The 68,643-nt window shown below is 53.8% G+C and overlaps 1 protein-coding gene across 1 annotated transcript; it reads left to right on the top strand.

Annotated features, from left to right (window-relative positions):
- The first annotated feature begins 26,738 nt into the window (after positions 1-26,738).
- Positions 26,739-67,698, top strand: WNT3A (Wnt family member 3A). Its single transcript, XM_042958576.1, has 4 exons — positions 26,739-26,840; positions 41,084-41,325; positions 60,536-60,801; positions 67,159-67,698. The coding sequence occupies exons 1-4, from the start codon at positions 26,770-26,772 to the stop codon at positions 67,636-67,638; spliced, it is 1,059 nt and encodes a 352-aa protein (XP_042814510.1). The 5' UTR covers positions 26,739-26,769; the 3' UTR covers positions 67,639-67,698.
- The last annotated feature ends 945 nt before the right edge of the window (positions 67,699-68,643 follow it).

The following is a 68,643-nucleotide window of genomic DNA, read 5'->3' as shown; positions in this document are numbered from 1 at the left end:
GCGCCCCGCGCGTGGAGGCGGAGCGCGTGGGGGGCGGGAGGAGTGGGGAGCGGGCGAGGGGGGGGCTGGGGCGGAGCGTTGGCTCCGAGCCGCGGCGGCCGGGGCGGGGTGGGGGCGCGTGGAGGGCCGGGGCGGGGCCGAGGCGGAGCGCAGGCTCTGGCTTGGAGCGGCCCGCCGGGTTGGGCTGACCCGGAGCGGCCAAGGGGGCGGGGCCGGGGGGGGGGGGGGCGCGTGGAGGGCCCGGGGGCGGAGCTCGGGGCCCGGACGCGCAGGGGTGGGGCCTAGCGGACTCGAGGTCGGCCCTGGGCTGAAGCGCGCGCGCCCGCTCCCCTGGGAGTTTGCGTGGACCCGGAGACCCGGCAGCAGGCGGGTCTTCGCTCTTCGCGAAGCCGGATCCCTCGGGAAGCAGGCAACCTGGCCACCGGAGGGCACGGGCCGGGTCGCTCAAGCTTTGGGGACCTCTGTCTCCCCATCCTTAAACCGAGGGAGCTGAGCTAAAGGCTGAGGTCACTGACGGCTCGGATGCCCGGGCACCTGCCTCTTCTCTGCGCCTCTGTCCAGCGGGGCCTGGGAGGAAGAGAAACCGGGGCACTAAAGGGACAGCAGGGGACACGATAGAGCCACTGCTGAAGCAAGACGGGTGTCAGAGAACCCAGAATCCGGACAGATATACAAATTACCGGACACAAGACTGGGTTCCAGGAGAACCCTTGGACGCCGGCCGGGCCAAGGGTGCTCCGTGTCTGTAGCCACATATACCGGGAAGAGAGCACAGCTCTGCCGCCCAGGCCGCGGTGCAGGTGTCCCAAAAAGCCAGCCTCCAGATAATTTAAAGACGCTGCTGCGAGGGGAGAACTGGGGGAGCTGCTTCTGTGCACAGGGACCCTGGATCTGCGGGGTCTCAGAGCCCCCAGGGGCTCTGTTCAGGGGCCCTGTATCCGGGGCATCCGAGCGCCTTCAGAGTTTGGGCTGGTGGGTTCTAACAATCCACCATTCTGTGCTCAGAGGCAAAGCAGGGGGGTGGGGAATGCACCTGACAGTGGCCCCTGGGGGCAGGTGAGCATGCCCCCTCTTGCCTGCGGAGCTCCTGTAGGTGGGGCCTGGACAAGTCACTTTCTCTCAGGGCCTCAGCTGCCCCATCTGAGACCCATGAGACTCTGGGGAGCTGTGGCTTTGTCTAAGCTGTGATGTCATGTTTCGGAGGCCCCCACCCATGGTTAGCCGTCTCCGTGGGTGTGACTGGCCTCACGTCATTAGCCCCTCCTGTGGGAGGGGGCGCTCTCCTGCCCTCATGTGTTCACACCCACCTCACCACCAGGGCTGGCTCTGCAAAGAGAACGCTGAGGGACCAGCCCAAGGCCACCCAGGCTGCGCGCTCTGGGGGCGCCCTGCCCCGCCCCCACGACCTTGGCCTCCTGCAGCCCCCGCAGGGCCTCCACCTGAAGGCCTGCCTCCCACACCCGGGAAATGTGGGGCCAGGGGTGGGGTGGGGGGGACACAGAGTGATGACATGTTTAAAAGCACGGAGATTGCGTCCAAGAAAAATGAAGTGTGAGATTGTAAACGTGTGTCTGGAAGGCGCTGCAGGCATTACTGAACTCCCTTCCGCAGGGGGCTGAGGGTTCTTACGGCGGCCGCCCAGTGAGTCCCGAGGACGCAGGCGGTGGTGGTCCCAGCCCTGGGGCCGCAGCTGGTCCGAGGGAGGCTGGAAAAGACGAGCAGCCCACCCTGCCCCATGTAAGCCCCAGCTAAGCCGCCCCAGATAGCAGCAGGAGAGGGGTTCTGAGAGAACCCTCCAGTATGGGGACTGGAAACCAAGGCCTGCAGGACCACCAGGCTTTGCCCGCCATCAAGCAGGAGGGCCCACTGCCCCGTGCAGTGTGATGTTGGAGACATAACTAAGGGTCTGGGTTGTGCCAGCCCCTGGCCCTTGCACCTTGGGGAGACCGCTGGGTACCCCAACCCCAGGCTCCCTCACCTCCCCTGCCTCTGCCTGCAATCCTACCTTCTGCACAAACCTTGCTCACAGGCCCTGCAAGTTGTGCAGAGAGGCCTGGGGGCTCCCCACCTCTGCACCTGCACCCCTGCCTCCACCCACACCCAGCCCCTTGTCCACCTGGAACAGCAGCGCCACTCTGCGTCCACTCAGGCTGGAGCTGGAAGGAGCAGGGTTCCTCACATAAGACAGGTGTCCACAGAACCAGCCCCAGATGGTAAACTGAGGCCTGATCCAACATCCCTGCCTCAGCACAGCATGAGAAGGGGATGTTTTCCAGGGAGGGTAGGCCTTTCTCACTGGCACCCTTGGCAATGGCCAAAGGCAAGGTTGCCTGTGTCTCTGTTGAAAAAGCTTGGACTTGAGGCTCCCCTGGCTGGAAGCACTCTGTCCCCCACCATGGTCACCTAGGTCTGCCTGGGCACAGGCCAGTATGCCAGGGGAGGGTATGCAGAGCGGGGATCAGGACAAGCTGCTGCTGATGGTCCAGGGCCTGCAGGGACACGGAGGAATGGTGCCGACCAGGCTGCACTGTGTGTGCTCTGCAAGCATCCCCATGGAGCAGGACTGGGAAACACAGAGGGGAAGAGCACTGGCCCAAGAGGGCTGCCTCACAACAGGGAGGGGATTGTGCTCCAAAAAGAAGGCTACTTGGGGAAGGAAAACTCCAAGACCTCAGTATGCACCGGGTCCTGATGCATTTGCAAGTATCCAGATTCATGGGGAGCTTACCCCATGAACTGCTGGAATCCCACACAGCAACGGACCCTGAGTGGGTCCTCAGCCAGGCAGAGGGGCTGCCCAGGACTCCGCAGAACAGCAGACTCCTGCAAAGTTGGGGTGCCACCATGACCCCAGGCTGGGCAAGGGCAGGCCCCCTCCTGATGTCTCCAAGGCCCCAACTGGATGTGGCTGCAGAGGGTCTCCACTGTCTATCAATGATGCCCTCAGTCCCCTCCTCCTAGCAGGGGACAGAGACAGAGCATTGGGGGGAGAGACAGAGGGAGAATGAGAGAGACAGAGACAGAGAGATGGAGGGGACAGAGACAGAGTTTTGGGGGGAGAGACAGAGAGAGAATGAGAGAGATAGAGACAGAGAGATGGAGGGGACATGACAGAGTGTTGAGGGGAGAGACAGAGAGAATGAGAGAGAGAGAGACAGAGAGATGGAGGGGACGGAGACAGAGTGTTGGGGGGAGAGACAGAGAGAGAATGAGAGAGACAGAGAGATGGAGGGGACAGAGAGCATTGGGAGGAGAGACAGAGAGACAATGAGAGAGACAGAGAGATGGAGGGGACAGAGACAGAGCGTTGGGGAGAGAGACAGAGAGAGAGAGAGACAGAGACAGAGAGATGGAGGGGACAGAGGACAGGAGGAAGACTGTCACCCACCCAATCCTTACCCCTTCTCTGGGCCTCAGTTGCCCAGTCAACAGCAATGAGTGTGGAGCTCCAGGAGACTCTGGGAGGGCCAGGCTGGGGAGGTATTGCCAGCTACTGCCAGGATGGAGAGGGGGTGCAGTTCTCCGGGTGGTCTGGAAAGGAGCGGGCAAGCAGCCGCTTATCAGGAAACATTGCCTAATTGGGAAGGTTTATGGGGCCAAGCAGGGGGTCTCCCTGGGGGAGATGGTGAAAGCCACTCATGAGTCATTTGAAACTGAGCTGGACAAAGAGCTCAAGGAGAAATGATCCCACCCAGCCTGCCAGCCGTGGGCAGAATGAGCTCATGGGCTATGGGGCGCGTATGTGTGTGTGAGATCGTGAGCATGTGTGTGTGCGCACGCTCATGAGAGAGAGAGGAAGGAAGAGAAGACTGGTCCTCTCACAGCTGGGACTGGGAAGCTGAGCCCAGCAGAGCCTCTGCCAGGGCCCATCCCTGTGTGACCAGGCTGCCCCCTGCAGGTCAGCGAGTTAAGGGCCCAGCATCCCAAACAGGGCTCAGCATCCAGCAGGCTGGACCAAGCATCTGGGTCCAGCATCCTAGTCAGCACCCTGTTCAGCATCCCAGGGAGCATCCTGGTCCAGCCTCCTAGCCAGCACCCACTTTAGATCCCAGCTAACATCCTGGTCCAGCATCCCAGCCAGCATCCTGGTCCAGTGTCCTCGACAGCATCCTGGTCCAACATCCCAGCCAGTATCCAGGTCCAGGGTCCTAGTCAGCACTCAGTTCAGCATCAGGATGCTTCCCAGCCAGCATCTTGGTCCAGCATCTCAGGAAGCATCCTGGTCCAGCCTCCTAGCCAGCACCCACTTTAGATCCCAGCCAGCATCCTGGTCCAGTGTCCTCGACAGCATCCTGGTCCAACATCCTAGCCAGCATCCGGGTCCAGCGTCCTAGTCAGCACTCAGTTCAGCATCCCAGGCAGCATCCTGGTACAACATCCCAGGCAGTATTCTGGTCCAGCATCCCAACCAGCATCCTGGTCCAGTGTCCCAGCCAACGCATACACCCTCTGGACAGTACCCAGCACAGGACCTGTCCTGGGACAGATGCCAGTGGACATGGAGCTTTTTCCTAATGGTGGGACACCATGTGTTCACACCACCTTGCCTTCTGTGAGATGTGTGCTGGGAAACTTGGGTCCATAATAAACATTTCTTTTTTTTTTCAACGTTTTTTTTTTTTTTTAATTTATTTTTGGGACAGAGAGAGACAGAGCATGAACGGGGGAGGGTCAGAGAGAGAGGGAGACACAGAATCGGAAACAGGCTCCAAGCCATCAGCCCAGAGCCCGACGCGGGGCTCGAACTCACGGACCGCGAGATCGTGACCTGGCTGAAGTCGGACGCTTAACCAACTGCGCCACCCAGGCGCCCCTCTTTTTAATTTTTTTTTTTCAACGTTTTTTTTTTTTTTTTAATTTATTTTTGGGACAGAGAGAGACAGAGCATGAACGGGGGAGGGTCAGAGAGAGAGGGAGACACAGAATCGGAAACAGGCTCCAAGCCATCAGCCCAGAGCCCGACGCGGGGCCATAATAAACATTTCTTAACGTGTTTCAAAGTTTTTAAAATTTGTTGTTTTGAGATAAATGTAGATCCACATATAATTGCAAGAAATAATAAAGGCAGCCCTTGTAGCCTTCATCTGGCTACCCTTGGTAGAAGAAAACTGTTGCAAAACTCTAGGACAATATGGCATCCAGGGAACTGCATTGACACAATCAGTTGACTTTGGTGCATGCACTCTGTGTGTCCATGTGTTCAGTTCCATGCAATGTCATCACACATGGGGGTTCATGTGTCCACTGCCACGGGCCGGTACACAGCACCTCCATCACCACAGGGTAACACCTGCTTCCCTTTTATAGCCACACCCATCCCAGCTCCCACCCCTGGAGCCCACTAACCTGACCTCCATCCATCATTTTGTCGGTTCAGGAATGCTACATGCATGGAATCATACAGTATGTGACCTTTGGGGACTGGCTTTTGCACTGAGCCTAATTCCCTGGAGACCCACCCAGATTGCCAAGTGTAAGTTTCTTCTTTTTTATGCTGCAGAGGACTCCACTGTATGGATGGACCACAGTCTGTTAAGCACTCACCCATTGAAGGACATCTGGGCTCCATCCAGTTCCTGGCTATTATGAGTAAAAACTGCTGTAAACATTCATGTAAAGGTTTTGTGTGAACATACGTTTTATTTCTCTGGGATGCATGCCCAGGAGACCCATGCTGGGTCATATGGTAGTTGCATGTTCAGTTTTGTGAGAAACTGTCAAACTGTTCTCCAGAGTGGCTGCACAATTGTACAATCCCACCAGCAGCGTACAAAAGATCCAGTTTCTCCACATCCCTGCCAACATTTTGGGCGTGTCACTGTTTTTTAGACGTTTTTATAGGCATGCAGTGGTGTCTTATTGTGGTTTTAATTTGCATTTCCCTAATGGCTGATGATGTTGAACATTAGTGATTTTTATTTGCCATCTGTATCTCCTCTTTGGTGAATAATGTTTTCATCTTCTGCTCATTCTCTAATTGTACTGATTTTTTTAATGTTGAGTTTTGGAAGCTCTTAATATATTGTAGGTATAATTCTTTGCCAGATGGCTGGTTTGCAAATGTGATGTCCCAGGGTCTGCAGTGTGCCTCCACAGACACCACAGTACCCTCATTTCTGTGGCTGTACAACAGGCATGAACATTGAGAAGACTGTTTCTTCCAATTCATTCTTCTTTTTCAAACTTTTTTGGGTAGTTTAGGATCTGTGCCTTTTTGTATACATTTTAGAACATGCTTGTCTGTGCCTATGAAAAAACACCTTGCTGAGATTTTTCTAGGGATTACATGAAGTCTATAGATCAACTTGGGGACAACTGGCATCTTTGCTATGTTTGAGTTTTCCAATCTATGAACATGAACACGTCTCTATTTGGGTTTTCTTTGAATTCTTTGATCATTGTTTTGTAACTTCAGCACACAGGTCTTGTATGTGTTTTGTTAAGTTTATCAATGAGTATTTCCTTTCCTTGGATGGATTAAAATCATATTTCAGTTTCCACAAGTTGTTGTAAGTATACAGACATGAAGTTGATTCTATGTGTTGATTTTGTATGCTGCAAACTTACAGAACTTAGTTCCAGAAGGTTTTGTGAGTTGTCTTTTTTTTTTTTTTTGTAAGATTCATTGGGATTGGGATTGGCATGAGATAATCACATGATCTGCCAATATTCTTTTTCCTGTCTTATCACACTGGCTACAACTTCCAATTCTATGTTGAATAAAAGAGTAGACATCCTTGTCATGTACTCCATCTTAGGGAGAAAGCTTTCATTTTTCACCATTAAGTATGTTACTTGCAGGAGTTTTTTTTTAATGATTATTGATTTATTTTGAGAGAGAGAGAGAGAGAGAGAGAGAGAGAGAGAGAGAGAATGAGCATGGAGGGGCAGAGAGAGAAGGAGAGAGAATCCCAAGCAGGCTCTGCACTGACAGTGCAGAGCCTGACGTGGGGCTTGAACTCATGAACCATGAGATCATGACCTGAGCAGAAATCACAAGCTTGAAACTCAACTGACTGAGCCATCTAGGCAACCCTGGGTTTTATTTCTTAATGGTCTTTATCAGTAGAAAAAGTTATCTTCAATTCCTAGTTTGCTAATAGTTTTTGTCTTGGATGACTGTTGGATTTTTTTCAGATGCCTTTTCTTCATCAGTCAATACAATCATGATTTCTCTCCTATAGACTGTGGGTGTGATTGATTGCAGATGTTCATTTTCAAATGTGGACCAAGACTTGCACATCTGAAGTGAATCCCACTTTCCATAGTATATAATTCTTTTTGAACATTGCTACATTTGGTTTGCTAATAGTTTGCTGAGAATTTTGCTTCTAAGTTCTTAAGGGTTATTAGTCTGTCGTTTTCTCCTTTTTTGTACCTTTGCCAGGTTTGGGCATCAGACAGGATAATACTGGCTTCCTAACATGAGTTGGGGTCTATTTCCATCTCTTTTATATTCCTAGAAGAAATTGTAGGGGCGCCTGGGTGGCTCAGTCGGTTAAGCGTCTGACTTTGGCTCAGGTCATGATCTCGCGGTCTGTTGAGTTCGAGCCCCACGTCAGGCTCTGTGCTGACAGCTCAGAGCCTGGAGCCTGCTTTGGATTCTGTGTCTTCCTCTCTCTCTGACCCTCCCCCGTTCATGCTCTGTATCTCTCTGTCTCATAAATAAACATTTAAAAAAAAGAAATTGTATAAAATTGATGTTTTTTCCTTACATGTTTGATAAAAGTTTCAATGAAACCACTGGGTAATGGAGACTTCTTTTTTTTTAAGGAGCTTTTTATTTACACCATTAAAAAAATTATAGGACTATCCAGGTGATTTCTTTCATCTTGGTTGAGTTTCAGTAATCTATAGTTTGAGAGGAATTGGTCCTGTTTCTTCTAACTTGTTGACTTTTTTAGCATAATGTTGTTTGTAGCATTGCCTCATGATCCTTGTGATGTCCTGGGGTCTGTAGTGATGCCCCTTGTCCTGATGTCCTGATCTTGGTGGCTTGTGACTTCCCCCATTTTAACTTCTTTAGTCTTGCCAGGGGTTTATAAACATGACGGAGTTTTTTGAAGAGCCAGCTTTTGTTTCATTGATTTCTCTATTTTCCTGTTTCCAATTTCATCCATTTCTGCTCTTAATTTTATTATTTCCTTCATTCTTCTTGCTTTGGTTTTACTTTGCTCCCCCTTTTCCACTTCCTTGAAGCAGTAATTGACAATATTGCCTTGAAACCTGCCCTATTTTCTGATGTGAGCACTCAGTGCTATAAATTTCGCTCTCAGCACTGCTTTTGCTGCACCTCACATGTTCTGATACGTTCTATTTTCCTTTTCCCTCCTGAATGTGTACACACCAAACAACAGAGCTTCAAAATCCACAAGGTAAAAATTGTTAGAGCTGAAAGGAGATGTAAACAAACTCACCTTGTAGCTGTGGACCTCAGCCTCTGTGAGCAGGTGATCAAGCTACTAGATAGAAAATCAGCAAGCCCATTGACCAAACAGTCTGATTAACACCACCCAACAGCAGCAGACCATTTACTCCTTGCAAATATCATGGGACATCTGCCAAGATAGACCATACCGTGGGGTGTGACATAACCTCACCAAATTTGAAAGAGCTGAAATCATACAGGGTGTCTTCTCTGGCCACAGTGAAGTCAAACTGGAAATCAATACCACAAAGACATCAGGGAATTGTCCAAATGCTTGGAAACTAAGATGCATACTTGTGAATAATCCATGGGTCCGAGTCTCAAGGGAAATCAGAACATACATGTCCACATTTGTAACTAAAGCAGAAATAGTCCATGCCCTGACTTGATGGCAAAACCTGATTTGAGAAAGCATTTCATTTCTATCATATTGTTAGTACTGCTGTCAGGGATGGTGCCACTCAGGATATGGTCCTGGGTTGGTAGGCATGTACTGACCTTCACCCCCAGACCAGCAGAGAAAGCTGGGCAGGCACTGGGACTGAGAAGACATTCACACCCACACTGTGGGTCAGGACTCAGCAGAAGGGGAGCTATTTGCATGTAGGGGCCAGTGCCCCATCCCAGAAGTCCCCACCCCATGACTGGGACTCCCACCCTAGCTGCAGGCTCCCTGGAGGGCCTGGGGGTATGTGGATCCTTCATCCAAGCTGTTCACTCTATACCCCCTCTGCTGCACTGACCCCAGAGAGCTCTGACCCCAAGGCTTCCGTGTTTCATCAGGTCCCCCTGATCCCTGTGGCTGATCCCCCCACAAGGGAGGATGCGGACAAACAGGCCATGCTGAGCCCTTCCCCAGGGCCAGACCCTGAACCAGAACCCACCAGGCTCTGAGGCTTTGCAGGCTCCTCTGAGGCTGGGGAGGGGGTGGCTGTTGAGCTCAGCAGTGGGGGGCAGATGCCAGCAGCTGAGGGGCACTGAGCAGCCCCTCCATTGTGGAGCCCTGACTCCAAAGTCACTGGACTTGCATTTCCTGCAACTTCCTCCAGCAAGTTCAGGGGCCTGGACCCCCAGGACTGCTCTGCATGTGATTCAGGACAGGTGCGTGGAGGAGAACGTGCAGCCTAGTCAGCAAGGCCCCCTGCTCCCACCATGTGTGCTGACCGTCATGCCACGGTCAACAGCGCGTCCTGCAGGGACACCTCCACTGCCCCGTTCCCTCTGCCTACCTGGGTTTCCAAACAAGCAGCTGCACAGAGCTGGGTAACCAACTCCAAAAATTGTGTGGGGCCAAATCTCACTCACAAACGTGAGTGCATCTCTGAGTCATTTGTCTCTGCTCAAACTATGATGTCTAGGTGCAGCCACTCTGGAAAACAGTTTGGAGGTTCCTCAAAAAACTAAAAATAGAACTTCCCTAACCCAGCAACTGCACTAGGCATTTATCCAAGGGATACAGGTGTGCTGTTTTGAAGGGACACATGCACCCCCATGTTTATAGCAGCACTATCAACAATAGCCAAAGTATGGAAAGAGCCCAAATGTCCATCGATGGATGAATGGATAAAGAAGAAGTGGTATATATATACAATGGAGTATTACTCAGCAATCAGAAAGAATGAAATCTTGCCATTTCCAACTACGTGGATGGAACTGGAGGGTATTATGCTAAGTGAAATTAGTCAGTCAGAGAAAGACAAGTATCATATGACTTCACTCATATGAGGACTTTAAGAGACAAAACAGATGAACATAAGGGAAGGGAAGAAAAAATAACATAAAAACAGGGAAGGGGAAAAAACAGAAGAGACTCAAATATGGAGAACAAACTGAGGGTTACTGGAGGGGGTGTAGGAGGGGGGATGGACTAAATGGGTAAGGGGCATTAAGGAATCTACTCCTGAAATCATTGTTGCACTATATGCTAACTAATTTGGATATAAATTTAAAAAATTAAAAAAAATTTTTAAACTATGATGTCTACATTTTGATGAGAAAGATGTCCTTCAGTGAGGACTGGTGTGGCTGTCCCAGAGCCCATGAGGGAGGCTGTTGGTTGTGTCACTGTTGTCACAACAGCAGGACTGTCCTGACATGACGGTCGTCCCTGTGAGCCTTACCCAGCAGCCGGTCCACCCGGCTGTCCAGCCAGTCCAACCCCAGGGCTGTCTGTGGTCCTGCGTTCAGCCAGCTGGAGGAGGGAGGACCCATAAGCGTCCAGCAGGGGGCAGTACTGAACAAAACCCAATTTACAGGGAATGAATGAGGTGCCTGGGTAGCTCAGGCGGTTAAGATTGGACCTGTGATCTCACAGTTCATAAGTTTGAGCCTTGCATGGGGCTCTGCACTGACAGCATGGAGCCTGCTTGGGATTCTCTCTCTTTCTGCCCCTCACCTGCTCATGTGTGCACATGTTCTTTCTCTCTCTCACAATAAAAAATAAACTTAAAAACTTAAAAAAAAAACACTTGAAGATCCTGGAATTGAAGTAAATAAGTAAATAAATAAAAGGAAGGAATTAACTACTTGAAAAAGAGAAAGTCACATCCCCATAAACAGTGCTCAGAAGGTGTAAGAAACTATAACCCAGTGAGAGTGAAATACACACCTTTCTGTTGATTTCAGGGTGAGAAAGCCCTTCTTAAGCATAAGAAGGAAACGTCAGTGGTCCCAGAGCAAAATGTTGCACGTGTCTGTAAGGCATCTGGCAATAGACCTCCGAAGTCTCAGCCTCGTCAAAGCATTGGCCCAGGTTCTCGGCATTTATGCTAGAAAAATAACAGACATGCACACTCTGGACGGATATGGTGGCTGAAGCAGTACTCGCAATGGTACAAAATTACAAGCATTATAAATGTCCCCCAGAGGAGATCTGTGTTCAGACAATGTTTCCAGGAAATTTTAACTGTTTAGAGATACAAGGAAACTTCTCGTTAAAAACAAAACAAAACAAAACAAAACAAAACAAAACAAAACAAAAAAAATAGCCTTGGAGCTCACACATCGATTTGTTCCTCCCCCAGACCTCACTAAAATGATCATAAATGAATGAGAACATATAAGGCCCAAGGGACAGTCTTCAGGAGAAGCCGGGCAGAGATTACAGCAGACTTCTGGAAGAAAGAAAACAGATGAGGGAGTCCAGGGTTCTAGAGAGTAGTCAGGGTGGGGTCCAGCAGACCCCCCAGCTGAGAACACAGCTGGAGTCCACAGAGGCAGCCGTGGGCTGGATCGCTGCCCCAAAATCCATATGTGGGCGCCTCAACTCCCAGGACCTCAGAGTATGACCATGTTTGGAGACAGCCTGTAAAGAGGTGATTTGGGTAAACTGAGGCCACTGAGGGGCCCTGATCCAAGGGAGGAAGGTGGAGGGGGCACAGCCCAGGCCACACGCTCTGCTGCATCTGTCCGTAGGCCTGGAGGCCTCACCTGCCCACCTGCAAAGCGTGAAGCCTGGGCGTCTGAGCTGACGTTCTGAGGTTCTCTATTACACAGCATGCCAGGAGGGTAAGACGCAGATGGGTTGTCTGCCCGCCAGCATCGGGAATGTGTGGAGACCCCGCTCTTCTCTGAGCCTGTGCTCTGATGGAAAGTCCTGGAAGCCACAGCCCTGCCAAGCATTGTCTCACCAAAGCCAGCTGAGGGTGACTGTGCTTGGACCCGGGACCTCAGACCTCAGGGACAGAGATCTCTGGACACCTCGCTCAGCTGAGGCTCAGCAATCCCACACTTGGCCGTGTCCTGTGCACCTGTCACAAGCCATACGTGGGCCCCAGAAGTCTGACAGGTGTACCCATGGTGCCCACAAAGCTGGGGGTTTCCACCAGGTATGCGTGTGACAACACAGGAGATGAAGTGCCCTCCTGCAGGGCTGGGGAGGAGTCCAGGCAGTCCATGTGTGGGCTACCAGCAGAGCTGAATCCCAAGGGGTAATGGCAAAAAAGTGATGGCATGTGCTTTGTGGTGGGACAGTGCTGGCATGACCTTCGTGGTGACACTGGGTCTTCAGTAGGTGCTGCTTACCCACCACGTCTCCACAAACTCCTTCAAGCTGGCAGGTGGCTACCTAAATGCAAGCGAAAATTAATTAAGATTAGCTGCCACGAAGCGCTGAGGTCCTCAGCTGCCCCGGCCACATCTCAGGTGCGAGGAAGCTGATGCAGCCAACAGCTCCTGCAGTGGGCAGCACATGCACAGAGCATGCCCATCAGGGCCTCCCTCTGGTCAGTGCTGCTTCAGATGCATTCGTTCACTTCATTGACCAAGATTTATCACACACTAAGGGCTGCGAGCTCTGCCAGGTACCGGCGATAGAGCAGGGAACAGGCAGGCAAAATTTTGTCCTTTTGAGACTTACATTCTATATGGGAAGACAGATAATAAATCAGATAGGTGGACAGACAGACAGGAGGTAGGTAGTTAAGTGACAGATGATAGATCAATAGGTGATAGATAAATGACAGATAGGTTGACAAATGATAGAGAGAGAGACAGATGATAGACAATATAGATATGTTAGAGAGATAGATAATATAGATAGATTAGATAGATAATAAATACATAGATACATAGATGATAGGTAGAAATATATAGATACATAGATACATAGAAAATAGATAAGAGATAGATGATGGATGATAGAAATATAATAGATATATAGATACATAGATGTAGATAATATAGATAGATAGGTGATAGATTAGATAGATAGATGATATAGATAGATAGATAGATAATATAGATTGATAGATGATAGATTAGATAGACAGATAGATAATACATGATAGATGGATAGATAGATAATATAGAAGGATAGATGATAGATTAGATAGATACATAGATAATATACATACATTAGATAGAATAGATAGATAATATAGACTGATAGATTAAACACATAGCTGATAGATTAAATAGATACATAGATGATAGATTATGGATGGATGGATGGATGGATGGATAGATAATATAGAATGATAGATGATAGATTAGATAGATACATAGATGATCGATTAGATACATAGATAGATGATGGATGGATAGATAGATGATAGATAGATAGATAGATAGATAGATAGACAGATGATAGATAATAGAAGATAGGTGATAGGCAGACAGATCCATAGATGAGCATACAGACTGACGGGCAGGTACACGAATGACAGGGAGGGGAAGAGCCCAAGGACACTTAAATCAGGGAAAAGTCATCAGGGGTCCGGGGGAACCAGGTTAGAGACAGCTTCACTGGGACAGTGGCATGTGCTCCAGCCCAGAAGATGGTGAGGGCTGAGCTCTGAGCAGCCTTGGGGTGGGGCACACAGCATGCTGGAGGTCAGCGGGGAGGTGAGTGAGGCTGGGACAAGGGGCGAGTCAGACACCAAGAAGGCAGAGCAGGCATGCACTTCAGGGGCCTAAGGTGGGGTCGTTCAGGCTGTCACACTAAGATCGGACTGCAGCGCAAGCAAGGAAGAAGGAACCGGGGAGGCTCCAGCCAGCCCTGCAGGGATGCAGAGAGCCGGGTGGCCCCAAGGCTGGGCTGCCCTTGCTTGGCTCAGATGGGAGCACCAGCAATGTGATGCGTGAGGTGTCGCGCTGGTCACTGGCATCAAGGATAGAACTGACAGAAAACAGTCGCTGGCATGGCAGATTAGAATGGGCTGCAACCCCCATCTTGCAAAGTCAGCCCTGGATTCCAGACACCAAGGACACCAGTAACAGACAACGCACTGCACAGCAGCCACAGAACCCCACCAGGATAGGCACACATGGACGCAGCATCACTAAGGGAGAGGCCACCGTGAGCCTGTGGATCTGCATGTCCATGCACAGGGGGACCTGCTCTGAGAAGCCTTGCCCCCCAAACTCATAGAAACTGGGACCTCACAGTCTGAAACCACCACTCTCTCTTGCCTGAGAGACTGAAGCCCCATGCATCGCTCTGACCCAGGCAAGCAGCATTGGTTTCCAAACCAAGAGTTGTAGGCAGTGTTCCAGGGTGTCTCCGAGATTCCCAAGTCTGGATGTGCACCCCTTGCAGAAACCCAAACCCTTCACTCAGGGTGAACCTGTGAGTGTAATGGGGTCAGGTTACTGACCAGCTGACTTTGAAAAGGCTGAATAGGGGCGCCTGGGTGGCTTGGTCCGTTAAGCGTCCGACTTCAGCTCAGGTCATGATCTCACAGTTCGTGAGTTCGAGCCCTGCGTCGGGCTCTGTGCTGACCGCTCAGAGCCTGGAGCCTGTTTCGGATTCTGTGTCTCCCTCTCTCTCTGCCCCTCCCCTGTTCATTCTCTGTCTTTCTCTGTCTCAAAAATAAATAAATGTTAAAAAAAAATTTTTTTAAATGAAAAGGCTGAATATCCAGGTGGGCTTGGCTCAATGAGGTGACCCTGTACCTGGGACCACTCCTCCTGGAGGTCACAGATATTGGAGAGTGTCAAAGGCCAGGAGCACAAGGACACAAGGATGGTTCTTAGCTCCTAAGAGCAGTCCCCAGCCAACAGCAGTGAGACAACAGGGACCTCAGCCCTAGAACCACAAGGACACAGTTCTGCCAATGATGCAGGGGGATTCAAGGCAGCTCCTTCCCCAGTCCAGCCCCCAGATGAAGACATAGGCTGCCCACGTCCTTGGTTTTGCCTAGTGAGATGCAGAGCAGAGGACCTAGCCACACTGTGCCCAGACTCCATCTACAGACTGATGTGATACGTTAGTCTGGTGATTGGCTGGCCTTGTGCTGATTTGTTACATGCCAACAGAAAATTCACACACCTGAGCCAAGCTTCGGTCAAGGGGTTCCTTCACAACTTGACTTTCCATGATGATTTTCACTTAGGGTTCCCACAGACAGAGGCCTTGGGAATAAGGTTTATCCCCAGGCTGCACTGCCCACCTCCAAGCGACCAGAACTTGAGGACCACTCCCTCCCTCCAGCCCCCACCCTGCCCCACCCCCACGAAGACTTCCAGGGCCCCAGTTACTGATGGCTCATGACCCAGAGCTGCTCTGTCTCACAGATGCTCTCAGAATCACGCAGCACAGTACCAGGTGCCCCTGCTTCCTCCTGTGCTCTGCATAGGTAAGCCAATGCACTCAAGGATGTCTTGCTATATAAGGGTGCCTGTGGTGGTCTTATATATTGGGTTTTATCCTCAGTAGGAGGATCATTTCTTATGTCTGATCTTGGCTCCGCCCATTTCTCCACCTGCCCCTTGGACACAGACACCAGTTGTGGATCCTGACCCTGGTTCTGGTGTCTCTATATAACTAATCTCAGGGCCACCTGAAAGCTCTGGTGGGGAAGACACAAACATGGTGGGTTGGCCCAGGGACCTCAGCAGGGGCCCCTGGTCTTGCGTTTCCCTGAGTGTCAATTCCTGCCACACCAGAGTATGGAGTGACAGCAGGAACAGTGGCTCACAGAGTTTTGTGGGCCCTGGGCCTAGTGCTCTGGGGCTCAATCTATGCCATCTTCTTAGACTTATGGATCGACCCAGACCAGAGCTGGTTCTGGCCTCCCCAGTTCATCTGACTCAACAGGGAGCTTGCACCCCCAAAGGAGCACAGACCTGAAATGCCAGACATCCCACAACAAAAGCCACCAGACACCATCACCAACTGAAGCAGAAGTAGCAGGACACGCTGTGTAAGAAGATGATATGGAAGATCAGTGCCCGGGGAGTTATGAGCCCACACCTCATCCCTGAGGTGCAGGGGGAGCATGGTGAGGTACTATGTCTGTCCCCTGGGATCAGTGAGGTGGTGATCACTGATCAGCCCCTTCCCCTCTGGCTGGTGTCACAGCAGACCTGCACAACAGACTTCAATGTGACACCCTATACTCATGCTGCCAAGAACCAGGAAATCCTCCACCTGAATGATAATCAATGGACACCGAAATGACACAGGCATTGAACTTATCTGACAAGGAATTTAATGAAGCCGTCAGAAAAATGCTTCACAAGCAATTACAAATACACTCGAAATAAATGGGGGGAAAAGAAACTGTCAGACGAAACATAGGAGATATAAACAAGAACCAAATAGAAATTTTAGAACTTAAAAATGCAACTAAATAAAAATATCAAAGTGTGGGCTTCACAGCTGAATGGAGAGGAAAGATAAAAGACTCAGGGAATGCGAAGACAGCACAATGGAAACCACCCAATCTGAACATCAGAAAGAAAAGAAAAGAGCAGAGCCAAAGGACCCGTGGACGGCAGAAGGTCTCCTGTGTCACTGGAATCCTGGAAGGACAGGAGAAAGATGGCCAGGGTGGGAAAGATTTCCCAAAGTTGGTAAAAGACTTAAACCTACAGGGGCGCCTGGGTGGCTCAGTTGGTTGGGTGGCAGACTTTGGCTCAGGTCATGATCTCACAGCTCATGGGTTAGATACCCGTGTTGGGCTCTGCGCTGACAGCTCAGAGCCTGGATCCTGCTTCGGATTCTGTGTCTCCCTCTCTCTCTGCCTCTCCCCAACTCTCATTCTCTCTCTCTCTCTCTCTCTCTCTCTCTCTCTCTCTCTGTCTCTCTCTGCCTGTCTCTCTCTCCCTCCCTCCATCCCTCTCTCAAACATTAAAAAAAATTTTTTTTAAGACTTAAACCTACAGATTCAAGAAGCTGAGCAAGATTAATGGGAAGAATGCACAGCAGGACCGTCACGGTCAAACTTGAGAAAACTGAAGACAAAGAAAAAATCTTGAAAAGATCAAGAGGAAAGCGACACCTTACTGACCAGGGAAAACCATTCGAATTGTGGTGTATTTATCATCAGAAACCATGGAAACCAAAGGAAGTGGCATATTTTTCAAAAGAAAGAAAAGAATTGTCAACCTCGAATTCTATGGTCAGCCAAATCCTGTAATGAAGAGAGACTGAAGTCAATCCAGGGGAAGGAAAATGAAGAGAATGTGTCCCCATTACACCTGCTCTGAAAGGATAGTTAAAAGAAGTTCATGGAGGGGCACCTGGGTGGCTCAGTCATCTGACTTCGGCTCAGGTCGTGATCTTGCAGTGGGTGAGTTCAAGCCCAGTGTCAGACTCTGTGTTGACAGCTCAGAGCCTGGAGCCTGCCTCAGATTCTGTGTCTCCCTCTCTCTCTGTCCCTCCCCTGCTCATGCTGTCTCTCTCTCTCTCTCTCTCAAAAATAAATAAAGATTAAAAATTTTTTAAAAAAGTTCATGGAACAGAAAGGAAATGATGAAAGAAGGAATCAAGGAACATTATGGAAGAAGAAAGACTAAAAATGTAGGTAAATACAATAGGATTCCCTCCCCCTCTTAAGTTTTTTAAATTGTGTTTGATGGTTTAAGCAAAAATTAGAACACTGTTTTGTGTGATTCTCACAGTCTGTAGAAGGAAATGTTTAAGATGATGATGTTATAAATGAAAGATGACGAAAGGATGTTCTTGAACTGGTAAAATATCTGGCAAAGAGATGGAAGTTTTCTACCTTGTACTCAAACTCCAGTAGACTGTGTGTTACATACACAAAATATAATACATAGACCAACCAGTAAAAAAGCTTTACAAAGTCATAAGTAAAGCTCTACTCAAAAGCACAGTAGAGAATATGATTTTTAAAACTCATTTGTATTTGGTTTTATTAGCAAGATTCATTTTACTCATATGTGAAAGAACTGTATTAAAATTCTAAATTATTTCAAAAACACACAAAAAAAACACAAAAGCACTGTAGATAAACTAAAGTGGAATTCTAAAATGCGTTCAAGTAACCCACAGGAATGTATGTAAAAGAAAACAGAGACACAGAGGGAACAAACAGGAAACGAAAAATAAAATGTCAGATATAAACCACAACATATCAACAATTACATTAAATATAAATGGCTTACTTTATTTGTAATAGCTAAAATAACAACCAAAATATCTAGGTGAATGCCTAATCAATCTCTAGCACACCCATTAAATGTAGTACCTACCAATACAAAAATAAAATAACATTTGGTCCACACAACAACTAAGATGGATCTCAAGGACATTATACTGAGTGAAAAAGCCAATCTGAACAGGTCACATTCTGTATGATTTTATGTGTACAACCTTTGTGAAATGACAAAATTATAGAGATGAAAAATAGATGCATGGTGCCAGGGTAGGAATTTGAGGGCAGGGGTGGATGACTCTCTAAATAGGTAATCTGAGGGAGAGCTCTATGGTGGTGGAAGAGGTCCATAGCTTGGTTGTGGTGGCAGTAAATTACATGTAGAGGAGAAAAGCCATAAACACACATCATACCAATGCCAATTCCATGCTTTTGACATTGTACTGTAATTATGTAACATATACCAAGGAGGGAAAGCAAATGAAGGTACATGGAAACTTTATGTATTTTTGTGTGTGTGGATCTAGTTATTTTTAAATACAAAGTATTTTTTAATGGGTAAGAAATTTGAGAACATACATCACCAAAGAGGATGCACAAAAGGTAAAGTGATCCATGAAAAGATGCTCACCAACATCAGCCATTGGAAAATAAACATGAAGACCACAATAGACAATCATTACATACCCATTAACTATTAAGTCAGCTAAGATTTTAAAAAAAAGTCCCTGCCAATAAAATGCAAAGTGTAACAAGAATGTGGAGTATCCGGAATTTCTATGTTGCTGGTGAGACATATATGTGTCATTATATGCAAAATGGTGCAGCCAGTCTGTAAAACTCCTAGATATTTATTCCTGGGAGAAACAAAACTTTTGTTCACACAAAAAAACATGCAGACTAAAGTTAATAGCATCCCTACTCATGATTGCCAAACACTGGTAAAAACCCAGATGTCCTTTAACAAGAGAATGGGTAAATGGGTCAACAAACATGGTGCCTCCTTATGTTGGAATACTCCCCAGTAGCAGAAAGGAATGAACTATTGATAAATGAACTATTGATAAATTCAACAATGTGAATGAAGCTCAAAAACATTATGCTGTGTGAAAGAAAACAGTCTCAAAGAGTCACATGCCACATGATTCCATTTATAGGACATTCTCAGAAGGACAACGTTATTGAGAACGGAGAATACATCAGTGGTCTCCAGGGGTTATGGACAAAAGGAATCATATAGGGAGTTTTTTGAGGTGGTAGAGTAGTTTCATAATATTATAGTGGTAGTTCTACACTGTGGGAAAATTTCATGAAACCACACACACACACACACACACACACACACACACACACAGGACTTGCATCCATGATGTATAAAGAACTTCTACAAACAAAAAAGAAGGCAAAAATATCAATGAGACCATGTGTAAAACACCCAGATACCTCAAAATAAGAAGGTACATAAATGTCTAGAAAAAATCCAGATGAAAACCAAATGAGTCAAGATGACTGGCACGAAGACTTTTGCTTCTATCTGACACAGAGGAATAGGGAATGGACTTGCCTTCCTATATGAAACAACCACAACAAAGAACAGAAAAGTGATGAGAAAAATATGTGAAACTACAGAGAGTAAGGGTCAAAACATGCTGGGCAGTTATCCCTAAAAGAGGGGAAACAACAAGCTGAGCCCTACAAGTGACAGGCCAACTGGGGAGAGTCCCCACTGCCAGAGGGAGGATGACCCAGCAGGAGTCCTCAGACTTCATGGAGCTAAGGGGACACAGTTGGGAGTGGAGGAATACAGATTGGCTGGAGTTCACAAGACAGAGCAGCAGAGATGACAGAACTGTGTGCACACCACTCCCATGATCTGCAGAGTGCTCCCTCAAATCATCCCTGAGTGCTGATCAGCATGTTTTACCAAATATTCAAGAAAAATACTAACAATTCTCCACAAACTCTTCTAGAACACTAATGAGTTTTTAATATTCATGGATAGTCCATGTGGCCAGAATTATCCTGATTCCAAACTCATATATTATAAGAAAAGAAAATACCACACCAATATCCCTCATGAACACAGATTCAAAAAACCTTAACTAAGGTTTGATTGAACAATATATAAAGAGGACAGTACATCACGAGCAAATGGAATTTATTCGAGGAATGCAAGGTTGGCTTGATATTTAAATATCAATTAATGCAATTTGGTATTTTAACAGACCAAAATAATACAAAGTATCAATTGTCTCAACAGATGCAGAAAATCAACTGACAAATTCTGACATTTGGATAAAAACTCAGCCCACTAAGAAGACAAGGGAACTTCCTCAACCTGATAAAGGGCATCTATATATATATATATATATATATATATATATATATATATATATAAACTACCATTGACATCATACTTAAATGAAACACTGCACGCTTGTGCCCCAAAATCAAGAGCAAAACTAGGTATTGACCCTCACCACTTTAATTCAGCACTGTTCTGGCATTTCTAGCCAATGTAATAAGGCAAGAAAAAGAAATGAAATATATCCAGAGTTGAAAGTGAGACGTAAAAGGGTCTCTATTGACAGATGACAGCATGTTTGTCTAGAAAACCCTACAGAATCTATGGAGGTGGGGGGGAAACTACTAGAACTAGCAAGTGAGTTTAGGAAGGGTGGAAGTTCAATGCAGTAAAATCAGTATTATTTCTACATAGTAGCCACAAGGAATGGAAGTGGAAATGCGAAAACATAGTTCCACTTGAGGTAGCATCTAGCCTGTAGCCTAAGAGGAAGGAGCTGGGCTGTAGGGCAGGTGGAAGATTCAGAGACAGGAGATGGTTGTGGCGTCAGGACATGGGAATACAGGCTTTGCTGACTCTCCTGGGCCAGCTGGACTGGTGGAAATGCTGTCCCCTAGAGCAGGAGAGAAGCTACTTGATGGGGAAGCTGGGGAGGCGGGGGGTGGAGCGGGTGGGCTGCAGAGCAGGAAGGCAGGGATGGAGCTTTGCAGGATACACGGTACCACATCCCAATGCAGCAAAATGGAAGGAGTGGCCAGTGGAGACCCTGGCCTGCCCTGCTCACCCCTTCTGACCCACAGTGCCCACTGGAGAGGTGTGGGGAGGTGACATCCGGCCTCTTCAGACCAAGGAGGGGCGTGGAGGGGTGCATGCTTCCCCCTGCTTTTGCTGATGGAACCGGAGGTGGCACTGATGGTGCACAGGAGTGAGGGTCTTGGTGTCAAGGGAATCACAGACCGTGGGCAGGTCATGGGCAGCACAGGAAGGGTGCCACTAACGAGGCCCTGACACTCTGAACGCCCACCCCAAGAGCTTCAATCTTGACCCCTGGGGCCTGAGCGGTGACTCATGCCCTGAGGGGTAGTGACACCACATCTCGAGTTGTCTGGGAATCAAGCAGTTTTCCAGCTGCACCCAATGCAGACTAGCCAGGGCTGTGGGCACTGGATACCAGGAGGAGAGTGATCTGCACTCGAGGGGGGTGGGGGAGGCAGGAATGCTGAGGACTGAGGAGGGGCTGGGCCTGCCCCACCCACAGCTGAGCCCAGAGGCCTGCAGGCGGGGGAATCCGCAAGCGACCCCTGGTTTCCGGACCACACTACCTCGCTTAGCGTTTCCACATGGTGGCGCTGTCGGCCCAGAAGCGCGGCTGTGCAACCCGGTAGCACCCTGGGCAGGGAGGCTGGGCTAAATTCGGCATCTGGCAGGTGAGTGAGACCCCAAAGAGGTCCAGACCCCAGGGCAGCTGACTTACAGCGCGCACACAGTGGTGATGACAGGACTGCCATGCTTATTTGTACCCCCACATTCTGTTTTTTTATGGGTCTAAGACTCTGCAGCCGTGGCTCCCTGCTTTGGGAATCATATGATGCCAGGATTCAATGGCTCTATTTCCAGCTGCTCTGGGCCCCATGACTTTGTGGCTGGGAGATGCCAGCACATCAGGAGCAAATGTACTCCTTCACGGAGAATTCACAGCGTGGCTACTTGGGGACCTAGAACTTGGCGCCCCGCTTCTATGACTCCAAGATTCCACCCTTCCCCCCACCCCTGCCCTCCAAATTCCAACATCATGAGGCCACTTCTGTCTGTCAGAGTGACCGGGGACAGTGGACTCAAGAATAACGCAAGCTTTGGCAAGCACAGTGTCAGCCACGCCTGCTAGGTGGCCATGTCCTAAGTGGAGCAGAGGCAGGAGTCTGGGGTGCCCACGGAGTAAGACACATGAGCTAGGGCTGCACACCCCAGAATGCACAGGGGGGTCTGGGCTGTGGGGGACACACATTCTCTGAGCCTGATGGCGGCCTTCCATGGAATGCTCCAGAGGTGCAGGCTGGTGATCCCCCAGCAGAAAGGCATTGGAGGTGTCTGGAGGAGGGGTCCAGACACCCCTGGGTCCCCTGTCACTGCCCTGAGCCCGGTTCCTCTGTGCAAGAAGGAGCTGACCCAGGGCTCCAGTGTCGGCTGGGGTGGAGTGCCCACTGTGGAGGGTAACTTGAGACAGATGGGTGGGTTCTCAGAAGGTCTGCCCCATCTCCCAGGAGCCCAGGCACAGAGACGAGCCCCAGGGACCATGGGTGCTCCCCGCAAGAACACGACCCACCACCCCCTCTCCACCCCGTCCTGGCTTCTCTCCCTGCCTCAAGGCCCTGAGTCCCACCACTGACATTCAGATCTGGAGGGCCTTACTTTTGTGGCATATGTAATCCACAGAGAACCCTGACCTGCCTGGAGTCCCTCTGGAGCATAGGGGAAGTTGGTGGTACACCGCCCTGAGCCTCCTTGGGGTCCTTTCCTGGGACAGTGGGGGACCAGGCCCCCAGAGCATGTGGCATCATCACTGTACTCAAACAGTCTCAGACAAGTCATCTGATGTGAAAGCTTACCTTTACAGGGACCTTCTGGAAACCAAGAGGGAGTGAACATTTGACTCAGATCTGGGCTGGGGAGGAAAGGCTCTTAGAACACAACATAAGAGGGAAACTGTGGGCCAGTGGTGACAGCGGACCTCCCCCTCCCCCTGCCCCCGCTGCTGTCAGTAGAGCCCTGTTCCCAAACTGTGTGCCAAGGCACCCAGGGGTGTGCCAGCAAATCCCCGAGGGTGTTGGGGGGGGGTGTTTTCCATGCTCACAGACACACAGCAGTAGCCTCATCTGTGGGAGAGATACATGCTGCCTCCGCTGGGTTCCTGGCTGCTACTGTGATAAAGAGGAGGTGCTGGTGACATGAAGGGCCTCACCACCTCCCCACATAACTGCAGTCATGGGAGAATGACTTACAAACCGTACTTTTTTCAAAGACCTACTGATTACTACGTTTGTTATCTGGACCAAGTCACTTGCTAAGCCACACCATCAGGTTGTTCTCTTGGCCTGGGTTCTGTAAATGGTGATGAGGGACAGAAAGTCTCCACCTGACAAGCAGCTGTCCCTGGGTGACCCGTGCATGGGGCAGGATCCCAGGTCCTCCTGAGCTCACAACCACAGGCTCCAGGGCTCCAGGAAGCAAGTAAGCAGGTCTGCAGTCTGGTCCTCCCCTCCGAGGACAGGAAGGACTGACACCTGACACAGGGGGTTCAAATACCACCACTGACAGGGAGCTCACTACCTCACTAAGCAAACTGCCCTCTCAGCTGGCCTTCCAGACCTCCTGGGACAGTGCCTTCTTCCCCTGGGGGCTTACCCTGGGGCTTCTGGGAGCCCACCATGGGATCCTTCCTACTGGGTCATCCCTGAGTGGGGAATACTTCGACAGCCCTGTGGCGGGGGGTCTGCCAAGGAAGTTCCCTCTGCATGACAGCAGGGGGCGCTGCCAGGAAACCGTCCTCAGCCACAGCGGGCTCCTGGACTCGCTGGAGGCCTGCAGCCAGCGGGCCCCTGGCAGGCGCCACAGAACCCCCCAGCACAGAGCAAAGACCTGTCAGGCTGGACTCTACCCTCATGCCAAGATGCAGAATTTCCCGCTGAAAGTCAGGGAGTGGGAAAGAACGCCACCCCACCCCCATGCTTCCGGGGTCTCGGGAAACAGACTCCGGAGCATGGAGGATGCCCACTCCCCCTCTCTGGTGTCTCCCAGGATCCCTGGAGGGCTGGTGGCCCCCTGCCATCCAGACCCAGGAGGCCAAGCCAGGCAAGCCTTCCCTCCAAGGTCTCTGCATGCGAAGACCACAGGTGGGTAAGGAAGGGCTCTCGAAGCCCCCAGCCCAGGGCCACCATCAAGCTGCTCAACCAGGCTGCAGCCTGCCCAAAGGCTTGCCAAGATGCACATCCTCGGAGGAACTCCCCCACTCTCTCCCCCTGCATCAGAAAGGGCTGCCCAGCTCACTCTCCCCTGCACTCACCTGCACAGCAGAGGGAAGAGGCAAAGGAGGGAGAAACCAGTGGCCAAGGGAGCCCAGAGGGGCCTGGCAGATGAGAAGACTGTGTCCACCAGCTCCATCCCCTCTGTGTGTGCAGAGCCAGCAGCCTCTGGGCCCCCCCCATTAGGACTCTAATCCCCTGGCCCCACAGCTGCGAGGGGGAGCAGGAGCTGCCTCGGCGGGGCCCCCACCCCACTCCCACAGCCCAGGCCCCCGGTAATGCGATAATTGGGTGGGATTTTCACTGAGACAGAGGGGAAGTCCAGAGGCGGGTGAGCCAGCTCCCCTCCCACCCACCCTACTTCATTCCAGAATCTTCCTCCTTGCCTCCGCAGGTGGGGGGCTTGTGGTGACTGGAGGTGAGGGGAGGGGTGCAGTAGAGGGTCCGGGCATGCATAGACTTAACTGGATCCCAAAGGCAGTGTGCAGGAAAGTTTCCTTGAAAGAGAAGGGCTCTCGCTCCATACATGGGAAAAGACTCCTGACCCATCACCCAGGTGACCCACCCCTGGGGCTGACTCTTTTCCCAGATGTGGAAACCAAGGTGGGTGGGGGCAGCAAGCAGTGGGCTTGGCCTGCCTCTGTTTCTCATTGGGGCACCTGGAGGGACGCTAAGGCACCTCTGCCCAGAGAAAAGGCCACATGCACACCCCACGGTCTCTCCATGGGGCCCCCCACACTGCAGGCCAGGTGGTGAGGCATGGCTGGAGAGGACTCATGGGAGAAGCAGGTGACCCACAAGAAAAGAGACATCAAAGAGCCCGGAGTTGGGATTTCTACCTGCAGGTTGCTCCCCTAAACTCCACAGCAGTGACATGAATTCCTATCATAGGGACTTACAGGTCTCCCACAGGGCGCTTGGCAGGCACAGGCCCTCTCACCTGTTACCAGCTTCCCCAGGGGAAGCTGGGGAGACATGGAACCGGGTCTTCCCCTCCCAAATAAAAGTTCCCTGGTGTCCTTCTGGCATACCCCAGAATATGCAAGGAGGGCTTTGCAGTGGACTATCCGGTGGGTACTGGCTAGCTGCTCCTGGAGACTTCGGATAGGTCTCTTTACTCTCTGGTCTGCCCTTTCCCCATCAGCTAATTCATAAAGCTTACCTAGGTCGTCAGAAATCCCTTCTGGGGAAGACTAGGAGCTCTGGGCCGCCCCAGAGGTTGGAGGTCCCAGGGCGAGAGATGCCCCGCTGCACTGCCTGCCCTCGCTAGGAAGCGCCCGGGACTGGACGTCTTCTTTCCTGGTGGGGTGCGGAGAACAAAGTGGAGGCGTCAACACCTACGCTCCAGACAGCCCGTGTCCCAGTGCTGACCTTCAGACAGGGGCCCGTGCCCTGGCCGCCCACCCAGCCACTGTCCCCAGGGCAGGCCGCCTTCATCACCGCGGGTCTCCGCAGCCGAGCTGCGCGGTCAGCTCGGTTCCCAGCGGACCAGCGGGGAGCGGCTCCAGGGACTGGCCTCGGACGAAGAGACCCCCCTGGCGAGGAGATGGAAGAAAGGAAGAGCAGACCCGCCACTTGGAGAGCGAGAGACAGAGCGCACTACAGAGCAGGAGCAGGAGCGAGAGCCGGACCGTGCGTCACACGGAGAGCGCAGGGCGCACAGGGCTCCACACCGCAGCGCGGCCCTGGAGTCCCGGGCAGGCACGACCCTGGGGCTGGGAGGGGCGCCTGTGGACCACCATCCTGAGCCCCCGCCGGCCGCCCGACCAGAGGCCCATCTGGCACAGCGCGGCCCTGGGAGCTGGCGCGCCCCGCGCGCCTTGCGCACCCCGCGGCCACGGGAGGGGCCGCCGCCGCCCCAGCTCCAGGGCCCCGCCCGCCCCTTGCCCGCCCCGCCCCGGCCCTAGCCCGGGCCCCGGCGGGCGCCCCCCGCGGCGCTGCCCCGCCCCCGCCGGCCCGCGCCGCCCCGGGCCCCGGTCCGCCGCCCGGCCGCCGGCCCACCTGGCGCAGCGCCGCCCTCGGAGCCCGCGCACCGGCGCACACCCGCGCACCCCGCGCACCTCGCGGCCGCAGGAGGGCCCAGCACCGCCGCCCGCCAGCTCCCAGAGCCCGGCCCGCCCCGGCGCCCGTGCTCTCGGGGCGGACTCCCGGCCCTCCGCGCTCTCCCGCCCGGCGATGGCCCTGCTCGTATACTTCTTATTCCTCTACGGCCTGAAGCAGGCGCTGGGCAGTTACCCGATCTGGTGGTGAGTGAGCGGCCCCAAGCCGCCGCCGTCCCCTCGGGCAGGGCCCCGCGGTGGCCCGGAGCCCGCGCCCTGCCCCTGCGGCTCCACGGGGCACTGGCGGGTTGTTTTCCTTGGCGGCCACTTTCGACCTGTTCGGGCCAGGGCTGGGACGCGGGTGTCGGAGCTTCCGGGGACAGTGGTGTCCCGGGCCTAGAGGGGCCCCCGGCGTCGGAAAGGGCGCAGTGGCTGGGGAGAGGCGGGAACACTGTCTGCGCAGATGGCACCAACAGCCAGGCAGCGCGAAGCCGAAGCAGCTGGGCGGGCGAGCTGGGCGCAGCGCGGGGGACAAGGACACGTTCCTTACGGACCCGGTCTTACGCGCACGCACACCTTCAAACAAAGTCGGTGAGACGAGACCCAACAGCTTGGGGCAGCAGCGCAGTTACGTAAAGACAGCGGGACCTGCCCGGAGTGGCGGGCCAGGACCCTGGGGCCAGCACCAGCCTTGGCCTCTCAGGCTCGGGGGATGCGGGGGGCACGACCCGAGGGGTTTCTTCGTGAGCCCCTGTCTGAACGGGGAAGGAAAGAGGGGCCGCTGGGGCTCTCTCTGCATGGTCCTCCCGTCGGAGGCACATTTCAGTTAGACCTTCCTCAATCTGACGATGGAAATGTAGACGAACCAAAGGAAAGGTCCCGAGTGTCTACTGCACAGATATGGTGTGGGGGGGGGGGGGGGGAGGATCAGTGTTACCATCCCTTCGGGATCTGATTTGGCAGAGCCCCCACCGGGAGGGTCGCCGGCGGTAGGGAAAGGGGGGAGGGAGGCAGTATGCGGCGTTGCGCTCTGAGAAGCCCAAGATTTGAGGGTCACAAGTAGGGGCATGAAACCAGAAGACCCGGGGTTCCAGAGAAGGTTCCCCACACCCATGCTTGCGGGCGGGCGGGTACGCGCGCGCGCACACACACACACACACACACACACACACACACAGGAACCTTCTCCGACGGCTTGCCTGGAATTATAATAATTACGCCGAGGGGAAGGGGTGGGGGGAACCAAGCGAGCCGAAGTACATCTAATCCGATAATAATTTTTCTCTTCGAGATGGTTCAGGAGCAGGGGCGCCTGGCTGGGAACGCGGGTCCAGGCGCAGCCAGGCGGGGCGGGGTGGGAGGGGAGGCCCGGGCCAGTCCAGGGACCTGGGAGAGGCTGCTGGGCCGCTCTTCGGGGACCCGGGGCGTCCCTCACCGGCGCGCGCCGCACCTGCAGCGCCCTGTGGCCTTGGAGCGTGGGCTGCGGCCTCGGGGACCCTGACGCCCGCCTCGCCGGCCGCGGGGGGCTGGGGGGCACGTCCGAGAGAGCCCCGAGGCCGCCCGCTCCAGCGCAGGCTTCTAATTAGAACCCGCCGCCGCATTCCTGGGCGCAGGAGGAAGCGCCCTTCGCCCCCGCGCTCCTCCCGAAAGGAAGGGCCCTGTCACCAGCCTCCTGGCTACCCCACACCTCGGGATCTTTGTCCTGTTGGCCCTGAGGCTCCCTGGCCTTACCACCCCCCCCCAACACAGGTATGCCCCCCTTTCCACCCCGGCCACATGTGTTCCATGTGAGCGCACCCGCACATGCTCCGCACCCTGCGCTTCCCAGGTCAGCCGGAAGAGGCCCTTCCTCTGGGCAATCCACCCCAGCAAGATTCTGGAGCAGCCCTTGGCCCCAGAGAGAAGGGTGCCCCGGAACCCCAACTCTGTTCCTGATGGGATTCTCACGCTTGGGGATTCTGCTTCTTGAGGAGAAGCGTCTGTGGTGGACACAGTCTCAGGGCTCCCTGGGGACAGCGGATTTACCCTCCTGCGTCCTCTCTGCCCCGGCCAGCCGCAGGGGAAGGAGCCGTACCCCCACAGGCTCCCAGGCCAAGTAGACCGGAAGGACGGCTCCCAGGGAGAGACTCAGGGTTTTCTAGCTGGGGAAAGCTTTCCTGTCTGCACGCCCTACCTGGAGGACTTTCCCACCGTGGCCCCTCCTCTCCCCAGCCCTCCCTCCCCCCAGTGCGGCTGAGGGACCCTCTCTTTATAACTTCTCACCTTCACGCTCAGCCTCCCCTAATTGGTTGTTCCGTTTCTCCCTCCCTCCCCCAGCGAAGCTACCGCAACCCCCCTTCTCCCCACACCTTGCATATAAAAGTGAAAGTAACGGGGGCTTTCTCACCTGCGGGGACGCTGAGGAAACAGCCCAAATCGGGAGTAATTAGGCTTTTGAAGTTGGTGTGGCTCCTGGTGGGAGGGTGGAGGAGCTGGCCGCCGCCCTGCAGGGAATCCCAAAGCCACCGCTCCCCAGCGCGGGGCGGAAGCGCCCCTCACCCAGCCCTCACCCTCGGTGCCAGGGGCAGGTCCCTGGGGAGCCCAGACCCGGTCACAGTCCCACGACCTGAACATTGAGAGTGTGCCTTGTGGGCTCCTTATGCGATCCTGTGACAGATGGGGGGGGGGCTCCCAGGGAAGGAACCAGAGAGGTGACAGGGCTGCACCACTCCTCTGAGCAGACAGGAGTGTCTCGGAATTAGAACTAAGCAAACACAGGATGCGCGGAACATGGAGAACAGTACTCTGTAGGCACCAGAGCTCTGTGCTGTGCTCTGGGCCCCTTCCTCCTGTGTCCCTGAGTCTGGGCTGCAAGCATCTTGTAAGCCCCCTGGGCCTAACCTGGGCCCCTAGCAGAGGCCAGGCCCCCCACTGCCCCCACCAGGCTGTTCTGCCCCATTCCCGCCATGTCCTGCCCGTTCTGGCCAGCCTGCCCTCTGCCGTCCACCTCACTCCCTCACTGCCCTGCAGTGACAGCCCCGGTAGCCAGCAGCTAGCTGCCTTGTCTTCATCAACACAAAAAGCCTCACCCATCTGAGTCAGACCCTGCGTTCCACAGCCTCTGTGCTGGGAGCAAATGCCACCCGGGCTGACCCAGGACATTCCCCTGTGAAGCCACCCGGGTCAGATCTGTGGCCTGGGACGTGCTCCCACTGCAGTGCTCCCTGGTTCTCCCCCCACACCAGAATCGTCTCACCGTCCCTAACCACTGCCCCCACACAGATTTCCTGGCAGGGGACTCCCAGCTAAAAGCTAGTATCTGGCCCCTACGCCTTGCTTGCCACCTGGAAGGCCAACTCAGAAACAAGCCTGCCCACCTCCCAGAGCTTCTTCTGCATGCCCTGTCCCGTGCCGCCCCTCGGGCCCCCACATGGGTCTCCTCTGTGTTTGTGGGGTGCAGGTGCACTTGAGGTCAGAGAGGGTAGCCAGCCAGGAGCATTCTGGAGGCGCCACTATGGCCCCAGGGGTGAGCCACCAGGGTGAGGGGTGGCCTGTGTCAGATGACTCGGGACCTGAGGGCTCACCTGCTCAGACAGCAGGGCCCACACACAAGCCTTCCCTGAGCTGCCTTGCCTCTGGTGACTCTGCACCCCTGCGCCCCTCCCCAGGGCACCCCTGCCGCTCACTTCTCTAGTCTGCCTGCTGCTGTGTATCTGTCTCTGTCTCTCTCTGTCTCTCTGTCTCTCCCTGTCTCTGTCTCTCCCTATCTCTCCCTATCTCTATCTCTCTGTCTCTCGCTGTCTCTGTCTCTCCTAGTTTCTATCTCTCTCTGTCTCTTGTTGTCTCTGTCTCTCTGTGTCTCTCTATCTTTCCCTGTCTCTGTCTCTCTGTCTCTCCCTATCTCTGCCTCTCTGTCTCTCCCTGTCTCTGTCTCTCTCCCTCTTTCTCTGCCTCTTTCTTTAGCCCTGAGGCTGGTGAGGACAGTAGTGAGGTCATAAGATCAGAGGAATCCAGACACCAGGTCACTCCTCTGGTGTTGTAGGATCTCAGGGTGCAGGGAGCCCACCAGTGGCCATCCTTATATCAAGGGGCCACGTGAGAAATGGCCACAGGTAAAACACGCATGGTCAGAACCACCAGGTCCACATCTGCACCCCCACCTGGGGCTCCCCCGACTTGACCGCCCACACACTCAAGACTGTCTCTCCCAGCCAGGGTGTCCCCTGTGTCTCACTGGGCTCGCTGTTTTAGAAGACGATTTTCTGTTTTATTTGCATAAACCTGCTAGAATCCTTTGTGGCAGGCAATACAATGGGGGAGGAGATGGAGGAAATGGTCTTAGTTAGAGAAAAGCTGTAAAGCTGTGCTTCCCTCCCAGCTCCCGGGTACAGATCTCCAGCCCCCAGGGGCCGGCGGGCGTGGCCCAGGACAGGAGCCTCAATGAAAGGAGCAGTCACGCTGCAAGTGGCCCCCGGGGCCCATCCTGGGACGTTGTCCTTGAAGAAATAAGAACAGAAATGGAAGACAGGGGACGCTTGGGGATGTCCTGGCTGTTGTGACCTGTTGGGTTTTGTATTATGTACTGTTCTCATGCAGCATTTCTATGCACTTTGTAATAGTGGGTTGGACACTTGAAAAACCCCAAACCCAAGTTGTTAGGTCAGGGAGCACCTTCTACATTGCCCGGCAGGCCTGGGTGGGGGATCCTGCCTGTGGACCAGCGTCCCTCCACAGTCAGCCACCCAGCACTGTCCACATTCGAGAGTTTGCGTCTGCTCCTTCCAAGCCAGGGTGAAGGGCTCAGAAGTCTCCAGAGGCGGAGTGGCTCCAGATGGGCTTGCTGAAGGTGACAGTCGTGCCCACACGGTGCTGGGAGGTGGTGAGCTACACTTCATGGGGAGCAGGAGTGGAGGCCCAGGAAGGCAGAGCCCGCCGGCCCCGGAGACCTGACACCCCCCCTCCAGAGTGAATGATGGATCTTTCCCGTGAAAAACAGAAGCCCCTCAGCTGGGCTCCTCCCAGTACACCTCCTGGCTGACTTCCCAGCTCTGGGGCCGGATCCCCACAGCATACTGGGCAGCGCTGCCTCGGTCTCCCTCACAGCCTCCCCAGGTGACACCCTGGAGGTGTCTCACGCTTTGGTGCCTCTGCATTCCTTCCCCAACAAAACGTGCTGCAGCCGCCCAGGGAAGCGGGCAAATGCATGGCCGTGGGCACAGGAGTCTCTGCCCGCCTGCCAGGACTTGTTCAAAGTATGTGTCAGTAATCCCGGCTCAGCCGGCGGGGCTGGGGGGGGGGGGGGGCTGCAGGCAGGGAGGGGACCCAGCACGGACCAGGGTCCTGCAGCAACCCCCCACGGGCCCTCCCAGTGCCCAAGTTGCACAAACTCCCACAGGGGTCTTCTAGGCAGAAGAGGGCAGGAGCGTGGAGGCAGGTGGGGGTCTCGCAGTGGTCCCCAGTGCATGGAGGGTGCAGAGAGAATGCCCTTGGAGGAGCCCGTGGCCCCTATGGCTCCCAGACAGCTCCATACAGACAGGACAGACCCCTTTCATCTTCTAGGGAGCCCTCAGGGCTCAGCGAGACCTCACACCTTGTCCCCAAGACAGAGAGCCATGGGACCAGCCAGAGCCCTCCTGGGCAGAGACCCACAGGGAGAGTGTGGGCCCCCGACCTCCTTGCTCCCCCGGGGCCCATGTGCAGCTCTGTGTCCTCGAAGGACAAGAGAAGACGTTGCCGGCTTCTGCGGGGCCCGGAGAAGGGGGCCAGCAGGGCGGGGGCCACAGAGCGCTTCCTCAAGAAGGTGCAGATGGACATGCCACCCCACTGCTCAGAGCCCCTTCTGGAGCCTCAGGCAGATGTTGTCCCACAGTCCTTGGGAACTTCACAAAGTCTCTGCTCACCCCGGAGCACACAGGGCCACAGGCGAGGATGGAGCGGAGCCCACAGCCCACAGGCACCCCGTGCCTGCTGAGATTTACTGCAGGAGGAAACCCAGCCAGGTTCACAGACACCTAAGAGGCTGCCGCCCCACAAGACCTGCAGGGACAGTGCACAGGTGCCTCCTGCGTCTGTGGGGCGAGTGGGGCTCCTCTGCCCAGAGCTGCTTCTGTGCCCTCCACCCCCACTGCACCATCGCGATATAAGCCCGCGGGTGACGGCCATCAGCCCATCCCTCCCCTGCGTGTTACAGCCAGCGCCTCCGCTCCACCCTGAGCAGGATGGCCTGGCAAGGCGCCCAGACTTCCACAGCGCTGCCCTCCCGGGAGGGAGAAAACCATTAACGCTGGCGGGCGGCAGGCGCGGCTCACGTGGCCCCAGCCACAGGCTGAGACTGGAGTCCAGGGGCCGCTTTCCAGGCCGCACGCATGTGCGCTCTGGGTTGAAGGTGACATCCCCCGGTTCCTGAGAAACAAGCTATCACTAAACTGTTAAGCAACCGTGTGTTCCCCGGACCCTGGAACACTCCCTAGTGGGCCACCTTCCACTTGAATGCCTCACACATCTCCCAGGATTGTGGGGGCGCCGTGTCTGCTCTGCCTGAGCCGGCCTCTCCGCCACATGTGGTCTGCAGCTCAGGGACCCTGTCCCAGGTCCAAGGCGGGGCCACCGCCACCTGCTCCTGGACATTGGCCCCTCGGCCGTGTGGACGGCCCTGCAGAAAGTCTCTCAGGGCTGGGACTCCGGGGAGAGGCTCAGAGGAGGAGGACCGTGTCTCAGGGTCAGGGCACTCTGGGTTTGAGGGGCCTTCGGGGTATCGGGTGTGACAACCGACCAGGCAGCCGGGTGTGGGCACCTTCTGGGACAGCTCCCTGCACTGTGGAGAAGTGCTCTCATTCCTCACAGGCTGAATCACGGCACCAGGTGCAGGGTGAAGGAAGTAGTAGGGTCAGGGCCTCACTGTGACCCAGACAGAGGGACAGAGGTGTAAGTGAGGGACGGCCGGCTGCACCCCCACCCCTCCCGTCCCTGTCTGGAGCCATTTACACACCTGTAACAGCTGTGAGGCCGAGGGCAAGATGAGGGTTTAACCCAAAGCCCCGACACCCAGTGACAGCTCAGCATGGTGCCTGAGGGTTGTGAGGCCAGGTCCTGGGCCCCCTCACAGTGCGGGACAGAGACCCCGGGTTCGCCTCCTTGGGACCTGGAGCTGGGTGGCCCCTGTGCCGACATCAGGAGAGACAGCTGCATACCTGCGTGTCAGCAGGGGAAACTGAGGCACAGTGGGTCCTAACGCAGCTGGCTGGGGGCAGGCACAGGCTGCCAGTCACGTCACCCTTCTGTGACCATCCTGCAGGGGACACGGGGCTGAGTGGGGCCCCAGAGACTAGTGGTGCTGAGGGTCTTTAGTGCTGGCTGTGTGTTGCGACATATATCTGACTTGTCACAGACCCATGTTCACACCCACCCCCCAGATTCATGCATGAGCCCAGGTGACAGTGTTAGGAAGGGGGACCTGTGATGGGCTTCGTGTCCTCATAAGGAGAACAAGAGCCCAGGGCTCTCTCTGTCCCCACCACCATCTCAAGGAGCCCAGGAAGGGGGTCCCCACAGACCCCGAATGTGCTAACACCTGGATGTTGGAGGTCCAGCCTCAGACCTGTGAGGGATACATGTGTTTTGTGTAAGCCCCCTGGTCCATGGTGTTCCTTGGGGCAGCCTACACTGCCTGAGACTCTGGTCCCTAAATGCTATTCTGCAAGCCTGGAGTTCAATGCATTTTAAGGGCATCGGAGTATGGGGAGAAAGGGGCCCTTAGGAGCCATCCAGTCATATTAACACATGGATGCCACACAGGTGTCTTCATCTGGGCCGAGATTCCCGGTCCAGGAGGTCCCAGGGTGCCATCCACAAGGTTGCGAGGGTCACAGGGAGTCACGCACTGGGCCAGCCAAGTGCAAGGCCACACAGGTGACATGATGGTGCCAGTGGGGCCTATGGGGAGATAGGAAGGGGCAGGAGAGACTCACAAAGGCCAAGGTGCCCAGGTGATGAGGGCCTTCGACTGCTTGGGGAAGTTCTGTCCCCTGGGTGTGAGCAGCTTGTGGGGACAGGTAGCAGACAGTAGGCCCCCTTTGCCACTTACAAGTGGCCAGACTCCACAGCTTCAAACGGGACACAGTGGCACTCAGCAGGTGGCACGTCTGGGTGGCTCATTTGTGGTCCCCACTGTGGTCTCTGGAGCCTCACTCACAGTGCTAGCTCGTCTGGGGGAGAGTGAGCTCCTGACCTCGCCCACTGTCACGTGTGGGTCCTTGGGCTCGGGGGACCCAGTCCCCACGTGCTGGCGACTGCCAGCCAGATCGTTCTAGCTCCTGAGAGGCGGGGGTGCCTCTCTGGTCCAGGGACGTGGGCTCCTGGCACAGAGCCAGCGGCTGCTCTGGATGCCCCAACATCTCTGACCTCTCCTCCTGGACAGAGGCTATGCTTTGAAAGCACGTGTGAGATAGGTGATCCTGATTTACGTCTGTAAGTGTGGCCTGGCATCCTGGCTATGGTCACGGTCCCGATGGCATGGCAGCGGGGTGGGGCCTCTGGGGGCCCCTCAGTGTCTGGGCCTGGAGGGAGTGCCTCCTTCCCAGGGTGCACAGCCACGCAGCCCCTCCTGGAAGCTCGGGGTGTGGGACCCCCGGGACGGGGAAATGATATCGGTATTTGCACCCACCGTGAACAGCAACCAGACTTGCCTCTGACGAAGGGCAGCAGTGATGGGCCTGGGAGCCAATGTCACCAGGAGAAAGCAGATATGACAGCCCAGGCATTGATCAACCACTGGGTGGGCTCGCTTGCTTACCCTGTGCTGTGACTCAGTCCCGTTTCTGGCTCCTCTGCTTGGTCAACAGCACCACGGAGAGTCCACCCGAACTCACCCCTGCACTGACAGCACCATGGAGATCTTCATCCATCTGTCCCACCCCTACCCACCCCGGCACTGACAGCACCACCGAGAGCCTGCCCCTACCCATCCTTCATGCTCGCATCGCTCTCATCACAGGGTGACCACCGGTGCCTTACTATCAGCCAGCGCAGGCTGACATCACCACCTTTCCAGGATGTCCTTTCCTCCGGGATATGACTCAGGAGTTCAGAGTGCATTCAGTGCCCTTGCATTTTATTGTGCTCAGAGAACTTGGGGGAACAAAGGGCACGGGGATGGTGGTGCCCTCTAGCTCTCAGTGCTGCCTCCAGTCCCTGGCAAGGCCCTCGGACAGGCCAGTACATCACCATCCCCTGGAGGCAGCCACTGCATGGCTCGGAGCCTCTCCCTGCCCTCCTGTTCTGCCCCTGGCCTCACCCCAAGTGCCCCGCTTCCTCCCAGGAGGGTGTGGGAGGAGGGACTTAGAGATTGCGATTTCCCAAGTGTTGATGGATGGAGGACATCTACCTTCCCTGTATATGAGGAATTTGGATCCGAGGGTATGGGGGGATAGTGCACATCCACTGTGGATGTTCTCCCTACCTTTATGGAGACATAACTGACAGATAACACTGTGTGAGGTTAAGGTGTACAACATGATGATGTGATACATGTATATATTATGAAATGATCACCACACTAAGGTTCGTGAACACCAGCTAAATTTTTAATGTGATTTTTTTTAATGACTGGGTTTTGCCTTCGAGGCCAAGCCACAATCCAGTGTCCCGCCAAGCCCCCCTGACCGCTTCTCACCCACAATGCCAGCCCCCTTCTGTGTGGGACCGGCAGCTCCCAGCTCTCCACCCTCCCCTGGCCACCTCTGGGGCAGAGGAAACTTTCTGGAAGCAGTCCAAGGGGCATTGGGCATGGGGTCCGGCGTGGGTGTGAGACGAACCCAGACAGGGCTTGGGGGTGGGGGTGGGGCAGAGGTTTGGAACAGCTGGAGCAGCATCTGGGCTGGCACCCTGGCCTTGATGCCTGGCTCCAGGATGTGGCGAGCTGGGGCCTGCCCTGGAAGGGGGGTGGGGGGGCAGGAGCTGACTCAGCACCCCGGAACCAGGCTGCTGCCAGAAGCTGTGAGCTGGGAAGTCCCGGCTCTGCTCTCCCCAAGGCATGGCCTGGGGGGCATAAGGGAAGCCTGATGGAAGGCAGGCTCTGACCTGGGAGCTGAGGGGTCCTGGGGGAGGGGGGGGGGGCAGGCTCTGGGCTCTCTGTCTCCCTCCCAGCTTCCGCTCGTCATGAGTCCTGGCTCTGGCATCTGGCCAGGAGGCCAGCACCACAGGCCTGATGGAGTATGTCTGAACTAAAGGGTGCCTTTCTTTTCCGCGCGTCCCAAGTCTCCAAGTAAAGAAGAGAGAAATGGAGTGAGTAGGTTTCCTCCTGGCAGACCCTCCCCACCCCTCCTCACTGAAGCAAGGCTGTGACCACAGAGGACAAGCTGGAGGAAGCCAGCCCCCATCGGAAAGCCCCGCACCAGACCGTGATGTCAGACCTTCCAAGTGTTGCCTGTGGAGAACGGCCCACGGTTGGAATGGTTGCGGGAACATCTGTGTGCCCACAGCCCCGGGCTATTCTGCCTGGCTATTCCGCCACTGACCACTGCCTCCACGCACCCATCTGTTCATCTCACATTTTCATTTTGACCCCGAGCACGCGGGCCGGCTCATCAGTAGCGAGAGGTCCACATCTGTGTGAAATCACGGCCTGTGTGGTCCTGCATCAGTGAGGCATCCTGGTTCATGGAGTGCAGGGGCAAGGGCAACCTCACTGGGGGTGACCAGCTGAGCTTACAGTCCTGGGGAAACTGGGACAGTTGGTCCCCAGCCTTGCCCACCAACTGGTCCCCAAGGCACCTCTCCTGGGCTCCTGGATGCTCCAAGGTGCATGGATAGAAAATCATCAGCCTGGCTCCCACGGTCACCTCCCTGGCCCGGTGTGGCCTCCAGGACCAGCCACAGCAGTCCTATCTCGGTCGGAGGCAGAAAGGAGCCTCATGGGTGACCAGCCAGGCCTCCCCCAGAGGGAGACAGAGGTGGACTCCTGTATGGGAGGACCGTAGAGGCTGAAGAAGGATCCTGAAAGAGTACCCCACCACCCCCACCCAGGTCCCACCCTGTGTTATTTCCAGCTGTGTCCTCACAAGGCCTGGTTACTTGCTTCTCCGGAACCCTCCCCCTGGGTCTCTCCACTCATTAGGGTGGGTGTCACCTCAACAGTTCCTGCTGACATCTGGTGGTGCAGAGGGGGAGGGGCATGTGGCCTCTCCCGGGGGGTGCTGCATGCGTGTGGACGGTGGGAACACGAGGAGGGTTCACTTCAAGACATACCTCACAGTGGAGGCAGACACCTGACATTAGGCAGGTGTGGGCAGAGCCACCCTTGCGTGGCACACGCACTGACCCAGGCTGGGGTCCCTGGGGCTAGGACAGGGGCAGCATGGTGGGTGGGTGGGAGGCATAGGACCCGGCAGGAGTGGCCTGGACATGCAGTGCTGGTGGCAATGTTCTGAAGGAGCACAGGCTGGGGGAGTTCGCCCTGTATTTACAGATTCTCTGTGCAAGCTTGAGTAGTGGAGGGTACACAGGACAGATGCCACCTGTCTCTCCCCACACCGCCCCCCTGCGCCCCCTGGCCTCTCCGCCTGGTTCCTGTGCTCCAGCCTGGCCAGGCCCATCTTGTCAGCCTAGAGGCCTTGCTTGCACCCACAGGCTGAGGGTCCTTCCCTGAGGGCAGAGAACACTGACGTTGGCCTGCATGCCACCAGTCAGCCCACGAGCCGAGCTCTCCTCCCATCCCACCGCCCACCTGCTCTGCCAGCTCCCTGGGATGCTCTTGGCCCAGGTCGGCGCAGGGGTCCCCATGGGAGTGGCCCCTGCCTCTGGTCTCCCTTCCCAGATGTCCGTGCAGGCCGGGGTGATGGAGAGCCAGGCCCAGATCACAGGACACTTTCTGGGGAAGAAAGACCACACAGGGGTGAGGCAGATGGTTGGGCTTTCTGGAAACTTTGAGGTTCTCAGGACTGTGGGGTGGATGTGGAAGAAAGATGGCCGGGCAACTGGCACTCAGTAGGGTCTGTGTGTAATGAAGGAACGAGCGAGGGAACGAGCCAGCCCTGCTGCCCCATTCCCCACAAGCAATGGCCCGGCCCCACCATCCCAGGCCAGGCCAGGGACACAGACATACTCGAGAGTGGTGTGGCCTGCAGTGTCTGACACGGGGTCCTGGCCGGTTTGCTCATCAAGGCACTAGCGTGAGGACAGACAGGACCAGTGGGGAGCACGCCAAGGGAGGGCGGTCAGATACTGGGGCTCGAAAGTGGAAGGGACCCAAGACACTGAGGGCATGGAAGATCAGGGACACAGGACCTGCTGCCTGTAGCAGGGAGGCTTGGCTCAGGCATCTGGCTGCAGAAAGATAGGTTTTAGTTCTCAGGAGATGTTCTTGGGGAGGAGGAGGGGAGGTGAAGACAGGGTGAATGTGGTGGTCCACCCAGGAATGTGGGGGAGCACACGCTGTCGGGAGTTGGCCAGGGGAGCACAAGTCGAGGTGGGACTTCCAGGGCCAGTGGCCTGCTCCCCAGCTCCTTCCTAAATGAGGCAGAGGTGCTGCACAGGGAGCCCAGGAGGGTGACCCACACAGGGGCAGTGGAGGGCCTGCTGGAGGCAGGGAGGCCAGTGTGACTGCACAAGGCCCACAGGCTGTGTGGGGAGAGCAGACAGATCTGGATCCGGCTGGACAGCACTGAGGAAGCTTCTCTCTGCAGCCAGGAGGCAGCCTCAGGTTCTGGAGGGCTGGGCTCGTGCCTACTGGCAAGGAGGCCTTGAAGGTTTGGGAAAAGGAGGGAAGGATGGGCGGGAGGCGGGCAGGGGGATCTGCTGTGTATTTCCAGAGTGTTTCCAGGGGGGAGGATTGTTTCTCTGACAGTGAGTCCCTGCTTCCTATGGCTCTCACCACAGCTGGTTGGAACCGGGTTAGACTCCACGTAGGACATCTGGAACATCGGTCTCATCATGCAGGGATGTGGACGGCTCAGACATACAGAAGCCTCCCACCTGCCTTCTCTCTGGGTGCTGGGTCCCCCCGTACCCCCCGACGCAAACAAGAAGAGCCTCTGGGGATTCAGCTGAGGCGTCTCCCCCTCCAAACAAAGGAGAGTCAGACCTTCCCGCCGGGAGCCCACCAGAGTAAATTACCAGATAAGCAGGGGCCTCCCTGCCAGGCCAGGGGCTGCTCTAGATCTTCATTCCAGGCATGGGACGCAGCATACCCAGCAGCCCAGAGGAAGCAGAGAGATGGGCTCCCGAGGTGGGAGTGGAGAGCACGTGGGAGACCGTGAACAGGCAGCAGGGTCGCCTGGGGCACTGGGCCGAGGAGTATACAGGTGGTGGGATCCAGTGTTCCCCACAGGACTGGGCCGACGTGTCCACAGGTGGTGGGATCCAGCGTCCCCCACGGGTCCGGGCAGGTGTTTCAACTTGTCACCCATACAATTGTAGAAGTTCTTTCTGCTCTGCCCCCAAAAGGACCTGACAGTTCTTTCTTTGAAATCAAGATGCAAGTCCATACAGTAAAACAGACATGGTTTAGTCAGCCTCGAGACATAAACGCGTGTGTAACCAACACAGAGCACTTCCATCGCCCCAGGCCAGTGCTGTCTGATAGAACTTTCCACAGGGACCAAAATGTCCCTTATCTGACCGTCCAGCTCGGTAGCCACAGCTGTGTGCAGCTGGTGGGACTGGAAAGCCAAAATTCTCTCTCTTTTGTTGTTCAACTTAACTTAAATTTCATAGGTGCGCGGTGAGTGGGAACCATCCCCGAGACATTCCCTCTGCACCTCCGCTCAGGGGGGTACTCCCACAGGAATTCAGGAGGAACCGCAGCCCTGGTTTATGTCCTCATCTACGACTGCTCATGGCCACAGCCACAGTCGGAGGTGCAGGCACAAACTGGCCGAGCCAGGTGTCCCCTTGGCACCTGCTACCTGTCAGAAGTGCGCTGGGCTGCATTTCCGAGAGGGAGTGAACAGCAGCTGTTCACCCTTGCGCCCTGTGGGTGCAGACTCGAGTGGCTCCATCCTAATCACACAGCGCCATGAATGTCTGTGGGCACGTGGCATGGAGGGCACATGGCCTTCTGTCTGTTGGGTAAATAGCCAAGAGCGGCTGTCACGCGGGTGTGAGTGCAGGGTGATTTTCACCCCATGGATCAGCCGCTGCTGTGCCCTGTCTGGCCGCCGGCACCCCCTCCTCTGGGCAGCCCCCTGGGGTTGACTGGCCGTACACTGTGCTCCCCACATTTCCAAAGCTCCGCTGCCCTGCTACCCCCACCCTGACAGAACAGCCCCTATACTTGTGCAGAGCACCAGGCAGGCTTGCACTCTCCGTTTCCTTGGTTGCTTTCCCACCGCGCCTCATGCACGTCTGGACGATGTTTGGTACCATCCAGTACAGGGTGCAGACGCGCTTCCTTCATGCAGAATGGCCGTGTGCGCACTGAGGAGCGCGGGCAGGGCGGCTGCACCACTGACCAGGCCTCCTCCCCTCCTCCCCAGGTCCCTGGCCATCGGGCCCCAGTACTCATCCCTGGGCACTCAGCCCATCCTGTGTGCCAGCATCCCGGGCCTGGTGCCCAAGCAGCTGCGGTTCTGCCGGAACTACGTGGAGATCATGCCCAGCGTGGCGGAGGGCATCAAGATAAGCATTCAGGAGTGCCAGCACCAGTTCCGCGGCCGCCGCTGGAACTGCACCACCGTCAACAACAGCCTGGCCATCTTCGGCCCCGTGCTGGACAAAGGTACGCGGGCCCCCATCTCGGCCTTCAGGTGGACGTGGTATGTCCTTGCAGCTCCCCTTCAGTGCCAGGAGCTGCTCTGCCCTGACCCGCCTCAGTGTCTCCCCTGTGCTCAGCATAGGAGCGGCGCCTCCAGTGGGTGGGCAGTGCCCTGCAGACCTCAGCCTCTTAGGGGGCTCCTGCAGCTCCAAAAGGAGTAGGGTAATGCAGAGATCCCTCCTGCTTCCCCTTCCCCAAGAGCAAATTGTATGGTCTCGGGAGGACGAGATTAACCATCGCAGGCTTCCCACAGGAGCCAGGACTTCAGGGGGGTCTTGGAGAGAAAATAACAAAATTTGTATTAAAACAATAAAACATAGGGAGGGGAGGAGGGGTTGGGGGCCACAGAGGCACACTGAAGGAGTTATCCTGGGTCCTGGGTCCAGGAAGGAGAAGAAGATGAGGGTTGGGTGTTGGTTAACTTTTGGGGAAGAGCAAATTTTCACCAAACATAGTGGTTTATGCAGTAATAACCATGTGCCATATGTCCTGACACCTGCAAATCAGAGGTCAACAGTGCTGCATCTCAGCTGGTCCCTGGTCTGGGACACGTCTGGCAGCTGAGGCTATGCTCAGCAACAACACCCAAAAGTGGCCTCTGCAATATGGTGGCTGGGCCCCACAGACAATTGGGGAGGGAGAGAGGTGCCTTTCCCTCAGCATAATGTTTTCAAGATTCGTCCACACTGCGTGTGTCAGCACTTTAGGCCTTGTTAGGGGTGAGTAATAGCTCTCTGTGCAGATAGACCGCATTTTATTATGCATTGGTCACTGATGCACATTTGGGTGATTTCTACCTTTTGGCTCTTGTGAACAGAGCTGCTGTGAACATTTTTGTACAAGTATCTGTTTAAATACCTGTTTTTGAATCTTTTGCATGTATTCTCAGGCGTGGAATTGTTCTGTGTAAGTTCTGGGGGAAACACCACAGTTTTCCACAGGGGCTGCACCATCTCACGTTCCCACCAGCAGTGCATGAGGGTTCCAGTTCCACATCCTTACCACCCTTGTTATTCTGTGTCTTCCCTTCAGCCATCCCAGTGGGTGCAAAGTGGTATCTCATTGTGGTTTTTCTTTGCGTGTCCCCAATGCCTAATGATGTTGAGCATCTTTTCATGGGCTTGTGGGTCATCGGTATGTCTTCTTTGGGGAATTCCTATTCAAGTTCTTTGCCCAATTTTTAATTGGAGTGCTTGTCTTTTTGTTGTTGGGTTCTCAGAGCTCTTTATATATTCTAGACAATGTATTCTTATCAGATCTATGATCTGCAAATCTTTTCCCAGTTGTATAGGTTGTCCTTTCATTGTTGTAACCATGTCCTGTAATGCACAATAGTTTTAAATTTTGGTGAAGTCCAACTTATCTATTGAAATGTCATATCAAAGTAAGTATTGCCTAATCTAAGGTTACAAACATTTACATCTGTATTTTCTTCTAAGAGTTTTATAGTTTCATCTCTTATATTTAATCTTTGATCTATAATGAGTAAATGTTTGTGTGTGGTGTGAGGTAGGGGTCCAGCTTTATTCTTTTGCATGTGGAAATCCAGTTACTCCAGCCCCATCAGTTGTTGAACAGATTATTTTTTTCCCCATTGAATGGTCTTGGCCCCCCATCAAAAATCAATTGACCACGGATGTGTGGATTTATTTCTGGACTCTCAGTTCCATTCCTTTGGTCTATACGACTCCCCTTTTGCTAGTTCCACACTATTTTCATGGATTTACCTTTGTGGTGTGTTTTGAAGTCAGGAAGTATAAATCATCCAGTCTGTTTCTCTTTTACAAAATTGTTTTGGCAATTGGGTGCCTTGCAATTCCATATGAATTTTAGGATTAGCTTTTCCATGTCTGTGAAAAAGGTTTTGGGGATTTTGATGGGCAATACATTCAGTCTGGAGATTATTTGGGAGAGTATTGTCATCCTAACCATGTTAAGCCTTCTGATCCATGAACATGGGATGCCTTCCTGTGTATTTAGGTCTTCCTTGGTTTCTTCCAGCAACAATTTGTAGTTTTTGGTGCACAAGTCTTGTACCTCCCTCATTAATGCATTCCTAAGTATTTTATTTTTGATGTAATTGTAATTGGAATTATTCTCTTAATTTCCTTTTTGGATTGTTCATTGCTACTATATAGAAATATAACTAATTTTTGTGTTTTGATCCTATATCTTGCAACTTTGCTTCATTTGTCTTGTAGCTCTGAGAGGTTTTTTGTAGGTTCCTTAGATTTTCTCTTTTTTTTAATTTTTTAATGTTTATTTTTGAGAGAGAGAGAGAGAGAGAAAGTGTGAGACACAGAATCCAAAGCAGAATCCAGGCTCTGAGCTGTTAGCACAGAGCCCAACCCAAGGCTCAAACCCATGGACCACAAGATCATGACCTGAGCTGAGGTTGGACGCTTAACCGACTGAGCCACCCAGGCACCCCTAGGATTTTCTATATATAGGATTATATCACTTATTAATGGTGACAGTTTTACTTCTTTCTGTCTGATTTGTATACCTTTGATTTCTTCTTCTTGCCTAATTGCTCTGTCCAGCACTGCCACACTATGTCATGTAGCAGTGACGACAGCGGGCAAGCTTGTCTCATTCCTGATCTTAGGGAGAAGCACTTAAGTCTTTCACCATCGAGTAAGAGGTTAGCTGTGGATTTTCCATAACTTCCCCTTATCAGGTTGAGGAAATTCACTTCCATTCCTCATCTGTTGAGTTTTCATATCATGAAAGGGTGTTGGATTATATCAAATGCTTTTTCTGCTCCAATTAAGATGCCCATGCGGTTTTGTTCCTTCATTCTCTTAGTGTGATGTGTTATTATTGGTTGATTTTTCTACACTGAAGCACCCTTGCATTCTTGGGATAAATCCCCATTGGTCATGGTCAATAATCCCTTTAACATGCTGGAGGATTTGGTTTGCAAGTATTTTGTTGAAGATTTCTGCATCAATATGTACAAGGGGCATTGGTCTGTAGTTCTCTTTCCCTGTAGTGTCTTTGTCTGGCTTTGGTATTAGGGCAACACTGGCCTCAGAGAATGAGTTAGGAAGTGTTCCCTCCTCTTCTATTTTTTGTAAGAGCTTGAGAAGGATTGGTGTTGATTGATTCTTCTTTAATTGATAGAGTCCACAAGCGAAGCTTTGCTTTTTTGGGATGTTTTAAATTATTGATTTGATCTTATTACTTGTTATTTAGGTCTGTTCAGATGTTCTATTTCTTCTTGAGTCAGTTCTGGTATTTGTGTGTGTCTAAGAATGTATCCATTTCATCTAGGTTAATCTTTCATTTTTGAAGAATAGTCTTGCCAGATGTAGAATTCTTGGTTGACACTGTTTTCCTTCAGTACCTTAAATATATCATCCCACTGCCTTCTGACTCTGATTTCTGATGAGAAATTGGTTATTAATCTCATGGAGGACTCTTTGTACACAATGAGATGCTTCTCTCTTGCTGCTTAAAGATTTTCTTTTTCCCTGTCTTTTGATAGCTAATTAAAATATGTATCAGTGTGGATCTCTATGTTTATCCAAGTTGAAATTTGTTGAACTTCCTGGATATATTGATTCAAGTTCTTTATCAAATTTGAAACATTTTGGCCATTGTTTTTTCAAATATTCTTTCTGCCCCTTTCTCTCTGTCCTCTCTTGGGACTCCCACAATGTGGTGTTTGTTGCTACATTTGATGGTGTCCCACGGGTCTGTTCATTTTTCTTCATTCTTATCTCATTCTGTTCCTCAGACTGCATAATTGCAATTGAATTATCTTCAGGGCCACTGATTCTTTCTTTTGCCTGCTCAGCTGTGCTGTTGAAAACCTCTAGCAAATATTCTGTTTCAGTTATCATGCTTGTCAGCCCCACAATTTCTATTTCATTGCTTTTGTAATTTCTCTCTATTTACTGAAATTCTGTCTTTGTTGAGACCGTGTTCTCCTGGTTTCTTTTATCCTTTTGAGCAGACTTAGGATAGTTGATTCAGAGTCTTTGTCCACTATATCCAATATTTGTGCTTCCTTGAGATACCCTCTGTTAACTTCCTTTTTCCTATGAAGGACCTGTACTTCCTTGTATCTTTGCATGCCTTGTAACTTTTTGTTGGAATCTGTACCTTGTGATTTTCATAAATGGTCACTCAGGAGATCAAATTATTTCCCCTCCACAGAGTTCAGTGTGCTTATTGTGGGTTGTACTAGCTTGTTTCATTACCGACTCTTCTTTAGCTTGTGGTTTGGCAAAAATTTCCTTTGCCTTGGAGGAAATAAAAAGGGAAACAAAGCGAAGAAAGAATACTCCTCTGGTCTCTGCAGATTGGCTGTGTTGTGCAGGCCTTCAACCTCAGCTAGTCTGCTCACTGCTCTGCCTTAGCCTTCGCTTCCTGCCTGCACTGAGCAGATCAGCACAGGTGGGAGCTGAAGGTCTCTCTTGAGTATGCATTCTGCCCTTGGTTTGCACGTGGGCTTTAGGTCTCCTGGTCCACAGGAGATTTGCAAACCCTTCACTCCCCAAAGCAGCTCTCCCCCACCTTTCCCCCCAGGCGATCAGTATGTCTATTGTTGGCCCCAACTATAAGTTTTTGCTTCACAGGCAGCAGCTTGTTCATTTCATTTTCAGTGTTTTCCAGGAATACCCCCTGCTTAACCACTGTTACATCCCAAGAGAGTTCTGAGGTGGGCATCAGTTTTTCAGGGAACCCCCAGACAGGTCAAATCAGACAAATTCTTCCAGAGAACATCTACTCTCCTCCCTCTGGAACCATCCACCTATGTGGGATCAGTGCATTTGGCCATCTTAAGACCTCTCTTTGCTGAGGGTGGCAGGCTGTGTAACCTTTTCAGAGATACCTTTTCCTGGAGTCAGCATTTGCCTGGTTGCTAACAACCTTGAACCCCTTTTCAGGGCTCTGATGACATTGGCTCTGACAGTTTTTGCTCCACTTTTTTCCATGTTTCTCTGGAGGGTTGGGCCCTGGGAGCTTCTCACTCTGCCATTTTGCTGATGTGACTCCATACCACCTTTTGAGAACTGGCCTCAGAGGCCATGCAGCACTACATTCTGTTGTCAAAGACAGTTACAAAGGCCCACCTGGGTTCTAAGATAGGGGGCACAGACCCCATCCCTCAGTGGCATGTTGAGGTCCCCTAGGGAGAACATCCACCAGTGCAGCTGTCTCTGGTACGCCGAGGAAGGCAGGACAAGAGACATTTGGGCCCTGGGACCACTGGTGTGCATGGAGAGCTGAACGGTTTCCTGAGAGTGCAACCCAACATTCATGGAGGGTTGGTTGTGCTGGATGGCATTTGTTCAAGGGCCTGAGGCTCCATGACTTCAAGTGGCTGTGGCCATGCCCAGGGGCCATGTAGGGGAGGGGGATCACACCATGTGACCTTGACTGGTGAGTCAGCTGGCTTCCTGGAGTGTCAGCGTCCCTGTCTATAAAATGGGAGACTAATTGCCACTCAGCTGACTTCACAGAACTGCTGGTTGGGGTAATTACACGGTCATCCCCATAGGGACAGCTGCTGCCATGTGTGGGAGGAGTCAGGGTCACAGGACGCTGTGGCGCATCAGCCATGTGGGGGCATGTGTGGTGGGTGGGTGTGCCTATGTGTGCATGAGTATGTACATGTATGTGTGTGTGCGTGTGTAAGCACACATGTGTGGTGTGGTTGCCACCCACACAGGTCCTATGGTGTCCTGTGGCCAGGGGTGTTGTGGCCTGAGAAGGCATGTCCAGCAGGTCCCTAGACACCCCCTGGATGGTTCCAGCTGCCCAGGTGAGAAAGAATGTCAGGAAGAAGAGAGGAGCCTGACCTACCTGGAGAAGCTACCCCCTGGGTGGTGGAGGAAGGCAGTGTGAGGCTGGGTCAGACCCCACCAGAAGGTCGGAGAAGGAAATGTAGGTTGACTTCTGGCCTCTATTCTACCCCATACTCTACATGTCTGTTCTCTGCTGGTTCTGTCATACGGTTAGAAAGCAGTGTGAGTCCACCAACTTTGCTCTGCTTTTTCAAGACTGCTCAATTATCCAGGACCCCTTATCATTCTGTATGGATTTCAGGATCAGCTTGTCAATTTCTGCAAAAAAGAAAAAGAAAACACCTCGAATTTTTAAGGATTGGGTTGACTCTGCAGATCGCTCTGGGGAGTATTGCCATTTTGATGTTAAGCCACCCAATCCATGAACATGGAATGTCTCTCCATATACTTAGGTCTCCTTCAGTTTCTTTCAGAGACATGGGGCAGTTTTCAGTGCACAAACCTTACAGTTATTCTGTTTCATTCATTCCAAAGTATTTTACTCTTTTTGATGCTGTTGTAAGTGGAAACGTTTTCTTAATTTCACCTTTGGGTTATTTGTGGCTGTGCATGGAAAGGGATGATTGGTTTCCAACATCAACCTCATGTTCTGTAACATTGTTGATGGTCTATCCGTTCTGATAGAGGTGTTATGCATTCCATAGGGTTTCCATACCATTTAGTAACAGGAACAGTTTTCCTTCCTGCCCCCAATCTGGATACGCTTTATTTCTTTTTCTTGCTCCTAGCCCTGGCTGGAGCCTCCGGAACAATGTGGGGCGGCAGTGAGCAGAATGAGCACCCCGATTTCCTCCTGATCTCAGGGGCAGCTTTCCGTCTTTCACCACTGGGCAACCTGTTCTTAAATGTTAAAGATCCAGGTGTGAGGTTCCTCATTAACACAAAAGAATAGGTAACACAGGAGAGTTTTGCTATGATGCATCTCTCGATTCTCTGAATTCTTCCTGAGTTATGTGTGACAAAAATCACATAGTGATCTATTATCAAGAAGTTTTAAAAATCTGTCAGCTCATGGCTCGGTTGGGTCTGCCTTTCACTGTGGAGAGCAAGGAGTTGGATGTGCCTGATCTGCACAGAGCTCCAGGGCCTGGAAGCCTGGGAGGGAGTCCCCTCCTGGGACAAGTTGGGGATGGTGGGTTTAAGGGGGCAGGCAGAGAGGAAGTGAGGATGCCTTGGGAGCACCCATGTGATCCAAGGATCCTGGCCCATTTCCATGCCCCCCCACCCCCAGCGATACATGGACCTGCCTGGTAGACCCCTGGGGTAAGCTGTCATTCTGCTGGGACACAGCATCACTGCCCCCACTGCCCCCCGCGATACATGGACCTGCCTGGGAGATCCCTGGGGTAAGCTGTCATTCCTCTGGGATGCAGCATCACCCTCCCTGGCCACGAGCTCTATCCCTTTCAGACATGTGCATACATCAGGTTACATCATTTCAGGGCAAACCCACAACCCACCAGTTATGCTCAGACATGCCTGCAAACTCCTCAGGCAGGGTGGCCTCTGAGGGTCCTTGGCCCCTGCACCCATTCCCCACTGCTCTGCCCTGCATTACCACCACCTCCTCCCCGGCCCTCTCCTTGGGACTTATCCACTCCCCACCCCTTTGGACTGCCGCTACACACAGGCTTTCCTGCCCATGAGACCTGCCTGTGCACCTTGTCCTCACTGCTCCCTGCTCCCTGCAGTCTGAAAGTGGCTCCGTCCTCATGGTCTTCAGCTCCATTTCCTCCTTCACCCTCTGCCCAGGCCCCCACAGCTTCTCCACGTTTCCTGACTCCATCCCCACCATCACTGTCCCAGGACAAGCACCAGGCACTGCAGGGTGCTCTCAGTACACCGTGGGTCCCCCGTCACACACAGCAGATGCCCACACAGCACGCAAGCAGGGAAGACACTGGGGCAGTGCCAAGCACACAGTTGGTGCTACAGAAGGAAGTGCTGAGTGGTTGGGTGGGCTTCCCAGAGGAGGTGTTACCTGAGCTGGAGAAAAGGGGCATGTTTACAGTGCTTTCTAGGGGCATTCTAAGTGTTCGCACATGGAGGGAGGACTTGAATCCAACCCTTATCTGGTGAATGGCGGCTCTGGTCACAAGTGAGGACACTGAGAAGTGGTGCAGGGCCTGGCCAGGACTCCTGAGGACACCCCAGCCTGTGGAGGGGTCTGCAGGGTGCCGAGAATACCTGCCAGGGGTCTGGGATGACAGCAGAGCTCTCTCCAGGGGAGATCAGGCCCCCCAGTGCCCAGGGAGCAGGGACCCAAGAACCACACAAGCCCCTGGCTTCTGGGCTTTAGCCCCAGGGAGCCCCATCCTCACCTGTACCCCCTTGCTTTCTTGAAAGCCTGTGTCCTGGCACCTCTCCTATAAAATGTCCACTTATACCTATGTCTCCCACGTCCCGTCCCACATCCTCTCCCCATGTCCCCTCCTTGTGTCCACTTCCATCCACTGCCCACATCCACTCCCCCATGACCCCCATGTCTCCTGCCCATGTCCACACTCCCTTCTCTGCCCTCTGCTCTCCTGCCCCCTCCCGTCTGCCCCTTCTGCCTCCACCCTTCCTCCATTTCTGCTGCAAGAAAATTGTCTCAGCCCCCAGGCCCTCACCACTTGTCTTTGATGGAAATAGAAAGCCCCCTCTCCCCCTTGCCCTCCACGGGGCTGAGAAATGGCGGAATTCATTGTGGCCACAGAGCTGAATGGCCCTCAAGGAAGGAGCTGCCAGGTGCCCCAGAGAGAGGCCAGCTCTGGGAGGCCATTGTGGAGGCCCCAGCCTGCCTGCCTGACCGCGCCTGCGGTAATCAATCTGATTGGATTAGGGTCAGGGCGACCCTAATCGTGTCAGAGGTCACCCAGGCTTTGTGGCAGGGTCCACGGGACGCCTGGCCACCCCTGCTGAGGCGGCCTCTTGAACAGGGCTTAACGCCGCCCAGCCAGCTGAGGAGAGGGGCCGGGCCCTGTGTGGACGTGTGCGAGCATGTGCATGTGTGTGTGAGCACGTGTGTGCATGCGGGGCTGGGGGCCAGGTGGGCCGGCCGGGCCCCCAAAAGCTGCCTGCACGGAACCTGGGCTTGGGCACTTGAAGTGAGCCCAGGCTGAGCAGAACCGCCCTCTGCTCACCCCAGAAGGGACTTATGTCCTGGGGCAGAAAGCATGTGAAGAATGTCGAGTGCATGGCAGCTATCTGTGCCTCCAGGCAGGCCCCCAGGCACCTGAAGGACCAGCTCTCCTCAGAGAGCTGGCCAACACCTCCTCTTGACCCCCAGGGAGGTGAGGGGGCCATCCCAGGGCTCAGTGTCCCAGCACACAGGCTGGCTGCCAGCCTGAAGGAGGCCCAGCCAGGACGGGCCCCTGGGGGATCTCGGTGGCCACAGTGGCCCAGGTCCAGGCCCGTGGGCTTTCGGGTAGCATGTGACTTTGCAGGGAAAGGGGCCCAGGGGCCTTGATGCCTGTCCCATCAGCACCCCAGCACTGCAGTGCACAGGCATGGTGCAGCCAGGACCCCGAGCCCCAGCTTGCACATCCATTCACTCAGAGCCCCTGTGCCCTGGGGCCGCACTCCCCGGCTCCCCTGGGGTGTCAGGGCCACAGGCGAGCTAGGCCTGGTCCTCTTCATCAGGGAGCAGATGTCCCCAGCAGTACATGGGGAGGGGACTTCACTGCCCATGCAGAGGTGGGCTGACCCTACTGTGGGGTCTGCAGCTGGACCTCACCCACTAGGCAGCTGAGTTGGGGGCGCCTAGGCTGATCCCTGACAGGATAGAGTGGTCAGTTCTCTAGGAGCTTCTGGGCGGGGTCCACAGGTGTCCATCACGTTTTCTGCAAGGACAGTGCCCTTCCCCCGCTGATGCCCACCTTCCTGTTGTCTCCTTGAGGGTCTGGGGATGTGTCCGCCCCGTCCCCAACCGGAGCAGCTCCTCCCCCCCCCTCCCCCGTCAGGCTCCAGCGGGTGGTCCATCCGCGCACTGTGTGTCCAGGCCAGCGCACAGGCACGGGGCCCGGCACAAGCCGCAGGGCCCAGGAGGGGCCTGGGGAAGAGACTGAGGCCCCTGGGGGGCGGGGGGGGGGGTGGGGAGACGCGTCCCGAATCCAGGTTGCGACCCCTGACCCGCATCGGAAAGTGTTTCGGTTGGCGGTGGCTGGGGGGGAGCCGGCCGGTCTCCGCGGCCTCCCCTGTATATCATTAACTCTGCGCAGCGGGGGCGCGTAGAGGGTCCAGGAGAGACCCCGGCGACGCCCCGCCGCGCCCGGCTCGGAACACAATGTCCCCACGACGAGGACAAGATTAAGCACAAGGCAGAGAGCAATGCTGCGGGCGATTCACACGCCCTCGGAGCGCTGTGTTAAAGCGTGTGAATAGCGCGCTCCCCTCGCGCCGCCGGCCCCTCGGCCGCGCATACCTCCCGGTTGCTATGACTGGCTGGCTATGGCCTAATCGCCGACGAGGGGGAAATTCATATAAAATATCGCGGGCCATTGTGGGCCTAACGCGGCGTGACAGTGGCTCACAAAGCCAGATTCATTAGCCCCAGCAGGTAATCGGGACGCCGGCCGCGCTGCCGGCCGGGCGGTGTCAGGGGCCGCGGCCGCGGCGGGGCGCGGGCACATTCCGCTCTCAGGTGCCCCCTCCTTTGTGCGGCCGCCTTCGCGACACCCCCTCCCGCGGGCCAAGGCCGGTGGGCGTCGTCGGAGGGGCGCACCTGCTGGCCCGGGGCTCTGGCAGGCCTCCCGACCGTCTGGCGGCCCCGCGGAGCCGCAGTCCCCTCCTGGTGCTGGGGCGTCGGTGGGCGGAGGAGGCGCCAGCGCACTCAGTGCTCTGGGGGAGTCTTGGGGGCCCGCGCTGGCCAGAGGGAGGGAGACGGGAGCGTCTGCTGGCCTGTGCCCCCGCTCAGGCGTAGCAGGAGAAGGGCAGGGTACCCTGACCTGCCCTTCTGTGTCCTCCCCTCCCCCGGGCCTCACCTGCCAGGTGGGCAGGGCCCTGGGAGGCCCCAGAGAGGGAGAGAGCTCAGTAAGGCCTGCGCCTTGTTTATGCTGGGGGTGCCACATGCACCCCATGTTCTCCCAGATGCTCCAGGCCCTCACCGAGGCTGGGTACCCCCATCCTAGGCTCTGGGAAGGCCCATCAGCTGTGGGCACCATAGATACCACAAGGGATATGCTCTCCTTATCCAGAGCACCGGGAGGACTCATGGTGGGTGAGGCTGGGCAGTGCTGGTATGTAGAATGGGGGTTCACCCCACACACCTGGTGGGAGGAAAGCCGCAGCGGGGTGTGCTCAGGGAGCCTCCTTGCAAGGTGGTCGAGTGCTGGGGCTGAGGACTGGGAACCCCTGCCCTGGCCAGGGCCACTGTGGTTGCAGGCAGTGTCCTGGGGGGCTCCATAGAGACAGGAGAGCCCTCCCCCCACCCCCGCTGCACTCCTCTGCACACATGTGAGCAGCACTAACCTTGGTGCTTTGGGGGTCTTGCCTCAAGGTCAGCCCTGCCCAGGGGAGAAACACAGCCCGGAGTCCCAAAGGGTCTTAGGGAAGTGAGCTCACCTGAGGGAGGGCCCTTCCTCTGCCTCTGGTCAGCCAAGAAAAGTTCTGATAGGCCCTGCAGCTCTCAGGGGCACTCATACCCACCCTGCCCTGGGCCCAGGTCCCTCCCTGCAGCCATCTGACAGGAGACAGACCCCTAAGTCCCAAAGGCTGGTAATCAGGAGCCAGGCTTCATGTGGGGGCCAGACAGAATGTCTGCCGCCCATGCAGGAAGGGGGGATGTCAGAAATCCCCCATATCAGCCCCCTCATGTGCTTCTGATGAGGGAGGTGTCAGAGCCCCCCATATCAGCCCCCCAAGCCCCTCTGATGGGGGAGGTGTCATAGACCTCCATTTTGGCCCCCTCAAGTCCCTCTGATGGGGGATGTCAGAGATCCCCCATATCAGCCCTCTCATGTGCTTCTGATGGGGGAGGTGTCAGAGCCCTGCATATCAGCCCCCAAGTCCCTCTGATGGAGGTGTCAGAGCCCCTGTTTTTAGCCCCCCATGTCCTTCTGATGGGGGGAAGCATCAAAGCCCCTGTTATTAGCGCCCACCACCCTCCCCCCCCCCACCCCCCGCCACTGACGTTCCTCTGATGGGCAAGTATCAGAACCCTCCATGCTAGGCCCCTGCACATCCCTGTTGAGGAGGTGGTATCAGAAATCCCCTCCCCCTTCCCCATGCTCCCTCCCTTCTCCTGGCTGGGTGCCATTTGGGGGCCTCCCTCCACAGGGACAGATGCTGGGTCTGGCCACCATCTTGAGGAGGGGGTGAATTTGCGAGTCATGGAGCCCTAGGGTATAATAGAGCCTGTGGGCTCAACCCAGGGTTTCATCAGAATCACCTGGGGACCCTTTAGAGAAATAGGTGTCCTTCCAAGAACTATGGCCCCGGGCCCACAGGTGTCTGCGCTGATACACTGACTGGAGTGACTGGTGCTGGGGCAGCCCCCAGGCCGTCCTCTCTGCAGTGCTTCCTGAGGGGTCCACCCAGGCAGACACAGAATGTTCCAGAAGCTTCACCTCATCCATCAGTGGTCACATCTGAGCCACAGCCCCCTTCTGGGACCTTCTGCTGCCAGAGGTCACATTTGTTTCTTAGAAAAGCCCTCCCAGTGCCCCCTCCGGCTAATAGTCTCATCACAAGAGCATATATGAGTGTCCATATCCTCTCATCCAGTGTAAGCTCCCACAGCCTTCCCCCAGGAGAGGACAGGTGGGCCCAGCCACCTCGAGGCTGCAGCCACAGAAACGGCCTGGTGCAGGAGCCTTACTGGGGGTGCAGGAGCCTCTCCCTCCACCCTGTCTGGGCTCAGCACTCACTACTGTGCAGCCCAGGGCCTGTGGCTGACCCACTCTGAGCCTCTGCATGCTTGGGCTGAAGGAGCCTGCAGAACCTGTGATAGCAGCGGGCAAAGAGGAGTGCCCCTCCTCCTGCCTGAGCCGGTTCTCTCAGCCCCAATAAAAGGATTTGCCAAAGTAAAGGTAGGGTGGCCTGTTGGTCCCTGGTGAAAGAGCCCCCCAAGGGGACCTCCCCACAGGAAGGTCTGCTCCAGAACAGAGGCTGCAGCCTTCTTGTCCACTTAAAACATAGTCAATGCTCAATTAACAGTTGCTAACTGCTAGCTACATGGTGAAATGTGCAAGATGAACTTTTTTCAATATAAAGTACTCTGAAAAAACACCCCTTTTTTCCTGTTAAATGTTCTTTCCTGAAATTATGATAGTTAAGCTTGTCTTATCCTCTCATGAAATAGTAAAAGTAACAACACTTGGCAATCCTGATTCAGTCCTCAAATGATCTCTGATACTTGACAAGCCCATGGAACCCAAATCTGGAAGCAAGAATTTGTTAAGTTGCCTAGTTCTAAAGTTCTGAAACCCAGGGAAGCAAAGTAACTGCCGAAGCCGATCTCACAGGTGACACCTAGTGCCCCACTGACCTAGCTGTGATGGAGCCTGTTGGACATCTCTCCCTGCCCTCTGCTAGACACCCACCTCTCATCACATGGGACTCCCTCAGCTGCCCCAGACATTAACCATCCATCTGTCTATATCCATCCACCCATCCATAAATCCATCCATCCATACATCCATCCATCCACCATCCATCCATTCATTCACCATCCTTCCATCCACCCATCCATCCATCCATCCATCCACCCATACATCATCCATCCAATATATATCCCCACCCACTCATCCATCCACATACCCATCCATCCATCCATCCACCCATCCATCCAACCATCTACACACTCATTACCCACCACCCTCCATCCATCCATCCACCCATCCACCCACCCACCTACTCACCCATCCATTCATCTAATATTCATCTGTCCACCATCCATCATCCATCCATCCATCCATCCATCCACTCATCTACCCATCCATCCATCCATCCATCCTTCTACCACCCATCTACCCACCCACCCATTCATCCAGCCAGGCAGCCAGCCACTCACTCACCAGTTAATCTACCCATCCATCCATCCCAAGCCTGCCCCAGAGTTCACACTGCCACTGTGTGTCATTGTTTCTTCTATTCTATTCCTCATAAACTGTAAGATCCCAAAGGCAGGTGACTTAGCACAGCCCAAAGCAAAGAACCTGATCCACAACAGTAGAGTCTCTCACTAAAGGCAGGATTCCCCTGGTTCACCCTCCGCCTTGCCAATGCAGAGATTCCTTCCACTTGATAGTGGGTCATCCAGCTTCTACTTAATTAACGATTAGATGGGTAATTCCTTGAACTTTCAAAAGCCTGGGCTGTTAGAAATCTCATCAGAGAGAGCAGCAATCACTATCTTGCAGATTTCTTACCATGGTTCTTGAGAATGGGCACCTTACATCTTACTCACCTCATATTCCTAGTTCTGAGCCTAGTGTATAGCTTCTTATAGACTCTCAGATCCTGGAGGGGTAAATGGCTGGCTGGCTGGATGGATGGATGGATGGAAGGATGGTGGATGGATGGACGGATGGATGGATGGATGGATGGAAGGATGGTGGATAGATGGATGGATGGATGGATGATTTGATGAATAAATTGATGGTGGATGGATGAATAAATGGATGGTGATGGATGGATGGATGTTTTGATGTATGTATACATGGATGCTGGATGGGTGAATAGATGGTTGGATGGATGGATGGATGTCAGATGGATGGATGGATGGATGGTTTGATGGATAAATTGATGGTGGATGGATAGAGGGATGGATGGATAAATGGATGGTGGATGGGTACATGGATAGATAAATGGATGGTGGATGGATACATGGATAGTGGATGGGTGGAAGAATGGATAAATGGATGGATGGATGGATGGATGGATGGATTGATGGATGGATGGTTTGATGGATAAGTTGATGGTGGATGGGTGGATGGATGGATAAATGGATGGTGGATGGATACATGGATAGTGGATGGATGGATGGATGGATGGATAAATGGATAGATGGTAGATGAATGGAAGGAAGAATAGATCACTGATACTTTGCATGAACTCCGTAACTAATTAGTAATGAAACAATGGCAAATTTCTGGCAAAGATGGTTTTCCGCATGGAGGATGCTTAACTCACAGAATGACTTTGCCACTAAATTCCCTTTCTTCTTCCTTTTTCCAACCCTGACCTCACCTCCAAAATTATGATAGTCATTTTTCACATATCTTATACTCTCATGGAAAAGCAACAAGCCTTGGCAGTCCTAATTCAGTCCTCAAATGATCTCTGGTGTTTGACAAGCCTGTGAAATCCGAGTCTGGAAGCAAGATGGGTCTAGTCCTGAAGTTCTGAGACCCAGGGAGGCAGAGCCCATCTCACGGGTGTGAAGAAGAATCCTGGGGCCAGCAGGGCAGTCCTGAGCAGCTCCAAAGGCTCATGCAGGCTCTGTCCCAGGGACTTGGCAAACTGGCAGCATTGGCCCTTTGGCTTCCCTCCCAGGGGCCTACGCCCCCTCTTCTTCTCTTGACCTGCCACAGCCCATTGCCAGTGACAGTGACATGATGGAGGTGTCTCCAATCTCATTCCAAAGATGTGATTCCCTTCCCACGGTGTGATGGCTCCCCTCCCACTCCCTAGCTGCCTCTGTTGTGTAAACAGAAGCAGAAACGTCTGACAAAGCAGCTGTCGGTGGCTAAGAACTTTCCTGTGACTGGGGCGGCTGCCAGGGCTCCAGACCCTGGTTGGAGTCCTCGCTGTGTCCTCCCCACGCACAGCCTCAGGGGAGCCCTGTCCTGCCTCCTCCTACTCCAGCCACTAGGCTCATGACCTGTGGAAATCTGATAAAAGCAATGGGCTCTCTATCCAACACACACACACACACACACACACACACACACACACACACACACACACTTTCCGGCATGCCCTGTGATTCCTGCCCCAGTGAAGCCTAATCCCACACCCCTGGGTCAGATGTCCCTGCCACTGTGAGGTGTCACCTGGACATGCTGGCGGTCTTCCTTCTCCATGACCTCAGCATGCCTTTTAACTTTTTCTTTAGAAAGAATTGTAGACATACAGAAATGTGGCAGGAGCAATGTTCAGGGTCCATGTCCGCTCTCAGACATCCCCAGTGCTAGCAAAGCCAGCTGCATCCATCAGCACAAAGATCCGTCCATGATAACTACACTCCCAGGTTTCTCCCATTCTCCCACCCATCTGGGATCCCATCCTGGGTATGCCTGGCCCTGGCCCTTCATGCCCACAAGACTAGGAGGAACCAGGTCAGGCCTCTTGGGTCTATCTGACATTTCCTGATTCTTTGCTGAGAAGGCCTCCATGGTGTCCCTGGAGCATCTTCTCAGGAGGCACATTGCGTCAGCCACCTGTCTGCTGCTGTGGTCCCCGCAGCCCCAACCCCTCAGGTAAGGTGGGGTGGGCCAGGCGTCTGCAAAGTCAGGGCACGGCCGTCCCAAAGTGCTTGGACGCTGTGACTTCCATTTCCAAGCAGACTCTCTTTGCCAGAACAAGCTCTCATGGTTTTCTGGCCATGGGTCTTGTGGCCTCTCCTTAGAGGCTTCCTTTCCTCATGAACAAGTTGGAGGCAGGCTACAAGGTACTGTCAGCCTTCAGGACCTCATGTGTGACGAGCCCCTTCCTTACTGGGTAGGGGAGATTGAGGCCCACAGGGGAGGGAGGCCAGGGCTGGGTCACACAGCCGGCTGGTGAGAGAGCAGGGCAGGACTGAATTCTTCCTCCAAGTTCAAGGGAGACCCCTCCCCCTGCCCTGAGCACGCCCTTCCCCTCAAGTGTGTCTGGTGACCTGGCCCCTCCTGGCCCCTCTGCCTGAGCCTGTTAAGCAGCCACACCCTTGTTCAAGGAAGGTGCAAGGCCCCAGGCTCGCTGGCTCTCTGCTTATCTCAGAGGAGGGGAGGCATGTTCTCCAGGAGGAGCGGTTCTGGCCCCCTGGGCAGGAGTTGGTACCCAGGGCCTGGAGAAGGGCCACCAGGGGGCCCTCAGCCAGCTGGAAGCAGCAAGAGGGCGGAAGGCACCCGGCTGTGTGCACTGAGATCCAGGAATACCTAGGAAACACCTGCCTGGCCCAGCAGCCCACATGGCCCTGCCTGGAGGGCAGGAGCAGCCCCAGGCCTGGGCTCTGGAGGGGTGAGGACCCAAGGAGCCAAGCCCACCCTCAGGGAAGGCAAAACAAAGGCGTGGCTCTGCTGGAGTGCAGGGGCAGAAGGGCAGGGGGTCTACAACCAGGGCACACTGGCCTTTATTCACCGTGCCTTTGGCCCACAGAAGGCCACTCCATGCCTGCCTGAGAACTGCTGGCCGTATTATGGAAGCAAAGTGAGGCCAAGGCATCAAGCATCTGGGGGAGGTGGCCGCTGGCTGGCCGTCGGGAAAAGGGGCAGGGAAGGATGCTGAGTGGGCAGGGGTGGAGATCCAGTCTCACGGCACAGGCCTGTCCAGGGTAGGCTCTGGCCCTGCTGGGCCTCCCGGTCCAGCCCAGGGCCCGGCCCTCTGCTTAGACCGGGCCCTCACTCCCCACCCACCATCTACAGGAATTGGAAACCAAAAATGAACGAAACACAGCCCCCCACCTCAGGGAGCTTGCATGCCGGGGAGAGGACTGAGGAGACAGCTACCTGGGCCAGGCACCGACTGGACCGGGATTGCAAGGCCCATACCCTGAAGAGCAGACAAGGGACAGGGCAGGTGCACGTGACCAGAGGAGCAGTGGAAATAGCCTGAGGGAAGGATGAGGGCTGAGTGTGGGGGAGGCCCGTGTGCAGGTGAAGCAAGGACATAAGGCCAGGAACTCCAAAGGAACCAGGCACAGCCCGTGTGTGCATACGTATGTGCATGTGTGTTTGCCTGCATGGCTGTGCATGCATATGCATGTGCATGTGCGTGCGTGTGTGTGTGTGTGTGTGTGTGTGTGTGTGTGTGTGCAACACATGTGTCACATGCATGTGGATGGGGGAAGCTGCAGGCTGGGAGTGCAGGTTCCAACCAGGAGCCTCTGATGGTGCAGCTGGCTGATGCTGAAGGCTGGACTCACAGGGAAGGGGGGGCAGTGCCAGATGAATAAATGTGGGATTTTCAGTGACAGGTGTGCTGGGTGCTGAGTGAGTCTCAGTGTGTGCATGCTCCTGGCTGGAACCCTCACTGCTCCCCTGCCTCCACCTGCCTGGGCTTTGGGGCAGGCAAGCCTGAGGAAGAGTGAGGGGTAGGCTACAGCCTCTGCTGATTCCCCAGGGTGAAGCCCCCACCATCCCCCTCCCAGGACCAAAGTCCCCCCCGCCCATCCCCCTCCCAGGGTAAAGTCCCCCCATCCATCCCCCTCCTGGGACGAAAGCCCCCCTGCCCATCCCCCTCCCAGGACAATGCCCCCCCCATCTGCCTATCCCCCTCCCAAGGTGAAGCCTCCCTGCCCATCCCCCTCCCAGGACCAAAGTCCCCTGGGCACTGATGTGGGTCAGGAGGCAGCAGCATCCCTGTGACAGTGACAGGAGCCATTGGGAGCCCCAGCACCGTCCAGGCCTGCTGCCCAGGATGGATGCGGGGACACAGCAGGGCACACGCCCCACGCCCGGCATGGAAGGCCAGGTCGGGCCCATCCCCACATGCATGTGTATATACTGCAAAACGATCACCAAAATGATTGTCTGGTGACTACGCATCACGCACACCACACGGTTACAGTTGTTTCTCTTTTGACTGGAACATGTAAGACCTCTTAGCAAGTTTCAAGCACACAACACGGTATTGCTGACAAGTCACCGTGTGGTGCATCATGTCCCCGGACTTACTGATTTGGTGCCACAGTTTTCTGTCCATTCACCTGTTGATGGACATTTGGAAGCTTCCAGGCTGAGGCTATTACAAATAAAGTAGCCATGATATTTGCTCCCTGGTCTCTGTGACCACCTCATTTCCTCAAGGGGTGAATACCCAGCTGAGTGGCCTGGTCACCTGGTACGCATAGGGTTGCAAGAAGCCATCAAACTGCTTTCCTAGATGCAGCACCAAGTTCCCCAGCAGTGCACAGGGCTCAGATTCTGCACATCCTCTCCAGCACTGGCTCTGATCTGACCTTCATATTACAGGGGTCCCTGTGGCTCTTCGCGGGGAATGATGTCCAGCATCTCTCCTGGGGCCCGTGGGCCCTCCAAGTACTTTTTCCCAATACCCACCCTCCTCCTTGGGCACAGGGCACCCCTCTCCCCTGCAGCCCTGCCTGGCCTCCAGCACCCATGTCCACCCCAGGTGCCCAGAGCCCTGCCCTGAAAGGGGCGGCGATGCCCAGGGCTCGGCTTCACCACCCCAGCCCTGCCAGGTCCTGCCCACCCTGTTGCCTCTCTCCACAGCCACCCGGGAGTCCGCCTTTGTGCATGCCATTGCCTCTGCCGGCGTGGCCTTTGCCGTGACGCGCTCCTGTGCTGAGGGCTCCGCCACCATCTGTGGCTGCAGCAGCCGCCACCAGGGCTCCCCGGGTGAGGGCTGGAAGTGGGGCGGCTGCAGTGAGGACATCGAGTTCGGTGGCATGGTGTCTCGGGAGTTTGCAGACGCGCGGGAGAACCGGCCAGATGCCCGCTCTGCAATGAACCGCCACAACAATGAGGCTGGACGCCAGGTATGTTGACAGCTCTTGGCTCGTCCTGGGGGAGCATGGGGCAGTGGCTGTGACCATGACCCTGCACACTCTGGGGTGCACAGGGGGTCATCCATCCAGGCCCAGTGCATCCTGGGGGTACAGTGGGGAGGCATCCTACCATGGGCCTGTGGGGTCTGGGGGATGCACTGGGAAACCCCTCTGGCCACATTCCTGAGGCCCCAGAGAAATAGAAGCTTTCTGGGCAGGATGTATGACCTGGTTCCCTGCAGGGTGTGGTTTGGTGGGAGTATTGTGGGAGGGCTGACTGGGGTGGCAAGGCCATCTGAAACAGCCCGGTGCAGTTAAGGCCACTGGAAGGCAGGAGGGATAAGGGTCTGCCCTGCAGGAGTGCCCACAAGTCCAGGGAGGAAGACAGTGAGGCCACTACAGCACAGCGTAGGGAAGTTCTGTGATAAGGAAATGCACATTCTCAAGGTGACTCAGGCACTGCAGAGGGGCCACACTCCAGGCTGGCATCTCAGAAAAAGCCTCCTGCTGGCAGTAGCACTGAGAGGAGATGTGCAAAGTAACCAGCAGTTATCTAGGTTGGGGGAAGGCCAGGAGAGCCACACTCCAGGCTGGCATCTCAGAAAAAGCCTCCTGCTGGCAGTAGCACTGAGAGGAGATGTGCAAAGTAACCAGCAGTTATCTAGGTTGGGGGAAGGCCAGGAGAGCCTCAGGCAGCCCACAGTATAGGACAGGACTGCAAGTAAGGTTGTCTGGAAGAACAGAACACGGAAAGCAGAGGAGGGACAGAGAAACAGGGACCAAGCCGTGAAGGGCTCTGTGAGCCCTGTTCAAAAGAACTGGGCCCGAAGGACTGACTGCCTATGCGAGGGGATCCATGTGGGGACCTGGAGGGCTCCAGCAGATTGAGCAGCACAAAGATGGTGCTGGCCTTGGAACCAGCGGCTTCACCTGCCAGCAACAGAAAACAAGATGAGTGACTCATCTTCGTGTTGGGCACAAAGCACCCCGTCAGATGTGAAAGTGCCCTGTTAAAAGCATAGGAAGCCCACTAGTATACAGTCCCCTGACTTATCCCAAGGACAATGAGTCCAGTGCAGGCAAAAAATAGTCTCTTTTCAATAAATGGTGCTCAGTGAATTGAATAACGATATGGTGGAAAAAATTAACCTGACTCCTACTTCGCACCATATAGAAAGCCAATTACAAACCCAAATGCAAAAGGTAAAACAAAATGAAACAAAAATGTTAGGAAGAAAACATGAAAGAACATCTCTGTGACCTTGGAGTAGGCAAAGATTTCTTTTTTCTTTCTTTTTTTTTTAAGTTTATTTTCTTTGAGAGAAAGAGACAGAGAGTGTGTGGGGGAGGGGCAGAAGGAGAGGGAGAGATAGAATCTCAAGCAGGCTCCATGCTGTCAGCGCAGAGCCCAACATGGGGCTCAATCCCAGAAACCATGAGATCATGACCTGACCCAAGATCAAGACTCAGACACTTAATCGACTGAGCCCCAAAGGGGCTCATCAAGGGTGCTATCTCTAGGACATCACTCCTCAGTTTAGCCTGGGATCCTGAGGACTAAAGGCAAACCAGAAGTAGCCCAGCCCTTGTACACATGTGCAGGCTAGAAAAATCCCAAGATCTGAGAACAAATTATGGTGATTCCAAATTGCTGGTTTTCCCATGCACCTGGAAAAAGGCAGACAAATCCTCTTTGGAGGATGATAACCTTATTCAATGTTTAAAAAATGTTACTACAAATAATTTTTCAACCACAGTGTCCAGCACATAATCAAAGATAACCTATCACATAAGCTGGTGACAGAATGAGTGATCATCAGCAAAAATCACAGAAATGAGTCCACAGGGACTCCAGATACTACAATTACGAGACACAGATTGTGAAAAAATATACATGCTTATTTAGGTTTACAAAGCCAAAATGCGAGTCTGAATGTTTCAGCAGAGAACTGGAAACTATAAAAAGCGTAGAATATATTTAGGAAACAATTACATCGCAATTGTAGAACTGAAAGATGTATGAGAAATCCCAGTGAAAGACAACAAAGTGAACATAAGCATTTCCCTCTGCAACCTCCCAGAACCCCACTAAAATGATAACAAATGAATGACATAACATATAAATTCATGATAACTCCTGAAAACGTGGAAAGCAGTACCTAACAATGGCAGCCAGAGTTTGCAAACTGAGAAGCAGATCCATGAATAACTGGGTCTTAGGAGAAAGCAGAATCTTAAACTAGTAGAGGAGAACTCTGACAGCCAACCCAGGAACTACTAGTAACAGGTGCCTTGAAAAGTATAGACAAATACTGGGTCTAAAAACAGGAAATGGATTGATCATCTATTTTAAAAGCAATTCGGAACCCACCAGGTTTTCTGTCTATCTCCTTACATCCAGGAAACACTCGTCCTTTACAATGGCAGAAGTCTGGGTATGTAGTCTCTGAAAAGGGCAAAGCACAGTGTGTCTGGACTGAGGGACACCAAGCACAGCCTGGTTTCCCAAGTGAAAGTAGTCCCCATCTACACATGCATTTCTCTTCCTAGTCTCCATATGCCACGGTGAAGCTTGACCCTCCAGACAGGAGTAGAAGATTCTCCCCTGGGAATTGGACCAACCCAAGAGGAGACTTAAAGATACCTACCTGGGACTCCCCCATGGTCACAGCCAGGTCACTCTGTAGTGAGGGCCCATCCTGACAAGTCTCCACCAAGCACATGAGCTTCCAACAAGATGTTTAGTGTCCTGCTTTTATTTATTTTATTTTTTAATGTCTATTTATTTTTGAGAAAGAGAGAGACAGAGCATGAGTGGGGGAGGGCAGAGAAAGAGGGAGACAAAAAATCCAAAGCAGGCTCCAGGCTCTGAGCTGTCAGCACAGAGCCCAACACGGGGCTTGAACACACAAGCTGTGATCATGACTTAAGCCATATCAGGTGCTTAACCAACTAAGCCACCTAGGGGCCCCTGGTATCCTGCTTTTAAATATGAGCAGACATCCAAGGATCACAGGACATCTGAGGAAGGCCTCCTGCAACCACAAAGTTAAAGACCAAAACAAACAAAAACAAAACTTATGGGAAAGAGACATTGTAAAGAGAGATGAAAACTTCAAAACTACCACTATTTCAGGCACCTGGCTGGCTCAGTCGGTAAAGCATGCAACTCTTGATCTCAGGGTCATGAGTCCGAGCTCCATGTTGGGTGAGAAGATTATATATTTTCTATTTAACTTATTTTTTTTAATTTACATCCAAGTTAGTTAGCATATGGCGCAACAGTGATTTCAGGAGTAGATTCCTTAATGCCCCTTACCCGTTTAGCCCATCCCCCCCACAACCCCTCAAGTAACCCTCTATTTATTCTCCATATTTAAGAGTCTCTTATGTTTTGTCCCCCTCCCTGTTTTTATATTTTAAAAATTAAAAAAAAAATTGAAACAATTTTAGGGACACCTGGGTGGCTCAGTCGGTTAAGTGTCTGACTCTTGATTTTGGCTCAGGTCATGATCTCAGGATCATGTTGTAGGATTGAGCCCTGAGTCAGCCTCTACACTGAACATGGAGCCTGCTTGGCATTCTCTCTCTCCCTCTCTCTCTGCCCCTCCCTCACTTGCACTCTCTCTCTCTTTCTCCTAATAAAAAAATAAACACTGTTTTGAAAAAGAAAGAAAAGAGTTAAAAAAAAAAAACACTATACCCAGAGATATAAAATACTGTTCCATAAAATTGGAACAGGATGTTAAATTAAAAGAATATTCAGAGAAGGAAAAAATGCCACTAGAAATTGAAAGTAGGATAGCAGAAACAAATCTCCCAGCATAAAGGTTGGCAGATACTTGAGACACTCTTCTATAAAGTAGAGGAAAATAACAAAGAGATGGAAAATAGGAAAGAATGGAGAATATGAAGGTTCTGTCAGAGACAGTCAATGGTGAACATGAAGAAATCAGCAAAGAAGGCAGGAAGGTTCCCAGGACTGAAGATCACAAGTTTCAGACCAAACAGCCCAAATAAGTGACTGGCATATGAAAGAGGAGACCCATACCAAGACCTAGCATTATGAAGTTCACAGCCCATAACAGAGAAGCCCTCCAAGTCTTGGGTTTCATGCAAAGGATTGGGAATCAAAATGGCATCGGAATTTCCAAGAACAACAATGAAAGCTGGAATAAAAATGGAGTGCTGCTTTCAGAGTTCGGAAGGGAAATAATATTGTAAACCAAGAATTTTATACCCAGCTAAACCATCCTGTCAACTTTTCAAGTAGAAAAAACTGTGTTTTCAGACATGCACATTTCACAAAATTTACCAGAAGGTCTCTCAAAGAGATGTCTCCGAGAAGGTGAAATCTTAGAATACATGATATGTTTGAACATCTTGAAGAGAATATTTACACAGTTTGGGGAAAGTCTGAGTCTGAATCCGTGATAAGTACATTAAAAACAGCAACAAGAAAGTTTTGTAGGAAAGAAAAAGTAATCATGCCCTACAACAGGGCTCAGCTGAGTATGACATTGAACACAGTTCCAATAGCATCAGCACTCGATATCCATGTAACTGGATTCTGCTTTAGTTTTTTGGGGTGGAGAGGGCTGGGGAGATGTGCATTGGCACGTTTGGGTTGATGATAAAGAGCTGGCTTCCCACCCTCCATGGTGAGAGGGGAGACATTGCCGAACCCCCCAAACTCAAGGAGTAGCAAGCAAACATTCTATTAGAGATGCAAGATGCACAAGTTGTTGCCTTGGCCGGTCAGTCAGGTGCTGTGTGTGCATGGTCGTGGGAGCAAGTCTCAGGAACTCTTGGTCTCTTTAAAGTATATGCATGTATAACTTTGACAAAAGTAAAATTAAAGAGACTGAAGAGGTCTCTGGAGAAAAGAAGAAAATGGAGATGAAACAAAAATTAACTGAGGGGAGGGATGCAGTCATTACAGATACCCCCGGAAAGGGCCAGTATGAGAGGGAAGTGTAGGTGAGGGGGACAGGGTGCAGGCAGCATCTGGACACAGAGCTCACCTTACACTGCCCAACAGGAATATAACGGGACTTATGTACAGACACAGAGCTCACCCTACACTGTCCAACAGGAGTATAACAGGACTCACGTATGGACACAGAGCCCACCTTACACTGTCCAACAGGAGTATGATGGGACTCACATACATACTTATGCATTTTCTAGTAGCCACATTTAAAGAGGAAACAAGTGGCATTAGTTTTACCATGAAATTTTATTAAGGCCAGTATATCAACCAACGTGTTATCAGTGCCATAATGGTCACAATCGATATTAAAATAGTGAAGGGGATATCTTACGTACTTTTCTTGCATGAAGCCTGGGGACTCTGTGCAAGCCAGCATCTGGTTTGTACATACAGCACACCACACTGTGGACTGGCCACATCTCAAGGGCTCACAGGTGGCAGGTGCCCACCACAGTGGGCAGTGCAACCTTAGTTCAGATTGAGTCACAGGCCCCTTCACCCCCAATCCCATCCCTTCCCTCAAAGAGAGAAGGAAAGAGGGGCACCTGGGTGGCTCAGTTGGTTAAGTAAGCCACTCTTTGTTTTGTCTCAGGTCATAATCTCATGGTTGGTGAGTTCAAGCCCCACATGGGGCTGTACACTGACAGTGTGGAGCCAGCTTGGGATCTCTCTCTCCCTCTCTCTGCCCCCTCCCCTGTTCATTCTCTCTGTCTCTCAAAATAAATAAATACACTTAAAATTTTTTTAATAAAAATAAAAAGAGAGAAGGAAAGAAACACATTCCTCAAGACCCCAAGATCCCCCAGCCTTGTCTCTCTGCACTACCTCCCTCCTCTTCCTATTCCCTTACAGCCCCATAAATCCAGTTTTCTGGGCCCTGAAGGGGCTCTGCTCAAGCCACCCCCATTATCCGTGCTCAGTTCAGCCCCCAGCTTTGCCACCAGGCCTTGTACACGTCCTCTGGGCTGCGGTTTTGGGTTCTCCAGGTCAGAATTAATGTCCTCCCTCCTGTATGCCTGAACCTGATCATTACTGTCCGTCCCTTCCCTCCCTCCCTCCCCCAGTCATAAGACACAGCCAAGGAGAGAGGTGAAGCTGTCAGGCACCGGAGGTGCCCTCCGGTGATCTTGGGTCGGCCAGGGGAGGCATTGGCTCAAGAGGTGGCACTGGTGACGCATGGAGAGGGGACTTTATGGAACAGACAGGTTGCATTGAGTTTGCCAGGAGAACATGGGGCGGGGGGACCACAGGCCAAGAGCACAGCCCCGGGGAAGGTGGGGAGAGCCCCCCCCCACCCCGCACATACTAGTTGCACTGGGCGGGCCCTGATGCCCCTCATTGGCGCGCTCCTGCAGGCCATCGCCAGCCACATGCACCTCAAGTGCAAGTGTCACGGGCTGTCGGGCAGCTGCGAGGTGAAGACCTGCTGGTGGTCGCAGCCCGACTTCCGCGCCATTGGCGACTTCCTCAAAGACAAGTACGACAGCGCCTCGGAGATGGTGGTGGAGAAGCACCGCGAGTCGCGCGGGTGGGTGGAGACCCTGCGGCCGCGCTACACCTACTTCAAGGTGCCCACGGACCGCGACCTAGTCTACTACGAGGCCTCGCCCAACTTCTGCGAGCCCAACCCCGAGACCGGCTCGTTCGGTACCCGCGACCGCACCTGCAACGTGAGCTCGCACGGCATCGACGGCTGCGACCTGCTGTGCTGCGGCCGCGGCCACAACGCGCGCACCGAGAGGCGCCGCGAGAAGTGCCACTGCGTCTTCCACTGGTGTTGCTATGTGAGCTGCCAGGAGTGCTCGCGTGTCTACGACGTGCACACCTGCAAGTAGCGCGCCCGCCCAGCGTGCGGCTCCTGCAGGGGGCGGGCTGCTCCCTGGATAGGGCGAGGGCGGGGCTCCTGTCTGGGGGCGGGGCTCCCATCTGGGAGTCCCGGATGGGGGAGGACTCCTCCCCGGATAGGTCGGGGGCGGGCTCCTCTCTGGGGGCGGTCTCCTCCCTGGATAGGGTGTTGCGGGTGGGGATTGGGCTCCTGAATCGGGAGGACTCCTGCCTGGATAGGGGTGGGCCCCCAACTGAGAGTTCTGAATGGAGGCGGGCTTCTTCCCGGATAGGGCGGGGGCGGGGCTCCAATCTGGATAGGGCAGGGCTCCCAACTGGGGCTCGTGGATGGGTGCCGGACCTTCCCCGCCCCGTCCCTAGTAGGGCGGAAATGAGGCTCCCTGGGAGGGGACTGGGCCGCCCTACAAGTGCAGATTTCCTCCCTGAATGGGGCAGGGCTCCTCTCTGGGGGCGGGCCTCCGAGTGGGGCTCCTGGATGGGGGTGGGCTCCTCCCTAGAAGGGCGGAAATAGGGACCCCTGAATAGGGGCGGGGTCCTCCGACTGGTTCTGGTTTCTTCCTTCGATGGGGCGGGGCTTCTCTCGGGAGGCGGGGCCCCAGGACTGGGACTCCCCTGGATGGGATCAGGGTAACCTGTGGTAGGGCAAGGGTGAGGTTCCTGGGTGGGGTGGGGTTCTTCTACACTGGTGCGGGCTTTCTGGATGGGGACGGGGCGGGGTGGAGCTATCCCTGGAAGGGCGGGGTCCGTGGGTGGAGCTACCGGGTGGGGAGGGGTCATCTCTGGGGGCGGGGCTCCCGTGCTGCCCCCCTCCTCCCCACCGGCCTACCTGTAAGGTTCCGCTACACCTCGCCCGAGAGAGGAGCAGCTTCTCAGGGCAGAACTAGCCGCGGGAACCCCGTGGGGTGGCATCCGGCCCTCCCACCCCTTCCTATGGGCCCTGGAGTCCACCCTCCAAGTCTGGTGCTCTGCAACAATTCAGGCGACTGGAGGTCTTA

This window comes from Panthera tigris, chromosome A1 (genome assembly GCF_018350195.1).
Source record: "Panthera tigris isolate Pti1 chromosome A1, P.tigris_Pti1_mat1.1, whole genome shotgun sequence".
Classification (NCBI taxonomy): Eukaryota; Metazoa; Chordata; class Mammalia; order Carnivora; family Felidae; genus Panthera; species Panthera tigris.
This window is presented reverse-complemented; position numbering and strand designations above follow the sequence as displayed.

Excerpts from the sequence above, each read along its gene's own strand:
- WNT3A (XM_042958576.1), top strand. The coding sequence starts at position 26,770 with ATGGCCCTGCTCGTATACTTCTTATTCCTCTACGGCCTGAAGCAGGCG. Across the intron at positions 26,841-41,083 it reads GGCAGTTACCCGATCTGGTG|GTCCCTGGCCATCGGGCCCC; the intron begins GTGAGTGAGCGG and ends CCTCCTCCCCAG. Across the intron at positions 41,326-60,535 it reads CGGCCCCGTGCTGGACAAAG|CCACCCGGGAGTCCGCCTTT; the intron begins GTACGCGGGCCC and ends CTCTCTCCACAG.